General features: G+C 35.7%; 6 protein-coding genes and 2 pseudogenes across 7 annotated transcripts in view; 4 read left to right on the top strand and 4 right to left on the bottom strand.

Annotated features, from left to right (window-relative positions):
• Positions 1-12,642: 12,642 nt before the first annotated feature.
• Positions 12,643-14,977, top strand: LOC132178522 (7-deoxyloganetin glucosyltransferase-like). Its single transcript, XM_088515166.1, has 2 exons — positions 12,643-13,176; positions 13,847-14,977. Exons 1-2 carry the CDS (start codon positions 12,660-12,662, stop codon positions 14,782-14,784), a joined length of 1,455 nt encoding a protein of 484 aa, XP_088371292.1. The 5' UTR covers positions 12,643-12,659; the 3' UTR covers positions 14,785-14,977.
• A 1,381-nt stretch (positions 14,978-16,358) lies between these two features.
• Positions 16,359-19,903, bottom strand: LOC132178031 (uncharacterized; annotated as a pseudogene). Its single transcript, XR_015911896.1, has 6 exons — positions 19,743-19,903; positions 18,206-18,422; positions 18,011-18,106; positions 17,622-17,767; positions 16,950-17,168; positions 16,359-16,619 (listed from the first exon to the last, which is right to left on the bottom strand). The product of XR_015911896.1 is annotated as an uncharacterized LOC132178031 (transcript).
• Positions 19,904-24,761: 4,858 nt separating this feature from the next.
• LOC132179493 (7-deoxyloganetin glucosyltransferase-like) lies at positions 24,762-27,188 on the top strand. The gene is made up of 2 exons (XM_059592228.2): positions 24,762-25,278; positions 26,180-27,188. The coding sequence occupies exons 1-2, from the start codon at positions 24,762-24,764 to the stop codon at positions 27,115-27,117; spliced, it is 1,455 nt and encodes a 484-aa protein (XP_059448211.2). The 3' UTR covers positions 27,118-27,188.
• A 1,334-nt stretch (positions 27,189-28,522) lies between these two features.
• LOC132178556 (Aldolase-type TIM barrel family protein) lies at positions 28,523-32,235 on the bottom strand. Its single transcript, XM_059590999.2, has 6 exons — positions 31,825-32,235; positions 30,441-30,653; positions 30,246-30,341; positions 29,857-30,002; positions 29,184-29,403; positions 28,523-28,854 (listed from the first exon to the last, which is right to left on the bottom strand). The coding sequence occupies exons 1-6, from the start codon at positions 31,957-31,959 to the stop codon at positions 28,666-28,668; spliced, it is 999 nt and encodes a 332-aa protein (XP_059446982.2). The 5' UTR covers positions 31,960-32,235; the 3' UTR covers positions 28,523-28,665.
• Positions 32,236-38,119: 5,884 nt separating this feature from the next.
• LOC148586262 (uncharacterized) lies at positions 38,120-38,548 on the top strand. Its single transcript, XM_088515534.1, has one exon. It carries the CDS (start codon positions 38,120-38,122, stop codon positions 38,546-38,548), a length of 429 nt encoding a protein of 142 aa, XP_088371660.1.
• Positions 38,549-44,909: 6,361 nt separating this feature from the next.
• On the bottom strand, positions 44,910-45,597 carry LOC148586261 (uncharacterized; annotated as a pseudogene).
• A 21,368-nt stretch (positions 45,598-66,965) lies between these two features.
• EXL2 (EXORDIUM like 2) lies at positions 66,966-68,144 on the top strand. Its single transcript, XM_059592186.2, has one exon. It carries the CDS (start codon positions 67,025-67,027, stop codon positions 67,946-67,948), a length of 924 nt encoding a protein of 307 aa, XP_059448169.2. The 5' UTR covers positions 66,966-67,024; the 3' UTR covers positions 67,949-68,144.
• A 2,197-nt stretch (positions 68,145-70,341) lies between these two features.
• The window catches only part of LOC132177659 (phospho-2-dehydro-3-deoxyheptonate aldolase 2, chloroplastic), a 5,731-nt gene continuing 3,983 nt past the window's right edge, over positions 70,342-72,089 (bottom strand). Inside the window, exons 4-5 of the mRNA XM_059590076.2 lie at positions 72,045-72,089; positions 70,342-70,903 (exon numbers count right to left, since the gene is read on the bottom strand). The exon at positions 72,045-72,089 is cut by the window's right edge and continues 201 nt beyond it. Coding sequence (XP_059446059.2) covers positions 70,637-70,903; positions 72,045-72,089 — 312 coding nt within the window. The 3' untranslated portion in view covers positions 70,342-70,636. The remainder of the gene's footprint in view (positions 70,904-72,044) is intronic.

Genomic DNA, 72,089 nt, shown 5'->3' with positions numbered 1-72,089 from the left:
CATTTGAGTAATACCGTAAGGCAATTCGAGATGTCCTACAAAATATTTTAAGAAGAATATAAAAACTTGCTAAAAGGCTCAATGTATTCAATTATTTTAACAATGATATATGAGGCTTATATAAGTTGTTTACATAGTGATCAAAAGGGAAAGAATAATTATACAAATCAAACATCAATTACAGTAATCAGCCATGATATCATGGGATTGTGTATTTACAATTTACTTTATAAAAACTACATCAATCTTTCCTTGTGAGTGCACATCTTCATATCTAGGGGTGCAAAGGCGGGCGGTTAAAAACCGCCCGCTAACCGTTAACCGCACTAACCGCTAACCGCTAACCGTTCTAACCGCTTAACCGTATTAACCGCTAACCGCCTAACCGCTATAACCGCCTAGCGGTTAGCGGTTAGCGGTTATTGGGTTTACTAACCGTAACCGCTAACCGCTAACCGCCTTTTTATATAATATATTTTTATAATTATAATTATAAAAATATTTATACATATAACATAATCACTTGATCATTAAATCACAATTTTTTTAAAAAAATAATTAAATCACAATTTGAGTATTAATATATTATATTATCATTTATATGATTATATCACATGAGATTAATCATTAAATCATTTGATTATATAATAACAAATTGTACATATATAATATGACATAACTCATAAGTATACCAATTCGTACTAATACAACAATTAAATATCTAGAGACTTATTTTCAATGTATGTTATAAACTTATAAGTCTATATAAGTCTACATATGCATATGAATAATATAAATGTATAATATCAATACTTAATCATATGATTCGATGACAATTCAAATACTTTATTCAAGACTTCAAGTGAATCATATTATTAATGTACAATGATGATATGATTCGTATAATATCAAATTAAGTAATTGACATTGGATTAAACAATGACCAATGTGTTACTTATAAACACAATTTAAGTATTAATGTATTATCATTACAATTTTAGTAATTTATATATTATCACTGTAATTGATATGATTATATCACATGATGACTTGATCATTAAATCACATGATTATATAATAATAAATAATACATATATAATATGACATAACTCATAAGTCATAAGTTTACAAGTTAATCATATGATTCATGTACAATGATAATCACAATTGATTCAATTGAATTAAACAATATATTATTTATAACTACAAGTCTACAATTTAATTAAAGCATTATTAGATACTTTAGGAATTTAGAATTTAGGAGTTTGAACATTACCATTTACCATTAGATATTAAGTTCAATTCAAAGAAAAAAGATTATAAGTAAATATGATAAGAATTTAAATAATTAATCATGTGAATCATATGATATAATTTAAAGAGACTATATGATTATATAATATCAAATTAAGTAATTGACATTAGATTCAACAATGTGTCACTTATAATTACAATTGAAGTATTAATGTATTTTTTGAACATTTTTTAGAAAAAGAAATTTAACCATTTTTTGAACAATTTTGAATTTTTTGAACCATTAGTAACAATTTTTTTAAAATTGAATCATTGATAGTTAATAGTTTTATCCTTCAACCTTTTTTTTTTTAAAAAAAAAAATTATATAGAAGGCAAAACTACATCGTTTTGCACCTGTATATATTCATCTCTTTCTTCCAACCCTAAATCTCACGAAATCTCAAAATCACTCAAAGTTGCTGAGCAGCCTCTCTCAAGTCTCAACTCTCTCAAACTCACCCGCTGCTCATGATCGGCTCAACGAAAATACTGGGTAGTTTTTTTCTCAAATTAGACAGCCAAGGTCAGTGATTTTGGGTTCATTTTCTTGGAGTTTTTCCCGAGCTACTTTGATTTTTGATTTCCTACTATTTTACAATTATTTCCAATGATTTTGGGTCATTTATTGTGTATTTGTTGATTATTGGGGTATGATCGGAATGGGTTTTGGATTATATTGGGCCCAATAAGATATTAAAAATACAAGAAAAAAAAAATGAGGGTAAAAAAAAGCTCAAAAAGCCCTAAAGAAAGCCAAAAAAAAAAAGCCCAATTTTAAAAAAGCGGTTAGCGGGCGGTTATTTATTTCGCTAACCACTAACCGGCGGTTAACCGTTAACCGCTAACCGTTAGGCGGTTAGCGGTTGCGGTTAGTGAAATTTACTAACCGCTAGGGCGGTTACGGTTAGCGGTTATTGCCACTAACCGCTAACCGTAACCGCCTTTGCACCCCTATTCATATCTGTCAACGAAGGGAAAAACAATCTTGTTTCCTTTGCTACATCATTGACAGATGTTAATGCTGGATATGCTGGATCACATCAATCTTCAGCTGCTACAAGATCCTTGTCTTTATGGTAAGGATGGGTTGGCGGCATGCTCTATGAGGCTTGGGGGTTGACCTGGAAGCTTTGGTGGCTTAGGTGTGTCACGTAGCCTCTCAAATATGATAATATCTCTTATGCCTTTATTCATTCAACAACCGACTTATATTATATTATATAGCCTTACAACCTCAACAATTCAATTTTTATGGACATATGTTTTGATTTTTGTCTTTTTTTTTTAAAAAAAAAAAAAAAAAATTAATTTTGAACCTGTCACAACTATTATGTGGATTTGGCTCAAGTGCGGTAGTGGAAAACTACCGCACCTGCGGTAGCCCAAAAAGACCCAGTTTTGGGTCGTTTTGGGCAATAAAAAATTAATATTTTTAAAGAAAAAGAAAAATTAAAATATTAAAAAAAATAAAATATTAAAAAAACTAATAAAAATAAAAGAAAAAGAATAATTTGGAGCCACCCCTAGCCAGTTTGGGGGTGGATGAGCCACCCCCATGGCCAAGGGGGTGGTCCGGCCACCCCCGAAAGGCCAAAATGCCAAAATGCCAAAAAAATAAAATAAATAAAATAAACTTTAAAAAAAAGTTGGGTTTTGGGGGGTGGCCGGACCACCCCTAAGAGCCTGGGGTGGTTTCAGCCACCCCCTACGGCCAGTATAGGGGTGGCCGAAACCACCCCCATGGCCAAGGGGGTGGTCCGGCCACCCTCGAAAGGCCAAAATGCCAAAAAAAAAAAAAAAAAAAATTAAAAAAAAAGTTGGGTTTTGAGGGGTGGCCGGACCACCCTTAAGAGCCTGGGGTGGTTTCGACCACCCCCTACGGCCAGTATAGGGGTGGCCGAAACCACCCCCATGGCCAAGGGGGTGGTCCGGCTACCCCAAAAACCTTTTTTTTTTTTTTTTTTTTTGGCCCTTTGGGTGTGGCCGGGGCCCGGATCACCCCCTTACCCATGGGAGTGGTTTCGGCCACCCCCATACAGGCTGTAGGGGCTGAAACCAGCCCCAGGCCCTTGGGCGTGGTCCGACCACCCCCAAAATCCAAAATTTTTTTAAAGTTTTTTTTTTTTTTTTTTTTTGCATTTTGGCCTTTAGGGGGTGGCCGGACCACCGCCTTGGCCATGGGGGAGGTTTCGGCCATCCCATACCGGCCATGGGGGTGGCTCTAGCCACCCCTTGGTGAAACTGGGGTGGTCCGGCCATCCCAGTTTGGCCAAGGGGGTGGATCCAGCCACCCCTTTAATTATTCTTTTTCTTTTATTTTTATTAGTTTTTTTTTAATATTTAAAGTTTTTTAATATTTTTCTTTTTCTTTTGCTTTTTCTTTTTCTTTTTCTTTTTCGTAAAAATTATTAATTTTGTATTCCCAAAAAGACCCGAAATTGGGTCGTTTTGGGCTACCGCAGCTATATGGTAGTTTGCACTACCGCATAGAAGCCGAATCCATATTGAAAAGCAAGCATGCTGAATACGGTAGTTCAGTGTTAATTACGTGTACGTATAGCTCGCTATATATAGCATAAACTATGGAAGCAATAGTCTATTTAACATAGCTTTGGTAAAAAATGTCAGCTTAAAATTACCCAAAGAAAATGTTTCTCTTCGTCACCAAAATCCTTGTGTGTGATTGTTTATATTTTGGTGATTATTTGCGTATATCTGTTAATTCCGCATAAACTGTAATATTTATCTGTTAAGCGTTTTTCAGGTTTTACAAAGCAAAATGGACCAATCTAGCTACACATATAATGTCTCCTCCCCATTGACCATTTAGCCAGTTCATCACCGACATTGCTTTGTGACATAATATTCCACATATATATCCGTTTAATTAATTTGTTGGCTTGTACTACTCGGAGAAGGGGCCATTATGGAGGGGCTCTCAACTTTGGAGCAAGGAGTAGTCTAGGTTGTCCATATAGTCCCTTCTCAAAGCAGTAGAAGCCATCAAATTAATTAGACAGATGCATATGTTGCATATTATTTCACAAAGCAATGTCAGTGATGAACTGGCTAAATGGTCAATGGGGTGGAGGCACTATATATACAACTAGATTGATCCATTTTGTTTAGAAAAATCAACTAACCGTCTCCGCTAACCGCCTAGCTAGTACATGGACGGGCTCTAAACTTTGGGACAGGGAGTAGTCTATATAAGATAAGCCAATAATTTCATAGCGATCACGCTGTCCATATAGTCCCCTTTCCAAGTAGTACAACCCAACAAATTAATTAAAGGGATATATATATGTGGAATATTATTTCACAAAGCAATGTTGGTGATGAATTGGCTAAATGGTCAATGGGGAGGAGGCACTATATATATAGCTACATTGGTCCATTTTGTTTCGTAAAATCAACTAATCATCTCCGCTAACCGCCCAGCTAGCACATAGATGGGCTTTCCACTTTGGGGCAAGGAGTAGTCTATATAAGATAAGCCATCGATTTCTTAGCGATCAGGCTGTCCACATGATCCCTTCTCCGAGCACTACAAGCCAACAAATTAATTAAATGGATATATATGTGGAATATTATTTCACAAAGTAATGTCGGTGACGAACCGGCTAAATGGTCAATTGGGTGGAGGCACTATATATATAGCTAGATTGGTCAATTTTGTTTAGTAAAATCAACTAACCATCTACGCTAACCGCCTAGCAAGTACATGCAGGGCTCCCAACTTTGGGGTAGGGAGTATTCTATATAAGATAAACCATTGATGTCTTAGTGGTCAGGCTGTCCATATGGTCCCTTCTCCGAGTAGTACAAGCCCACAAATTAATTAAATGGATATATATGTGGAATATTATTTCACAAAAATAATGTCGGTGATGAACCGGCTAAATGGTAAATGGGGTTGAGGCACTCTATATATAGCTAGATTGGTCCATTTTGTTTACTAAAATCAACTAATAGTCTCCGCCAACCCCCTAGCTATCCGATGGAGGGGCTCTTAACTTTGGGGTAAGGAGTAGTCTATAAATATAAGCCATTGATTTCTTAGTGATCACGCTGTCCATATGGTCCCTTCTCCGAGCAATACAAGCCAACAAATTAATTAAATGGATATATATGTGAAATAATATTTCACGAAGCAATGTCGGTGATGAAACAGCCAAATGGTCAAAGGGGTGGAGGCACTATATATATAGCTAGATTGGTCCATTTTAATTAGTAAAATCAAATAACGGTCTCCACTAACCACCTAGCTAGCACATGCAAGGGTTGTCAACTTTGGGGCAAGGAGTAGTCTATGTAAGATAAGCCATTGATTTCTTAGCGATTAGGCTGTCCTATGATCCCTCCTCTGAGCAGTAAAAGCAAACAAATTAATTAGACAGATACAAATGTGGAATATTATTTCACAAAGCATTGTCGGTGATGAATTGGCTAAATGGTCATTGGGGAGGAGGCATAATATATATAGCTAGATTGGTCCATTTTTTTTAGTGAAATCAACTAACCGTCTCCGCTAACCAGCTAGCTAGCACTTGGAGGGGCTCTCAACTTTGGGGCAGGGACTAGTCTATATAAGATAAGATATTGATTTCTTAGCGATCATGCTGTCCATATGATCCCTTCTCTGAGCAGTACACTCCAACAATTTAATTAGACAGATATATATATGGAATATTATTTAACAAAGCAATGTCGGTGATGAACCGGCTAAATAGTCAATGGGTTGGAGGCACTATATATATAGCTAGATTGGTTCATTTTGTTTAGTAAAATCAACTAACCATCTCCGCTAATCACCTAGCAAGCACATGGAAGGCCTCTAGTGTTTGGGCAGGGAGTAGTCTATATAAGATAAGCCATAGATTTCTTAGCGATCAGACTGTCCATATGGTCCTTTCTCCGAGTAGTACAAGACAACTAATTAATTAAATGGATATATATGTTGAATATTATTTCACAAAGCGATGTCAGTTATGATTTGGCTAAATTGTCAAAGGGGAGGAGGAACTATATATAACGCTAGGTTGGACCATTTTGTTTAGTAAAATCAACTAACTATCTTCACTAACGTCCTAGCTAGCACATGGAGGGGCTCTCAAATTTGGTGCTTGGAGTAGTATATATAAGATCAGCCATTGATTGCTAAAAAATCATTGGCTTATCTTATATAGACTACTCCCTACCCCCAAAGTTGAGACCCCCTCCATGTGCTAGCAATGCAGTTAGCGTAGACGGTTAATTGATTTTACTAAACAAAATGGACCAATCTAGCTATATATATAGTGCCTCCTCCCCATTGACCATTTAGCCAGTTCATCACCGACATTGCGCTGTGAAATAATATTCCACAAATATATCGGTTTAATGAATTTGTTGGATTGTACTACTCGGAGAAGAGACCATATGGACAGCCTGATCGCTAAGAAATCATTGGCTTATCTTATATTGACTACTCCCTACCCCAAAGTTGAGAGCCCTTCCATGTGCTAGCTAAGTGGTTAGTTCATTTTACTAAACAAAATTGACCATTCAAGCTATATATATATATATATAGTGCCTCCACCCCCATTGAATTGAACGTTTAGCCGGTTCATCACCGACATTGCTTTGTGAAATAATATTCCACATATATATCCATTTAATTAATTTGTTGGCATGTACTGTTTCGAAAGGGGACCTTATGGACAGACTAATCGCTATGGAGTCATTTGATTATCTTATATAGACTACTCCCTGCCCCAAAGTTGAGATCCCCTCCATGCGCTAGCTAGGCGGTTAGCGAAGACGGTTAGTTGATTTTACTTAACAAAATGGACCAATCTAGCTCTATATATAGTGCCTCCTTCCCATTGACCATTTAGCCAGTTCATCACCGACATTGCTTTGTGAAATAATATTTCACATATGCATCTGTCTAATTAATTTGATGGCTTGTATTGCTTAGAGAGTGGATCATATGGATAGCCTGATTGCTAAGAAATCAATGGCTTATCATACATAGACTACTCCCTACCACAAAGTTGAGAGCCCCTCATTGGCCTAGGTAGGCGGTTAGCAAAGATGATTAGTTGATTTTACTAAATAAAATGGACCAATCTAGCTATATATATAGTGCCTCCACCCCATTGACTATTTAGCCGATTCATCACTGACATTGCTTTGCGAAATATTATTCCACATATATATCCATTTAATTAATTTGTTGGCTTGTACTGCTCGGAAAAGGGACCATTTGGACATCCTGATCGCTAAGAAATCATTGGGATATCTTATATAGACTACGCCCTGCCCCAAAGTTGAGAGCCCCACCTTGTGCTAGCTAGGCGGTTAGCGGAGATGATTAGTTGACTTTACGAAACAAAATGGACCAATCTAGCTATATACATAGTGCCTCCTCCTCATTGACCATTTAGCTAGTTCATCACCGACATTGATTTGTGAAATAATATTCCATATATATATCCGTTTAATTCATTTGTTGGCTTGTACTACTCAGAGAAGGGACCACACGGACAGCCTGATCGCTAAGAAATCATTGGCTTATCTTATATACTCTACTCCCTGCCCCAAAGTTGAGAGGCCCTCGATGTGCTAGCTATGCGGTTAGCGGAGACAGTTAGTTGATTTACTAAACAAAATGGACAATTCTAGCTATATAAATAGTGCCTCCTCCCCATTGACCATTTAGCCAATCATCACCGCCAATTAATTTGTTTGCTTGTACTGCTCAGAGAAGGGATCATATGGACAGCGTGATCGCTAAGAAATCAATGGCTTATCTTATAGACTACTCCCTGCACCAAAGTTAAGAGCCCCTACATGTGCTACCTAGGCGGTTAGCAAAGACGGTTAGTTAATTTTACTAATCAAAATGGACCAATCTTGCTATATATATAGTGCCTCCAGCCCTTTGACCATTTTGCCAGTTCAACACCAATATTGCTTTGTGAAATATTATTCCACATATACATCCGTTTAATTCGTTTGTTGGCTTGTACTGCTCGGAGAAGGGACCATATGGACAGCGTGATCGCTAAGAAATCAATGGCTTATCTTATATAGACTACTCCCTGCCCCAAAGTTGAGAGCCCCTCCATTGGATAGCTAGGCGGTAAACGGAGATTGTTAGTTTATTTTAGTAAAGAAAATGGACCAATCTTGCTATATATAGAGTGCCTCCACCCAGTTGACCATTTAGCCGGTTCGTCACCTACATTACTTTGAGAAATAATATTTCACACATATATCCATTTAATTAATTCGTTGGCTTGTACTGCTAAAAAAATGGGATCATGTGGACAACCTGATCGCTAAGAAATCAATGGCTTATCTTATATATACTACTCCCTGCACCAAAGGTGAGAGCCCCTCAATGTGCTAGCTAGGAGGTTAGCGAAGACGGTTAGTTGATTTTACTAAACAAAATGGACCAACCTAGCGATATATATAGTTCCTCCTCCCCATTGACAATTTAGCCAAATCATCACTGACATTGCTTTGTGAAATAATATTCAACATATATATCCATTTTATTAATTAGTTGTCTTGTACTGCTCGGAGAAAGGACCATATGGACAGCCTGATCGCTAAGAAATCAATGGCTTATGTTATATAGACTACTCCCTGCCCCAAACACTAGAGCCCCTCCATGTCCTTGATAGGCGATTAGCGGAGATGGTTAGTTGATTTTACTAAACAAAATGGACCAATATAGCTATATATATATATATATATATATATATATATATATATATATATATATATATATATAGTGCCTCCACTCCCATTGACTATTTAGCCGGTTCATCACCTACATTACTTTGTTAAATAATATTCCATATATATATATATATATATCTGTCTAATTAAATTGTTGGCATGTACTGCTCGGAGAAGGGATCATATGGACAGCATGATCGCTAGGAAATCAATATCTTATCATATATAGACTACTCTCTGCCCCAAAGTTGAGAGCCCCTCCATCGGATAGCTAGGCGGTTAACGGAGATTGTTAGTTTATTTTAGTAAAGAAAATGGACTAATCTTGCTACATATAGAGTGCCTCCACCCAGTTTACCATTTAGCCGGTTCGTCACCGACATTACTTTGAGAAATAATATTTCACACATATATCCATTTAATTAATTCGTTGGCTTGTACTTCTAAAAAAAGGGATCATGTGGACAGCCTAATCGCTAAGAAATCAATGGCTTATCTTATATATACTACTCCTTGCACCAAAGTTGAGAGCCCCTCCATGTGCTAGCTAGGAGGTTAGCAAAGACGGTTAGTTGATTTTACTAAACAAAATGGACCAACCTAGCGATATATATAGTTCCTCCTCCCCATTGACAATTTAGCCAAATCATCACTAACATCGCTTTGTGAAATAATATTCAACATATATATCCATTTTATTAATTAGTTGTCTTGTACTGCTCGGAGAAAGGACCATATGGACAGCCTGATCACTAAGAAATCAATGGCTTATCTTATATAGACTACTCCCTGCCCCAAACACTAGAGCCCCTCTATGTGCTTGCTAGGCGATTAGCGGAGATGGTTAGTTGATTTTACTAAACAAAATGCCAAAATGGACCAATATAGCTATATATATAGTGCCTCCACCCCTTTGACCATTTAGCCATTTCATCACCGACATGCTTTGTGAAATATTATTTCACATATATATCAATTTAATTAATTTGTTGGCTTGTATTGCTCGGAGAAGGGACCATATGGACAACATGATTGCTAAGAAATCAATGGCTTATCTTATATAGACTACTCATTGCCCCAAAGTTGAGAGCCCCTCCATCGGATAGCTAGGCGGTTAGCAGAGACTGTTAGTTAATTTTAGTAAACAAAATTGACCAATCTAGCTATATATATAGTGCCTCCACCCCATTTACCATTTAGCCGGTTCATCACCAACATTATTTTTGTGAAATAATATTCCACATATTTATCAGTTTAATTAATTTGTTGGCTTGTACTACTCGGAGAAGGGACCATCATGGAGGGGCTCTCAACTTTGGGGCAAGGAGCAGTCTAGGTTGTCCATATGGTCCATTCTCTGAGCAGTACAAGCCATCAAATTAATTAGACAAATGCATATGTTGAATATTATTTCACAAAGCAATGTCGGTGACAAAATGGCTAAATGGTCAATGGGGAGGAGGCACTATATATATAGAGCTAGATTGGTCCATTTTGCTTTGTAAAATCTGAAAAACACTTAACAGATAAATATCACAGTTTATGTGGAATTAACAGATATATGCAAATAATCACCAAAATATGAACAATCACATATAAGGATTTTGGTAACAAAGAGGAAACATTTTCTTTGGGTAATTTTAAGCTGACATTTGTACCAAAGCTATGTTAAATAGACTATTGCTTCCATAATTTATGCTATCTATAGCAAGCTATACGTACACCTAATTAACACTGAACTACCGTATTCAGCATACTTGCTTTGCAATATGGATCCGGCTTCTATGTGGTAGTACAAACTACAACATAGCCGCGGTAGCCTTTAGGGTCGTTTTGGGCAATAAAAAATTAATATTTTTAAAGAAAAAATAAAATAAAAAAATATTAAAAAACTTAAAAAAAAAAAAATATATATATATTAAAAAACTTAAAAATAAAAAATAAAATAAAAAAACCTAATAAAAATAAAAGAAAAAGAAAAAGAATAATTAAAGGGGTGGCTGGATCCACCCCCTTGGCTAAACCATCCCAGTGTTTCGCCAAGGGGTGGCTAGAGCCACCCCCATGGCCGGTATGGGATGGCCGAAACCACCCCATGGCCAAGGGGGTGATTCGGCCACCCTCAAAAGGCCAAAATGCCAAAATGCCAAAAAAAAAAAAACAAAAAAAAAAAAGGGTTTTGGGGGTGGCCGAAACCACCCCCTTGGCCATGGGGGTGGTTTCGGCCACCCCCATACTGGCCGTAGGGGGTGTCCAAAACCACCCCAGGCCCTTGACCATCCCTAAAACTCAAACTTTTTTTTTTAAGTTTTTTTTTTTTTTTTTTTTTGGGAATTTGGAATTTGGGCCTTTTGGGGGTGGCCATGGCCTTGGGGGTGGTTTGTCCATCTCCAAACCAGCCATGGGAGTCGCTGGAGCCACCCCTTTAATTATTCTTTTTCTTTTTATTTTATTTTTATTAATTTTTGTAATATTTTAATTTTTTTTTCTTTAAAAATATTAATTTTTTATTGTCCAAAACGACCCAAAACTAGGTTGTTTTGGGCTACCGCAGTTGCGGTAGTTTTCCACTACGGCACCTAAGTCAAATCCCTATTATGTGACTTTGTGCCACATAAATAAAAATTGGCTCTTAAATGGACCTTAGTTCTAAGATCCCTATTATATCTTTTTTTAAAATAGGAAAATCCTAACATATCTCTTTTTAAAAATAGAAAAATCCACATGCTTACACGTGGTCCAAACCGCACGTCAGTTGCACATTATTGAGGTTTTTGATCATTGACTATTTTGAGCCGGCTGTAATTATTATTTCTTTAATACAAGAAATTAAAAAAAAAAAAAAAAAAAATTTGTTTTATCTCATTGTTTTTTATTCTTATTCGTCGGCGAGGATAACGGGCAGTATCGCAGTTTGCCCGTTGCACATGTAGTAAAACCTTTTTTTTTTTTTTTTTTTTTTTTTTTGGTCTTTTTTATAACGGATAGAAACTTTCACCCTTGATTGACAGGTAGGTAAAGGTAAGGTACTTCCGTTTTGAAAATGAAGAAGGTAAGGTGAAGTCAGACGTATTCAACCATTAAATTAAGGAATACAAATTTTTTAAAAATTAATTTATAGGAAATTCTTATAAATTTGTGTTTAAAAGTCATACCTTTCATTTAAGTTATTAAAAAAAATGTAAAAAATATATGCTATTAAAAAAATATGTGCTTCTTACATATTAAGGATTCATTTTATTTATAAGAGACCGGTTTGTAATGAAAAAACTTGTCCTAAATTAATAAAGCCCTTTTTAAATTTTTAATTGAAACAATGTTCTTTTAAACTATCAAAAAAATATCAACGTCTCCAATAATGAAAATTAAGTAATACTTTGGGGGTTTAAGTAGATTTTTTTCAAAGAGTAATTTTGCTTAATCTACTTAATAATTGACTGGTTGGCAATCTCTCGTATTATTTAAGAAGCTAAAATAATTTTTTTAAGGAGAAAAAAAAAATGTAAAAGCTTATTTATGTTCGACAGTTTGGCTATAAAAGGCTCGCAAAAACCAAGCTTTCTCTAAAAAAGTCCCTGTTTGGCTGTTTGTGTGACCGTGGGAGACAGAGAGACAGATCTAGAGAGATGGATTCCACTTCGGAGAGGATTAAACCTCATGTTGTATGTGTTCCATACCCACTTCAGGGTCACATAAACCCAATGATCAAGCTAGCCAAACTCCTCCACCACAAAGGCTTTTACGTAACTTTTGTGAACACCCATTATAACCACATGCGCTTACTCAGGTCAAGAGGCCCCGACTCCCTCGACGGCCTGCCGGACTTCCGCTTCAAAACCATCCCCGACGGCCTCCCACCTTCGGACGCCGATGTCAGCCAAGACGTCCCTAGCCTTTGCGATTCCACCTCAAAGAATTGCCTCGCCCCACTTTGCAACCTTCTCTCCAAACTCAACGACACTTCCTCTTCCAACGCACCGCCGGTGACATGTATTGTCTCTGATGGGTGCATGTCGTTCACTCTTGAAGCTGCTGAAGAATTTGGAATTCCAAACGTACTTTTCTGGACGCCAAGCTCCTGCGGCGTCTTGTGCTATATGCATTATCGCCATCTTGTTGAACGACGTTTAACACCACTCAAAGGTCTATATTCTAAAACTTTTAACACTAATTTGCAAGTAAAAAATACATGTTTTTTTTTTTTTTTTTTTTAAATGACACGTCATTTTCATATACTTTTTAATGGTTTATTTTCACCATTAAATTAGACTCATTGACTTTTAATTTTTTTAATAAAAGTGGAGCTTTCAAAAATTAAAAAGTCTACGAAGAGGTGGTCCAACCGCTCCTAGATCTACCCTCTCACCTTTATCCGCCCGTGCATTATGGATTACTCATGTTCCACAAAATTCTGTGATTTATCAACTCTCTTGAGGTAAGCTGGTGGTGGCAAGTGGTTGTACTACCACCCACAAAATTTCACAAACGGGATGGTAGAGTAACCCTTTTCAGGCAAGAGAGTGATAGGATCACCCCACCATCTCATTGACATTTTGTATTTTTTTGCCTTCGTTTTTTTTTTTTTTTTTTTTCAATTTATTTCAAATGTTTAATGGGTGTAATTAAAATTTCATATATTTTCTATTAAGAAATTGATAAAAATAAATAAATAAATAAATTTTACCGAGCATAAAATTGAAAGATTTTCAAAATGTCATAACTTTCATTTAAATCAGGATAAAGAAATGATTGGAGTACCAAATTTTTTACTAAAAATGACTTACTAAATTAATGTGTAATTCATTCATTGCAGATGTAAGCTATCTAACAAACGGGTATTTAGAAACCGCAATTGATTGGGTTCCTGGGACGAAACACATCCGTCTGATGGATTTTCCAAGTTTCATTAGAACTACGGATGAGAACGACATCATGCTCAACTTCCTCATCCGTGAAACAAAAAGATCTTCAAGAGCTTCAGCCGTCATTTTGAACACGTTTGACCCATTTGAGCAAGACGTTTTGGATGCTCTCTCCACCTTGCAACTTCCTCGCATCTACACCGTCGGTCCACTTCTGTTGCTTGCTGATCAGATCAAAGATGAACGGCTGAAATCAATAGGCTCCAATCTATGGAAAGAAACCCCGGGATCGGTGGAGTGGCTAAATTCAAAAGAACCCAACTCCATAGTGTACGTGAATTTTGGCAGCATCACTGTAATGACACCCCAACAACTCATTGAGTTTGCATGGGGACTCGCCAATAGTGAGAAACCCTTCTTGTGGATTATAAGGCCTGATCTTGTTGTAGGCGATTCAGCCATTCTTCCTCCTGAGTTTCTTACAGAAACGAAAGATAGAGGCATGTTAGCAAGTTGGTGTCCTCAAGAAGAAATCCTCAAGCACCCCTCGATCGGAGGCTTTTTGACACATAGCGGGTGGAATTCAACGCTCGATACCGTCTGTGGTGGAGTGCCGGTGATCTCATGGCCTTTCTTTGCCGAGCAACAGACAAACTGCCGGTATTCTTGCACCGAATGGGGCATTGGGATGGAGATAGATAATGATGTTAAGAGAGATGAAGTTGAGAAGCTTGTGAGGGAGTTAATGGAGGGTGATAAAGGTAAAGAAATGAAGAGGAAGGTAATGGAGTGGAAGATAAAAGCCGAAGAGGCTGTCAAGCCTGGTGGTTCTTCTTACCAGAACTTGGACAAGTTGATTGCCGATGTTCTCCTTGCCGGAAATGTTTAAACGGAATTTCGATTAGGTGCTGTCAAAAAAACTACAACATTTGTCTTGTAAGTTCTTTTAGAACTGTTTTTACACCTAATCCAAATCGGTTTAAACCAAACGAAGAATTAGCAACAAGTAATATTGCTCTAAACATGATGTGACTATTAAAATTATTATTAAATTTAAGATAATTTTAAAAATCACATCAGAAGGAAATTGGCTCGATCGTATCTGCTCTTCCCTTGTTATAGGTCATTCTACATATTTCTAAAGTTTATCTCCATTCAATCATTCCATTTGTGTGATTTGATTAAACGAATTTTCTATTCTCTTATGTTATCATTGCTGTGTAGACAGCAATTTGGTAATTTGAATCTTTCGAGTCATGCTTTTGATAATGGTAGTCAAGAGTTGCTTTTATACAGAGAAATTGGCCAAGACTATTAATTAATTAAATTCTTTTTCTCTGAGCTAATTACTTTTTCTCTCGATAGACAATTTAATTCTCTTTATGCACTCAAGTGCATAGTAATATATGGGTTTATAATTTTGTCTAGAAATAAATCAAAATTGATAAGGAGTTGGCCGGTTACTTTAGAAATCCTATCCCTGAAAGATAATGTAACAGTGTCCTCTAATCTGGGAGAGGTGTTTCAAGCTAATAGTATTTAACTTAAATTGTCATTACAATCTTAATCATAAGGTGACATGCTATACTGATATTCAAGTTATTATTACAATATATAACTTCAATTATAATTATGTATCTTGGATCTTGGGTTTATTTCTTTTATTTTTTTATAGTAGATCTTGGATCTTATTGGATCTTCTAAACAGAGCACCACATGGTTTAGATTGTAATAATAATTTAAGTTAGATACGTCGGCAAACGAAACAGATCGAATAATATATAGTGAAGCTGACAATTTAGTGTGTGGGAGTTATGGAAACCACATGGGTAATAAAGGCTTGACTGCTTGAGTGTTTTTTTTTTTTTTTTTTTTTTTTTTTTTTTTTTTTTTGGAAGAACTCAAAAAGTAAAGAATATGTTACGAGGCCGTAAGAGGAAGTTTATTCTTTCTACAAAAATTGTAGGGACACTTCTTCAAAAAAAAAAAAAAAAAAAAAATTTGGCTCAAAACTTTTTTATAGAGAAATGCTACGCGTATTAATTTTTTTATTAAGAGATGGACACTAATTAGACGATGTAGAACTTATTTATTAATACCCGTACCATTTTTCTTTATTAATTGTTTTAATCATCTTCAATAAATAAGCCCTACATCATTTTATAATAGTATACATCTCTTGATAAAAAATTTAGTATTCCTAGCATTTCATTTTTTATAATATAGAGAGTAAAAGGATCTGATGAAAGTATATTCAATTTCCAATTGTAAGATGTTACCTTTTTAATCGATGACATTTTTTAAGCATGTTGATGTTTAGAAACAACATAAATTCTGTAATTTGAGAATCTACAACTTTTTTTAAAACCGTAAGAGATCTTAATCCCAACTAGACAACAACCACGCAAACATAACTCAAGCAAACACAAGAGACACTGTTGAGTCTTTTATTATCCGCAGTACCCAAATTTCCATTATCAACAACATTTTGGAGGCTATTTATTTGGTTCAAGGACTTGCTCAACCTTGGCTTAATTATACGCCACTAAATTTGCTGTGGATCAGATGTTGAGCCCCTTCAACCAGTCCTCGGACCACCTCACCGGCAGGTAAAATTTCCTCAATAAGCCCTACACCTTCGCCAGCATACAGCGCCATGCTTTTAATGTCACCTGTGGTCGTCAAATTTGGAACAGTACCCGCAAACTGCCAAATTTCTTTTTCCTGATAAAAAAAAAAAAAACCACCCTATATAAGCACAATTGATATATTCGCATATGTTACGATTCTAAGTGTTTTACATCATTTATGTACAATCTTAATATATCAGTTCGTCGAGTAATGGTTCAAATGGGTCGTGGCTTTGCCATCGAGTCACAAAGATGATGACCAATAGGTTAGGAAAAATGTCTCGGTACAGTGTAAATATGAGCATAGTATTAAGTCATCGAATAGTGAGAGATGAGTGGAACCGACAAAAGTGAAATGGTCTGTATTGAATCAATCCATGAAAAGGAGCCAAAAAAAAAAAGAAAAAAATTGTTAGATTCTCACCACGCCATGTATTGTTGAACGACCTATAACAGGCTGGTTGGCTTCATTCTCATGAAGAGGAAGGAATTTCCATTGATTGAAGAAAGGTGTTTGCAGGACACGTTGAGGTCCCCGGGCCACCTTGCCCGACCAAAAACGTTGGTATATTCAGTTTGGTCGGCTTCAATCAACTTCCTCTTGTATGTAGGGTGAGCATAGCTTTCACTAGTTGCAACAAACCTGCAAAACAATGCTAATTCAATCATCATAATCCTGCTAACTCTGAAGCAAACTCACAGAAGAACCGTCCAAGTATTGGACACCATGTGCCATTTTCTTTGTACAAACATTGAAGGTGACATTCCATCACGCCCACGCTGCAAATTAACATCATCATTCCCAGAAGATAAATGTTATATGCACTTTCAAGTGTATACTTTATAACATGCTCATAAAAATTATCCTTGAATTTTGGATGGATTGTCATTAAATTTTAAAATTAATGCTGATTTTCATTATTACGTCAGAAAGCTGCGCGTTTAAGATTGTGCAATTGAAAGTATATATAGCATTTCTCTTTTCAAAATAAGTTTTTGAAATAAACGATGATTTAATAATTCCCTCACAGCGCGCGGCGCGATAGCTCAAATGAGTTGTTTAAATTTGGTTAATGTAAATTGAAATATTCCAAACCTTGTGCCGAGGCAGACGCCTTGAGCACCGAGGGCGAGCGCAGCAACATAACCACGTTCGTCCACAATACCCCCGGCAGCGATAACGGGAATGTCTTGATCCCCAACAAGATTAACCACCCTTGGCAATAATGCTATCAAACCCTCCTAAAAATAATTGAACAACACAAGGGGTCAACTTTTACTTAATCATTCAATTTAGCCAGCATTATAATTTCATCAATGAATCACATCTTTGATCAACTATTTGGATTTAAGGAATTGTATATAATTAATATAATACCCTATAAATTGTACAAGATTTTCTTCCCAAACAACAAGCTCATGATAAATGTATAATTGCACAAGAATGTAACTATACTTCCAATAGCAGCAACAAGCATAATATACCTGACCAATTACATGCCCTCCTGCTTCAAGTCCTTGGACAATAATTGCATCTACACCAGCATCAACTGCCTTTTTTGCTTCTTCGAAACTTCCAACCTATAATAGAAATAGTTGTAGGATAAAAATATAGTTTATAACATTACTCGTTTGTTTTATTATTTTCTCCCAAGACAAAAATAGGTAGAAAACACTTACTTGGGGTACAACCTTGACCCCAGCACGACGAGCCTCAAGTAGAAGCTCCTGGGAACATTCACCCCATGATATTTGCAAGACAGCTACCTTCTCATCCAGAATAGCCTTTATGTTTTCCTTATGTGGAAATGTAAGAACAACACCAACACCAAATGGTTTGTCTGTTAAGGTTCGTGTTTTCCTTATCAACTCCCGTAAGTAGTCCGGTGACTCATGTTAAAGAAAAATTAATTTGGAAAGATGAACAATGTACACTCAAAATTTCAAGTTAGAAAAGTACTAGTGTATTTTATAAATCTAATAGTACTAAAAAGGGAAAGTTTAAGTTGTTTCTTGGTCCGACGCATGATGTTGTATTTATTTCTTTTTTGTTTAGACTGTCATAATTATCATTGAGTTTTTATTTTATTTTATTATTATTATATTTTTGTTTTTTTTATGAACTCTTAAGAAAATGTTTGCTTTCATCCTCTAGTCTTCCTTCTATTCTCCCCATTTTCAACCACTGGATATATGGGCTCATGTGTGAGACTCACATAAACCCCACAAATCTAATGGTGATTTTGAAAATTGAGAAGATAGGAGAAGAACCAAGGAAGAATGTATAGCAGGTCTCTAAATTCTACCATTTAACAAAACCAAGCTTGTGATAATACTTGAGTAGTGGAGCATCTGTTCATCATCAACACTATGGTGTTTAGTCCTCATCCAATGTTCACTGAGCTTTAAGAAGACTACCTTAATTACTATGGTGTTTATATCATGTGGGCCTAATATTGAAGAACTTTTCCCCCTCTCAACCTTATCTCTAATTATAGATCAGTAGATGGTGAGATAAGGATCACAACAAGTGGGTTAGTACTATAATATAAATTAAATGAATAAATTCATCCATTCCTATTAGCTTAAATTTTCAAAGTAAGCAGTAATTTAACATAGTATCAAAGCAGATGTCGTGAGTTTAAATCCTGTTTTCGCCATTCACCAATTCCAATTAAATTTTTCACGTATTAAGCCTCAAAATTTTAGAATAAGTACTAATTTAACGGGTAGAACTTAGAAGTCTATCTCCTCCAACAACTTCCTTCCATCCTCTCGTTCTTCAACTGTTCAAAAATACACCCACAAACTCAACAAAGTACATCAATCCGAACTTATTCGAAATTTGTGCTCTCATCTTATTCATGTATTATGCCCACAAATTTGTGAGAGTGATTCTTATTAGGAAAATTCATACAAAACATTTTCTGGATACTAAGTTCTACAATCTTAATTAATTTTGATGAATTTTAGAAACAATTTACAGCTAAAACTCTCTATAAATAGTAGAATATAAACAAGAAACAAATGGTGGGAAAATAACTGATAAGGAAAAAGATAAATACCTCCCATGATACCAACCTCCAAACGTGGGCCCTGCTAAAGGAGTTGGATTCACCCCTGCTATGAACCCTCCTGCTATGGTGTCGATCACTCCCACTACTCCCTGCATTCGTGGGATGGTCTGTCCTCAATTCTCCGACCTCTCTCTGCGCACCCTGTCTTGACATCTATCGTTCTTGTAGTCCGCAAGGATCTTCTCATCCTCCTCTGAGAAATCGCGACCTTCGTATCCGTGTAATTGGCCCTGAACTCCATACCTCCCCCTATCCGCTGGCCTTGGAGGGTGGCCCCTATGGGCATCATTCCTTCTGTCATGTCTCCGATTTTTGTACCTCTACAACTCCTACCTCTGACTCCCGTCTTGTTTCTCCGGGGCACTCTCCTCGATCCGAGGATTTTCATTTGTGCATTGAAACGCCTGCTGTCTTTGTCCTACCATGAATCTGGCTAACTTCCCGTTTTTTATGAGCTTCTCGATCTCCATCCGTAACGTGATACAATATTCAGTGTAGTGGCCATGGCCCTAATGGAATTCGCAGTACTTGTTCATGTTGCGCTTGTGGGGAGGGGTTCGCATTGGCGGGGGGTGTGTTACTTCTGGTAGGGCGTAGATCTCATGCCAAATCTCCCTTAGGTTGGTGTTCAAAGGGGTGAAGTTGAATTCCTTTAGAACGGGGTCCTTCTTCCTATCCTTTTTCTACTCTTTCTTGGGTTGGGACTCAGTTGGAGGGGCTTCTATTTTCACACTCCCTAACTGGCTTTCCCTTGCTGCCGTGAAGGCCCATATTGTTTCTTCCCTGTTGATGTACTCCGCTACTTTATCCACAAACTCTTGGAGGGTGGCAGGCGGTCGTTGTGCTATTTCAGTAGCTAGAGAGCTTGAAGGGTGGACTCCGTGCATGAGAGCCATTAACACCAAATCACCAAGTGCCTCTGCTCTTCCAGTTTCTCTCTATTGAAGCGATCTACATAATCTTTCAAGGACTCGGCATCTTTCTACTCGATGGTCATCAAGTGCGTTACTAGCATTCTCCATTTTCGCGTGGACATGAACTGGTCCAAGAACATTTTTGCCAAGCCCGTGAAGCAATCGATTGAGTTCGGAGGAAGAATGGTGAACCATCCACGAACGGTCCCCTTCAGGGAGAGAGGAAAAACATGGCAGGTGATCTCGTCAGGGGTCACGTGTAAAGCGACATGGGTGCGGAATGTTTCAAGGTTCTCTCTGTGATCAGTGCTACCGTCATATGGGGCGACATTAGGGACCTTAAACTTTTTGGGTAAAGGGTAATTGAGCACCTGTTGGGTGAATGTCAAGTTCGTGCTTTGGAGGACATCTTCCACCATTGTGTGCTTCCCTTTTACTTGGCAAGCCATCTCCTTGTACTCGCTTTTCAGTTGGTGGTACAGTGCCCTTAGATCGTCTCATAGTGGTTCCCCATGGGGCTATTCTTTATAAGCGTCGTACTCCTCATGCACCCCTCGCTTATCCTAGTTCCACTCCCGTCTACGTCGTCCTGGCACTCCTCTATCATGGGGTTCAACCTCCGGATGAGTAGATCTTCCGCCCTGCTCATACATGGATGTATACTCTATTCTGAAGTGTTCTTCAATTCATAGCCTTCGTCTTCGTAGGATCCTTTTCCATAGTAACTAGGCATGTAGTCTTTCCCGCAATACCTTCCAACGCTATCCTCGTGTTGGTTTACATATCTGTAACTATCCTCGCGGCGGACTCGTTCGTTCTCGCTGTGATAGTGACCGCCGCCACAATACCGGCAGTCCAATACATAGTAGACGTGGCTGTGTTTCCTCATAGTACTACTCATTCTGCAGGTAATAGTCTTATGGCATTGTCCCCATCCTGTAGGCATCATAAGGATACATCTCTTGTTTAGTATTCGGTTGAGGTGGGTCGCTCTGCGTTTCTACTCCTGGCTGTTCGGGCGGAAGGCCTTGGAGGAGAGCATGTCGTTCCAATTCTTCGTTCCAGAGGACGAGATTTCGAATATACTCCTGCTCCTGCTCTAGCTACGAGGCTAGGTAGATTAGCTGGGATTCTGGACGATCCTGCTTCGTTGTGGCGTCTAGACCTCGTTTGGGATATGGTTGGATTTTCAGGGGGTTTGAGGGCCTAACGAGTTTGAAGATGTTAGTCACCGTACGTGTTGGTGGGGGAGTTGAGGCTCCGTCGGTCGACAACTGTTCTCCTCGTATGCGGGCATCCATACCGTTAGTGGCAGACATTTTCTTTTTTTAAGGCGAAGAGACTAAGTTTCACACCGCGTCCCTTCCCACAGACGGTGCCAAACTGTTCACACAGTTTGCCGGCCACTAATTTGGATTGCCCCAGAGAGAATACAATTGGATTAGAACAAATCTTCTCTTCTCTTTTATTCCCTTTTCACTTTTCTTTTTTTTTTTCTCTCTCTTTCTCTCTTTCTCCCGTATATTTCTTCAACCCTTTCTCTCTATCGGGATTCAAACCCCTATTTTACCATAAGTGAACGCGTGTCCCCGATTGGGAGAGGGATGGTCTTGATAGACCCACCTGTCTTCCGTACCATGGGTATGGCTTCTCTATGTACAACGGGCCTGTAATGAGGTGAAGATTTGACAGAATTCGTTTGACATGATAGCTCATTTCTCTTGATTGGACATTTGCTCTCCCTTACATCGAGGTTTAGTGACCCCTTCTCTCGATCCTAATGAGAGCGCCGAGGTTTGCTGTAAGATTCAGGGCTCACGGAATGGACGACCTTCATTACGCGTACCCGAAACTCATAGGTCTACTACGAAAGAAGAGAGTGGGCGTGGGTGACTTCGGAGCTTCCAATTTTACATCTTTGGGCCACTAGGCTGATTTGTGGACGCAGATGAGGCCCAGGGCCATAGGCCTTTGGGCCTTTGGGATGACTCGAGACCACTACACACGTGGGATGCTTAGGTTCGGTAACTTCTGCGTTTGGTCGATCCCTGGTCCAACGTTTTAGTGAGATTGTATCGCATTAAAATGGAAACAATAAAGATTAACAACTACTACTTAAAGTTTTATGGAAAAGAAGGTATGAAGAATTCAAGACTAATCGAAGGTAAGAGTTATTTGTAACGGTCTCATGAATAATATATTTTTAGTATAATGTTTCGGCCATAAATGATAGCAGCAAAAATTGAGAATTGAAAAAAAAAAAAAAAAAAAAAAGATATATATATATATATAGAGAGAGAGAGAGAGAGAGAGAGAAAACATAACGATTAGGGAATATAAAGACCCTAGTTGGCCCCAAAGAAAAAACAAAGAATAACACTGAAAAACTAAAATTTTATTGATACTTCAAAAATAAAATGAAAAATAACACATACTAGATACCTTTATATAAGCTTTTGATGGAAACCATGGGTTCTGCTCCCTTTGTTGCGTAAGGAGGAGCCCTCCCCGTGATCACCACCTCCGCCTATTTCAAGGTGCAACGTTTTCAAAACAAGTATTCATTGCTGCAAACATCTCTTCCATGTGCTCAATTTGATCTCATCTCCTTCTACAACTCTTGTTGGGCCGTACTTAGGAACCCCTCCTCCTTCTCCAACAATTCCAACTTGTGGTGAGACATGGTGGAATTTGACTTTGATACCAAGTTGTTACGAACTTAATAAGTTTGAGAACGGGTTTTCAGGTGTTGGACAGTAACAAAGCATGATTTGTCTTCATAAGCTTGCGTATGGTGAATGCATTTGAGTAATACGGTAAGTTAATTCGAGATGTCCTGTAAAATATTTCAAGGAGAATAGAAAAACTTGCTAAAAGGCTCAATGTATTCAATTATTTTAACAATGATATATGAGGCTTATATAAGCTGTTTACATAGTGATCAAAAGGGAAAGAATAATTATACAAATCAAACATCAATGACAGTAATCAGCCATGATATCATGGGATTGTGTATTTACAATATACTTTATAAAAACTACATCAATCTTTCCTTGTGAGTGCACATCTTCATATCTGTCAGCTAAGGGAAAAACAATCTTGTTTCCTTTGCTACATCATTGACAGATGTTAATGCTGGATATGTTGGATCACATGAATCCTCATCTGCTACATGATCCTTGTCTTTATGGTGAGGATGGGTTGGCTGCATGCTCTATGACGCTTGGGGTTTGACCTGGAAGCTTAGGTGGCTTAGGTGTGTCATGTAGCCTCTCAAATACGACATTATGCCTTTATTCATTCAACAACCGACTTATATTATATTATATAGCCTTACAACCTCAACAATTCAATTTTTGTGGACATACGTTTTGATTTTTGTTTTTTTTTTTTATATAAATAAAAAAAAAATTCAATTTTAAACCTAACACAACTATTATGTAACTTTGTGCTACATAAGTAAAAGTTGGCTCTTAAATGGACCTTAGTTGATTCCTATTATATCTTTTTTTAAAATAGAAAAATCCTATCATATCTCTTTTTAAAAATAGAAAAATCCACATGCTTACGTGGTCCAAACCACCCGTCAGTTATACGTTATTGAGGTTTTTGATCATTGACTATTTTGAGCCGGCTGTAATTATTATTTCTTTAATACAAAAAAAATTTAAAAAAAAAAAAAAAAATTGTTTTATCTCATTGTCTTTTTTATTCTTATTAGTCGGTGAGGATCATGGCCAGTATGATATCGTAGTTTGCCCGTTGCTGCACATGTAGTAAAGCCTTTTTGTTTTTGTTTTTTTTGTCTATTGTCTTTTTTTATAACGGATCGAAACTCTCACCCTTGACAGGTAGGTAAAGGTAAGGTACTTCCGTTTTGACAATGAAGAAGGTAAGGAGAAGTCAGACGTATTCAACCATTAAATTGGTTAATTGAAACAATGTTCCTTTAAACTATCAAAAAAAAAAATTATCACTGTCTCCAATAATGAAAATTAAGTAACACTTTGGGGGTTTAAGTAGACTTTTTTCAAAGAGTAATTTTGCTTAATCGACTTAATTGACTGGTTGGCAATCTCAAGTATTATTTAAGAAGCTAAAATTATTTTTTTAAGGAGAAAAAATAAATGTAAAAGCTTGTCTATGTTCGACAGTTTGGCTATAAAAGGATTGCAAAAACCAAGCTTTCTCTAAAAAAGTCCCTGTTTGTGTGACCGTGGGAGACAGAGAGACAGATCTAGAGAGATGGATTCCACTTCGGAGAGGATTAAACCTCATGCTGTATGTGTTCCATACCCAGTTCAGGGTCACATTAACCCAATGATCAAGCTAGCCAAACTCCTCCACCACAAAGGCTTTTACGTAACTTTTGTGAACACCCATTATAATCACATGCGCTTACTCAGGTCTAGAGGCCCCGACTCCCTCGACGGCCTGCCGGACTTCCGCTTCGAAACCATCCCCGACGGCCTCCCGCCTTCGGATGCCAATGTCAGCCAAGACGTCCCTAGCCTTTGCGATTCCACCTCAAAGAATTGCCTTGCCCCACTTTGCAACCTTCTCTCCAAACTCAACGACACTTCCTCTTCCAATGCGCCGCCGGTGACGTGTATCGTCTCTGATGGCTGCATGTCGTTCACTCTTGAAGCTGCTGAAGAATTTGGAATTCCAAACGTACTTTTCTGGACGCCAAGCTCCTGCGGCGTCTTGTGCCTTATGCATTATCGCCATCTTGTTGAACGACGTTTAACACCACTAAAAGGTACTATATTCTAAAACTTTTAACACTAATTTGCAAGTGAAAAATACATGGTTTTTTTTTTTTTTTTTCTTTAATGACACGTCATTTTCATATACTTTTTAATGGTTTATTTTCACCATTAATTTAGACTCATTGAGTTTTAATTTTTTTAATAAAAGTTGTTAGTTTTCAAAAATTAAAAAGTCTACTAACAGGTGGTCCAACCGCTCTTAGATTTACCCTCTCACCTTTATCCGCCCAAATTTCCTTAGGGAGGTGCTTTATGGATTACTCATCTCCCACAAAATTTTGTGATTTATCAACTCTCTTGAGGTAAGTACGTGAGAAATACATGTTTCTTTTTTAATGGTTTATTTTTACCCTTAAATTAGAGTCATTGACTTTCAATTTTTTTTAATAAAAGTTGTTAGTTTCAAAAATTAAAAAGTCTACAAAGAGGTGGTCCAATCGCTGCTAGATCTGCTCTCTCACCTTTATCCGCCCCAAATCTCTTTAGGCCTCGTGCTTTATGGATTACTCATCTCCCACAAAATTTCGTGATTTATCAATTCTCTTGAGGTAAGCTGGTGATGGCGAGTGGTTGTACCACCACCCACAAAATTTCCCAAACGGGATGGTCGGGTACGTGATAGGATCACCACCATCTTATTGACTTTTTGGACTTTTTTTTTTATTTTATTTTATTTTTATTTCAAATGTTTCATTGGTGTAATTAAATTTCATATTTTTCTACTAAGAAATTGATAAAAATAAATAAATAAATAAATTTAACCGAGCATAAAATTGATAGATTTTCAAAACGCTTTAACTTTTACTTACATCTGAATAAATAAATTATCAGGGTACCAATTTTTTTACTAAGAAAAACTTATTAAACTGATGTGTAATTCATTCATTGCAGATGCAAGCTATCTAACAAACGGGTATTTAGAAACTGCAATCGATTGGGTTCCTGGGATGAAACACATCCGTCTGAAGGATTTTCCAAGTTTCATTAGAACAACGGATGAGAACGACATCATGCTCAACTTCTTCATACGTGAAACAAAGAGATCTTCAAGAGCTTCAGCCATCATTTTGAACACGTTTGACCCATTTGAGCAAGACGTTTTGGATGCTCTCTCCACCTTGCAACTTCCTCGCATCTACACCGTCGGTCCACTTCTGTTGCTTGCTGATCAGATCAAAGATGAACGACTAAAATCAATAGGCTCCAATCTATGGAAAGAAACCCCGGGATCGGTGGAGTGGCTAAATTCAAAAGAACCCAACTCCATAGTGTACGTGAATTTTGGCAGCATCACTGTAATGACACCCCAACAACTCATTGAGTTTGCATGGGGACTCGCCAATAGTGAGAAACCCTTCTTGTGGATTATAAGGCCTGATCTTGTTGTAGGCGATTCAGCCGTTCTTCCTCTTGAGTTTCTTACAAAAACGAAAGATAGAGGCATGTTAGCAAGTTGGTGTCCTCAAGAAGAAATCCTCAAGCACCCCTCAATCGGAGGCTTTTTGACACATAGCGGGTGGAATTCAACGCTCGATACCGTGTGTGGTGGAGTCCCGGTGATCTCATGGCCTTTCTTTGCCGAGCAACAGACAAACTGCCGGTATTCTTGCACCGAATGGGGCATTGGGATGGAGATAGATAATGATGTTAAGAGAGACGATGTTGAGAAGCTTGTGAGGGAGTTAATGGAGGGTGATAAATGTAAAGAAATGAAGAGGAAGGTAATGGAGTGGAAGATAAAAGCCGAAGAGGCTGTCAAGCCTGGTGGTTCTTCTTACCAGAACTTGGACAAGTTGATTGCCGATGTTCTCCTTGCCGGAAATGTTTAAACGGAATTTGGATTAGGTGCCGTCAAAAGACTACAACATTTGTCTTGTAAGTTCTTTTAGAACTATTTTTTTTTTTTTTTTACACCTAATCCAAATCGGTTTAAACCAAACGAAGAATTAGCAACGAGTAATATTGCTCCAAACGTGATGTGACTATTAAAATTATTATTAAATTTGAAATAATTTTAAAAATCACATCATAAGAAAATTGGCTCGATCTTATCTGCTCTTCCCTTGTTATAGGTCATTCTACATATTTGTAAAAGTTTATCTCCATTCAATCATTCCATTTGTGTGATTTGATTAAACGAATTTTCTATTCTCTTATGTTATCATTGCTGTTTAGACAGCAATTTGGTAATTTGAATCTTTCGAGTCGTACTTTTGATAAAAGTGGTCAAGAGTTGCTTTTATACAGAGAAATTGGCCAAGACTATTAATTAATTAAATACTTTTTCTCTGAGCTAATTACTTTTTAATTCTCTTTATGCACTCAAGTGTATAGTAATATATGGATTTATGTTTTTGTCTAGAAATAAGTCAAAATTGATAAGGAGTTGGCCAGTTACTTTAGAAATCCTATCCCTGAAAGATAATGTAACAGTGTCCTCTAATCTGGGAGAGGTGTTTCAAGCTAATAGTATTTAACTTAAATTGTCATTACAATCTTAATCATAAGGTGACATGCTATACTGATATTCAAGTTATTATTACAATATATAACTTCAATTATAATAATGTATCTTGGATCTTGGGTTTATTTCTTTATTTATTTATTTTTTTTATAGTAGATCTTGGATCTTATTGGATCTTCTAAACAGAGCACCACATGGTTTAGATTGTAATAATAATTTAAGTTAGATACGTCGGCAAACGATACAGAATAATATATAGCGAAGCTGACAATTTATTGTGTGGGAGTTATGGAAACCACATGGGTAATAAAGGCTTGAGTGTTTTTTTTTTTTCGTTTGGAAGAACTCAAAAAGTGAAGAATATGTTACGAGGCCATAAGAAAAAATTGTCCTCCAAAAAAGTTTATTCTTTTACAAAAATTGTAGGGACACTTCTTAAAAAAATCAAAAGACGATTTTTGGTTCAAAACTTTTTTATAGAGAAATGCTAAGCGTGTTAAATTTTTTATTAAGAGATGGACACTAATTAGACGATGTAGAACTTATTCAATAATACCCGTACCAATGATAAAAAAATTAGTATTCCTTTTTTATAACATAGAGAGTAAAAGAATCAGATGAAAATATATTCAATTCCCAATTGTAACTTGTTACCTTTTTAATCGATGACATTTTCTAAGCGTGTTGATGTTTAGAAACAATATAAATTCCGTAATTTGAAAATCTATAATTTTTTAAAAAAAAACTTTAGGAGATGTTAATCCCAACTAGACAACAACCACGCAAACATAACTCAAGCAAACACAAGAGACACTGTTGAGTCTTTTATTATCCACAGTACCCAAATTTCCATTATCAACAACATTTTGGAGGCTATTTATTTGGTTCAAGGACTTGCTCAACCTTGGCTTAATTATACGCCACTAAATTTGCTGTGGATCAGATGTTGAGCCCCTTCAACCAGTCCTCGGACCACTTCACCGGCGGGTAAAATTTCCTCAATAAGCCCTACACCTTCGCCAGCATACAGCGCCATGCTTTCAATGTCACCTGTGGTCGTCAAATTTGGAACAGTACCCGCAAACTGCCTAATTTCTTTTCCCTGAATAAAAAAAAAAAAAAAAAACACCCTATATAAGCACAACTGATAAACTGGTATATGTTACGATTCTAAGTGTTTTACATCATTTATGTACAATCTTAATATATCAATTCGTCGAGTAAAGGTTCAAACGCGTCATGGCTTTGCCGTTGAGTCACAAAGACGATGACCAATAGGTTAGAAAAAATGTCTCGGTACAGTGTAAATATGAACATAGTATTAAGTCATCGAATAGTGAGAGATGAGTGGAACCGACAAAAGTGAAATGGTCTGTATTGAATCAATCCATGAAAAGGAGCCAAAAAAAAAAAAAATTGTTAGATTCTCACCACGCCATGTATTGTTGAAAGACCTATAACAGGCTGGTTGGCTTCATTCTCATGAAGAGGAAGGGATTTCCATTGATTGAAGAAAGGTGTTTGCAGGACACGGTGAGGTGCCCCGGGCCACCTTGCCCGACCAAAAACGTTGGTATATTCAGTTTGGTCGGCTTCAATCAACTTCCTCTTGTATGTAGGGTGAGCATAGCTTTCACTAGTTGCAACAAACCTGCAAAACAATGCTAATTCAATCATCATAATCCTGCTAACTTTGAAGCAAACTCACAGAAGAACAGTCCAAGTATTGGACACCATGTGCCACTTTCTTTGTACAAACATTGAAGGTGACATTCCATCATGCCCACGCTGCAAATTAACATCATCATTCCCAGAAGATAAATGTTATATGCACTTTCAAATGTGTACTTTATAACATGCTCATAAAACTTATCCTTCAATTTTGGATGGATTGTCATTAAATTTTAAATTTAATGCTGATTTTCATTGTTACGTCAGAAAGCTGCGCGTTTAAGATTGTGCAATTGAAAGTATATATAGCATTTCTCTTTTCAAAATAAGTTTTTGAAATAAACGATGATTTAACAATTCCCTCACAGCGCGTGGCGCGATAGCTCAAATGTGTTGTTTAAATTTGGTTAATGTAAATTAAAATATTCCAAACCTTGTGCCGAGGCAGACGCCTTGAGCACCGAGGGCGAGCGCAGCAACATAACCACGTGCGTCCACAATACCCCCGGCAGCGATAACGGGAATGTCTTGATCCCCAACAAGATTAACCACCCTTGGCAATAATGCTATCAAACCCTCCTAAAAATAATTGAACAACACAAGGGGTCAACTTTTACTTAATCATTCAATTTAGCCAGCATTATAATTTCATCAATGAATCACATCTTTGATCAACTATTTGGATTTAAGGAATTGTATATAATTAATATAATACCCTATAAATTGTACAAGATTTTCTTCCCAAACAACAAGCTCATGATAAATGTATAATTGCACAAGAATGTAACTATACTTCCAATAGCAGCAACAAGCATAATATACCTGACCAATTACATGCCCTCCTGCTTCAAGTCCTTGGACAATAATTGCATCTACACCCGCATCAACTGCCCTTTTTGCTTCTTCGAAACTTCCAACCTATAATAGAAATAGTTGTGAGATAAAAATATAGTTTATAGCATTACTCGTTTGTTTTATTATTTTCTCCCGAGACAAAAATAGGTAGAAAACACTTACTTGGGGTACAACCTTGACCCCAGCACGACGAGCCTCAAGTAGAAGCTCCTGGGAACATTCACCCCATGATATTTGCAAGACAGCTACCTTCTCATCCAGAATAGCCTTTATGTTTTCCTTATGTGGAAATGTAAGAACAACACCAACACCAAATGGTTTGTCTGTTAAGGTTCGTGTTTTCCTTATCAACTCCCGTAAGTAGTCCGGTGACTCCTGTTAAAGAAAAATTAATTTGGAAAGATGAACAATGTACACTCAAAATTTCAAGTTAGAAAAGTACTAGTGTATTTTATAAATCTAATAGTACTAAAAAGGGAAAGTTTAAGTTGTTTCTTGGTCCGATGCATGATGTTGTATTTATTTCTTTTTTGTTTAGACTGTCATAATTATCATAGAGTTTTTATTTTATTTTATTATTATTATATTTTTGTTTTTTTTTATGAACTCTTAAGAAAATGTTTGCTTTCATCCTCTAGTCTTCCTTTTATTCTCCCCATTTTCAACCACTGGATATATGGGCTCATGTGTGGGACTCACATAAACCCCACAAATCTAATGGTGATTTTGAAAATTGAGAAGATAGGAGAAGAACCAAGGGAGAATGTATAGCAGGTCTCTAAATTCTACCATTTAACAAAACCAAGCTTGTGATAATACTTGAGTAGTGGAGCATCTGGTCATCATCAACACTATGGTGTTTAGTCCTCATCCAATGTTCACTGAGCTTTAAGAAGACTACCTTAATTACTATGGTGTTTATATCATGTGGGCCTAATATTGAAGAACTTTTCCCCCTCTCAACCTTATCTCTAATTATAGATCAGTAGATGGTGAGATAAGGATCACAACAAGTGGGTTAGTATTATAATATAAATTAAATGAATAAATTCATCAATTCCTATTAGCTTAAATTTTCAAAGTAAGCAATAATTTAACATGGTATCAAAGAGATGTCGTGAGTTTAAATCCTGTTTTTGCCGTTCACCAATTCCAATTAAATATTTCACGTATTAAGCCTCAAAATTTTGGAATAAGTACTAAATTAACGGGTAGAACTTAGAAGTCTATCTCCTCCAACAACTTCCTTCCATCCTCTCGTTCTTCAACTGTTCAAAAATACACCCACAAACTCAACAAAGTACATCAATCCGAACTTATTCTAAATTTGTGCTCTCATCTTATTCATGTATATGCCCACAAATTTGTGAGAGTGATTCTTATTAGGAAAATTCATACAAAACATTTTCTGGATACTAAGTTCTACAGTCTTAATTAATTTTGACGATTTTTGGAAACAATTTGCAGCTAGAACTCTCTATAAATAGTAGAATATAAACAAGAAACAAATGGTGGGAAAATAACTGATAAGGAAAAAGATAAATACCCAATCAGGGGCTCGGAGGAGACCAAGTCCACCGGCGTTAGCAACGGCGGCGACAAGCTCCGGGCCGGAAATATCGGGCCCCAGTGGTGCTTGCACTATGCCGTACTCAAAACCCAAGATCCCTCTCCAACCCATCTCTCTCCGTCGGAGGCAAGCCCGCAGGGTTTTTGTATTGTAAAGGGATTAGCTCTTTGTTTACCACCACAGTGGCTTTGGGCAAAGCTGATGAGCATTTATATATTCTCCGGTGGCAGCACGCACTGAGTCAAAAAGCCGGGGGGACGTGGCCGAACTCGGTTCGGTTTGTTTGGTTGTTAAATAAAAAATATATTTAAAAATCAAAGAAATATTTGAATTCCCTTTGTTTTTTCAGCAATTTAGTATAATATAATAGAAAGAAAAGTACATTTTGGTGACTTCCGCCCAATTCCGTTCTCAACAATGGTGGGAGTACGGGAAGGAATGTTGTTTGTGGCACTATGTTACATTTTGACATTATGTAAGGGAATACTACATTATTTTTCACTCTTACATGAGTCTAGTGGTATGAAAGTGAGTATATCAAATATCTTTTTGCTTTTGCTTCTCAAATATTTTATTTTAGTTTATTATTTTAAGATGGTATCAGAGTCATTTTTTTATGGCCTTTAGCAACTCCTACGCTGCCTTGTAAGAGTATCGAATCAAAGTGAAGGTTGGTGTTTTCTCAACTCTCCCATCACTCCAAACCTCTCCCTGATATTTTTCTTGTTTGTGCTAGCCAATCAAAATTTCTTGATAAAGGGTCACACACCTCCTCCGATAGTTGACAATCCTTCCCAAGCCTTCATGATGTAAGCCAGAGTACATGGGAGTTGAGAGGGTTGTAATAGTATCTTAATAGTATTTTTGGGACTTTTGCTGACATGACACAGGTCACCTAACGATTTTGAGAGTTAGTTAGTTTTTGCCTACGACTGGTGCTATGCGACTTTTTGTTTTTCGCCCGTGAGGGCGCGTGTTTTTTTCGACAACTGTGATTTCGGTAATGGTGATTCCGGAGTTTCTTGATCTGTGCAATTCATCCTTGATGGAATGTTCAATTGGTGAGTTATGGCCAAACGAGCAAATAGGGGTCGTGGAGGGAAGAAGATTTCAAAATTGCTTGTGAAGGAGGCTTCGGCTGATTTGGAGGATGCCTCGCGATCTTTGGATTGTGAGGTAGATTTGAGTGAGGAGGAGGAGAATTGTGAGAATTTGACTTTGTTTTGTGAGGATGTGGATGTTTCGAAGCTAGATGCACAAAGATTGTGTGTTGGAAGCAACTTTGTTTCAGGTGAGGAGGCTATGGAGGTTGTTTCTACCCTTCCTGAGGTGGAGGTTGTGAGTAATCCTGGTGCTTCTATTGCTGAGTCTCCTATTAAGGTTGCTCAAAAGAGTGTAGCTCAGGATTGGAGGTAATTGTTTCGAAATGAGAAATCTATAGTCGCACTGTAGTATTTTGCTTCTTCTCGAGAGGATGGAAGAGTTGTAGTGAAGCCTCCAAAGGAACCAATTGAGGAAGGTATTTCGAAATTGTCTCCTTCTCTGGTAGGTCAGTTTCTTCATAGACCACTTCCTTATTATATTGTTAAATGTACTTTGGAGAGTATTTGGGCTCAATATAGGAAAGTTGAGGTATTCTTGTTGGAGAATGGTTTATACTTGTTTAGATTTGCTGATGAGAAGACGCGAGATAAAGTTATGGAGGCAAAAGTCTGGCCTATGCCAAAAACTTGTTGTGCAAATTTTAATATACTCGCAAGTGCACGAATCATTTGCAATATAATGTTTTACAAGTGCGAGGTCAAACCCACAGGGAATTGTGTTTTTGAAGAACAAATTATAACTAAACTAATTAAATCCTAACCTAGTTCCAAAAAAAGTTTGAATTTTAAGTTTTAAAAATTAAAGGATAAACATAAACTAAATAAAATAAAACAAACGATAAAGACTAAGGTTTGGGAATCAACACTCACCGAATCATAAAAACATACTCCATATTCATCAATATTAATCTGAAGTTCTCACAGATAAAATCATATGTATGCTTTACTATGGTTTTAAAAGTTAATCAAAACCATCCCATGTATCTATTAATTGCACAAATCACCAAAGGAATCCAATATCAATTAAATCATCAGATGTATCCATAAATCACAAAAGATATCAAATTTTAATTGAAACACCTAATGTATCAGTAGAACAAATCACAAGGGATATCCAATTTTTAAACAAATAAAATCAAGGGTTAAATTCACTTTACCCCCTTAAAGTTTTAAGGGTTTTTCAATTCGAACCCCAATGCTTAAAAATCGGCAATGTACCCCTCTAATGTTTTAAAAAATTTCAATTTAGACCCTCCGTTACTAATTTCCGTCTAATTGGACAGAAATCATTCCACGTGCTTCTCACGTGGGATTTTGATGCCCTCTATTCTAATTTTGCCCTCATTAAAACTTACGAAATTACGTAATTACCCTCAATTTCATAGGTTTTAATGAGGGTAATTACATAATTTCATTGGTTTTAATGAGGGCAAAATTGGAGTAACGAACATCAAAATCTCACGTGGGACGCACGTGGGATGATTTCCATCCAATTAGATTAAAATTAGTAACGGAGGGTCTGAATTGAAAATTTTTAAAACATTAGAGAGGTACATTGCCAATTTTTAAACATTGGGGTTCGAATTGAAAAACTCTTAAAACTTCAAGGGGGTAAAGTGAATTTTCCCCTAAAATCAAGCAATCAATTGTATTGAATTATCTCAAATCATCAGTGTATCCTTAAATTACAAAAGATATCCAAGAATCATTCAATCCAATTGAAAAGAAGTAAAATAATTGAAATATAAAACCCAATAAATTGGATAAATGAAGACTTACATAAAAGTTATGTTGTTCTTCATCGGTGAGGCTTCATCCCCAACCTTAGTTGGGAATTTAGCTCTACATAAAAATAAAACATAAACTAAACTAAAGAGAAAAATTGTGAAATTTTGTTCTCTGGGATTGTCTATCTTTCTTGAATGCAAAGAGATCTATTGATAGGCTTAGGAAAGTCCTAGAAGCCCTACTAAACCTAGATAATTCGGAGGTCTTTCTCCCAGTCCAAATAGAAGTCTGAAATCGAAATAAGATTTGTCCAAATTTATGTTCTTTTATTGTGGAATGATTGTGGCATAGTAAATGTCCGAATTAGGAAAATCCTATTTCATAATGAATTGTATTGTTTTAAGTTAGCTTTCCAATGCCACTGATTTCATCCCAATCCGATACTTGAGCAGAAAGTTATGGTCAAAATACTTAGATGCGTGCATAATTTGAAATTTAATCCAATCTGATTTTTACTCCAATTAGATAAATTCCGATTTAATCATTTTATTGATTTGGTTAAACTTAATCACATCATCTAGGTCTTCTTAAAGTGTGGTTTTCCAAACTTTGTAATTTTTCCTTTAAAAGCGCAGTTTTCCTTTAGCAACCTATAAAACACTTAAAACAAAAAACTAACACAAAACATTACCTAACGACCCAAGTAAAGGATTAACTAATGTAAATTAAGGGGTCCAAATATGAAATATTTGGCACTCATCAGCTAACAAACCTCTGATTTTGCATAAATGGACTCTTGGTATGCAGCTTCTTAAGCTTTTTCTATCTTCTGTTCCTATTTGGATTAAGTTGCATAACCTGCCAATTGAGTTTTTGAATGCTACATGTTTGAGTTATGTGGCTAGTGGTGTTGGTAAGCCTCTTTGTGCTTATTCGATTACTGAGGAGCACCTTAGGCTTGGTTTTGCTAGGGTTCTGGTTGAAGTGAATGTGGATTCTGTTTTTCCTAAGGAGATAGAAATTGTTGGTGTTGATGGGGGTAGGGTTTTAGTAGGCATTGAGTATCCATAGCTACCTGTTAAATGCAAGAAGTGTAAGTCATTTGGTCATCTCTCTCATGCTTTTTCCAAGGTTGAAAATAGGTTTCGCTTCCCAAAAATCTAAGCTAGTTCAGAATTTGCATGCTGGTCCTGTTGTGGAGAAGGTTGCTGAGTTGAAGAATGTAGCACCTAGTGTTGTGGTTGAGACTAACTGGAATGTGGTTAGAGCAGCTAAAAAGAACTCATGTTTCTAAGGCTACTGTCAAGGATAGCCAGAGGCATTGGACTAATTCTTTCCATCTACTAGCTAGAGCTGATGGTAGATATGAGTCAGGTAAGGCAAGAGGCTCATGTACTTTTTCTTCTCTTCAAAAAGTTATTGAGACTGCATTGGATGAGGAGATTGCAAAAGTAAAAGGGAAAGGTAAAATGGGGGAAGAGGAGGAGGTCTTGATGAGAGGTTTTTCACCCACCATATGAACTTTTTGATTTGGAATGTGAGGGGTTTGAATCACCCTTCAAAGTAGAAGGAGGTCATGAGTATGATCCAAATAAGACTAGCCTTATTTGTTTGATTGAAACTAGAGTGAAGGAAAACAAAGCCGATAAGGTTAGGGCTTGTATTGTTCTAGATTGGCACTATGTTTTTAACTATGATCAGCATTTTTTGGGAAGGATTTGGATTTTTTGGAAGAATTCCAACTATGAAGTGTCTGTTCTAGACAAGAGTGAGCAAAGTATTAATTGTTTCACTAAGTCTCTTAATAGTAATTTATGTTGTTTTCATTCTCTTGTCTATGGGGCTAACAAGGGGGTGGATAGAAAGCTACTTTAGACAAATTTGTGTTCTATGAAGGGGAAAGTAGGAACTAATCCTTGGATGATTTGTGGGGATTTTAATGTGGTAATGTCCTTGGCTGAGAAATGGGGATCTGACAAGCTTAACTCCTATGAAACTGGGTTTGGTCAGTGTTTGAATGATCTTGAGGTTCTGGATCTTAATTTTAGTGATTGTTTTTACACTTGGACTAACAAAATTGAGGTGCATCGGTTTGTGGCTAGAAAGCTAGATAGGGTTTTGGCAAATGAGTACTAGATGAGTTGTTTTGAGAGTACTATTGTGGAATTCCATTCTGGGGGTATTTCTAATCACTCCCCTGCTATCATCTTAGTAGGCATTCTACAGAGTTTTGGTCCTATACCCTTTAAGTTCTATAACTATTGGTTGGAACATAAAGGGTTTTTGGATTGGGTCTAGGAAGGATGGAACACTCAGGTTGAGGGGGGTCCCAATGTATCAATTGTATGTGAAACTTAGAGATGTGAAAGCTATGTTAATGGAGAAGAATTTGGCATGTTTTGGGAATTTGAAGCAAAGAGTTATTTAGGCTCGTGAAAACCTGAATTTAGCTCAAAATGATGTTTTTGCTACTTTTGGCAGTGCTAATAGACTTCTTAAGGAGAGGGAATGTCTTCCTACTTATGTTTCTATTACAAAGGCTGAGGAATCTTTCTTGAAGCAGAAGGCTAGGACTCAATGGTTGCAATTAGGTGATCGGAATAATAGTTTTTTCCTTAGATCTCTAAAAGTTCAAAATGCAAAGAAAACTATCACCTATCTGTGGGATGAGCATGGTAATCAAGTGGACGATGTTGATCAGATTAAGGAGGTCACTGAGCATTTCTATAAGAATTTGTTAAGTACAAATCAGCTGAAGTTCACTAATGCAAAAGCAGCTCGAATTAGGTAGCTCATTCATGTTGCTATCTCTTCTGAACATGCTGCTATTTTGGAGAAGGAGGTTTCTGTAGATGAAATCAGAGATACTTTGTTTCATATGAAAGCAAACAAGGCCCTTAGTCCTGATGGATTCTCTGCAAATTTTTGTAAGTCTACTTAGGCTATTGTTGGTTTCTAGTTTATTGCTGAAGGAAGTGAATGCTACTATTCTCACTTTGTTTCCTAAGAAGGTAAATCCTTCTGCTATGGGGGATTTTAGGCCTATTGCATGTTGTAATGTTATATACAAATGTATTACCAAGATCCTTTCAAATAGGATGTTGCCATGAACCAGTTTGCTTTCATACCTTCTAGGAGTATTTCTGAAAATGCCTTCCTCGCTCAGGAACTTGTGAGGAATTATCATAAGGACAAAGGAAACTCTTGATGCACTTTGAAGATTGATCTTATGAAGGCTTATGACTTTGTGAATTGGGAGTTCATGATTCATTGTTTACATTTTTTTGGCTTCCCTAATAGATTTCTGAGTTGGATCAAGGAGTGTGTAACCTTTCCTAAATTTTCTTTTTGCATCAATGACACTTTGGTTGGCTATTTTGAAGGAAAGAAGGGGCTAAGGCAGGGTGATCCTATTTCTCCTTTATCTTTTTGTCCTAACCATGGAGGTCTCTTCTAGGATTATGGCTGATCATACAGGTGGTAATTCTAGTTTCAGGTTCCATCCCAAATGTGTGAGCGTAAGGCTTACTCGTTTATGTTTTGCAAATTATCTCCTATTTTTTTCTGAAGCTAGCTTGAGCTCTATAAATGTTTTCAAGGCTGCTCTTCTTGAGTTTGAGGATATGTCTGGTTTGAAAGAAAATCCTTCTAAAAGTTTTTTCTATTGTTCTAGAATTTCAGCTAGAGTGAAGCATGTTCTATTGGATGAGTTAATGATAAAGGAAGGTCATCTCCTTGTGAGATATCTTGGGGCTCCTCTCATTTCATCTAGACTTTCTTCAACTGATTGTGGGGCTTTGCTGGATAGAATTACTGGTCGTATAGACTCTTGGCTCAACAAGAATCTTTCTTATGCAAGTAGGCTCTAGTTGCTATCCTCTGTTTTGCACAATTTACAAGTGTATTGGATAGGAATTGTCATTCTTCCTAAGAAGATTATTAAAGCTATTGAACAAAAAATTCAATAGGTTTCTGTGGAATGGGAAAGATGAAGGGGCAGCAAAGGCTAAGGTTTCTTGGTCTGATCTTTGTTTTCCTAAGAAGGAGGGAGGTTTGGGGTTGAAGAGGCTAGAAGTTTGGAATCAAACTTCTATGCTTAGACATGTTTGGAGCATTTTTGCTAGGTCTAGATCCTTGAGGTTTGAGGCTGGGAATGGAGAAACCATCCATCTGCGGTTGGACTTGTGGCATTCTTCAGGGATTTTGATTTAGCAATATGGTTTTAAGGTTGTCTATGATGCTCAAAGTAATATTGAAGCCAAATGTTAAGTGCTAAAATATTCATATTTTTAGCCCTTAACTTACATATTTTAATCCTTTAGTTTTGGTTAATTTATGTCATTTTAGTTCTTTTATGTGTTTTTCTTGATTTTGTAGGTCATTGAAAGAAAAGAAGCAATTTTGGAAGTCTAGAGCATAAAAGAGCTATTTTGGGAAATTTGGAGGCTCTGGTAGTGCGATCGATCGCAGGGGATCTGCGATTGAGTGCACTACAGGCGAGGACTACAATGCGCAAGGTACCAGTGATTGAGTGCCAGCACAAAGAGGATCGATCACAGACCTGCGATCGATCGAACACGGGCTGCGATCGAGCGCACCCGTGCGTGATGGCCAAGTCAGCCGCCTGCCTTAATAAGGAAAGAGCAATTTTTAAGGTTTTGTAACTTAGTGCGAACTAGGGCTCAAAACCTATGATTTTTAGGGTTTCTAGAGTATTCCTAAGGCCTATAAGTAGACCCTTAAGCCTCTAGAATAAGACACACTTTCCAAGGAGAAGAATTGGAGCTCTTCAAGTTCAAGTTTCAGGTTTATTCTTTTCCTTTCTTTTATTTTATTTTATGAAGATGTTTAACATCAAACTTATGTGTAACTAATTTATTTAGTAGGGCTAGATTGAAGCCCTAGTTATGTTTATTTAATATTTCAATATTGGCGCCCTTGTAATGATCATGTTGTGGTATTTAACTTGATTAATTCCAACTTTCATGAATTCCTCATATGTGTGTGCCTAATCAACATATGCATCTAGTATGGACTAGTTAGTTAAACCAATTTAAATGACAAAGTCCTGGGTTTAATAAAAGTAACAAAAGAAATCCACATCGGGTTCTTGGGTTAATCAACATGGGGAACCGGGAGTATACACCCATGCCCTAGGCCTCATGTGTTTGTCGATTTCCAAAGAAATTATGCTTTCTCAAAGAACAATTTAGTATACAGCCATGCTAAATTCTTTAAGAAATAAAAGAGTTAGAATACACACTCATACCTAACTCGTTGCTTAGGGAAATCTATAGCTTAAGGAGTATGCACCCATGCCCTTAGGTTGACAAACATTAGATATATATAACATGATCAAAGCATTGGCATATTGACATATTATCTAAATATAACTAGTGGTGGATATCAAAGCCTTACCTTTTTATTATCGCCAAATCAAAAATCAATCTTTGTTTTGTTTTACTTTTGGAATTTAATTTTAAACAAAATTTAGCAATCCTCGTGGGAATCACCCCGTACTTGCACACTATATTACTATGTTGACCTCGTGCACTTGCGGGTAAAACATACAATTATTTGCATATTAATTTAGGTAGATATTTGTAACAACAAGTTTTTAGCGCTGTTGCCGGGGATTGCGGCAAATTTTGTTTAGAATTATTTTCCTTTAGTTGTATTATTATAATTTAGTTTTTTTTTTTTTCCTGTTTTTTGTAGTTACTGTTCTCCTCTGGAGGTCTAGAGGTGCGCTCGAGCGCCCAACCAGGGCGATCGAGCGCACCAGTGCGATCGATCACACATCTAGAGAGCAGCACACTTACTGCACTAATTATAGATCTAATTTTTTTTTTTCCTTTTATTTCATGCAGGGTCATTCAAGTCTGCATATTAGTAAGTTTTCTTTTTAAATTTTGTTTTTATTTTCTCTTTTAATTTTAACTTCTTTTGTTATTTTATTTTTAATTTCACACATGTGAGGAGGCATTCCGACGCCCCATGGACCATGTTCATTATGCCATGATCCTTATCACCATGTTAGAAAATGTCCTTCAATAAGACAAATTTCTAACAAAATTAATAGGCATAAGAACACTTCGTTCTCTAGACCGGGGAACGGCCGCTATTTTGATTCTTGTAACCCAACATGGAGCCAACAGTCCAATCTCTCATGGCAAGCTCAAGCTCCCGGAATTCATGCTCAACAATCTCATGGACTACAACATCACTCATATCAGCAATTCTATGATCATGCATATTCCTCTCAATCAGCTCCAGCAATGTCAGGCTGAACCATCTTCTCTTGAAATATTCATCACTTATCACATATTGGTTCTAGGGTTTCAGATCAAACGTTTGGTCAATAACCAATGGTTTTAGATTTGGTCATCGAACGTTCGATGTGATCCTGGTCGAACATTTGCTCTAGGGTTATCATCAAATGTTCAGTTGGGACTAACTTCAGTCCTTTTTTGATCCTACGTGTCCACTGTGGACACGAAGGATCAAAACTTTCCGTTTTGGCACCAGCCAAAACAGTGCGTTTTGATGGACTTGGGGGTTTTATTTTAAAACCCCCAAGTTCTCTTCCCCAAATTGAATGGAAACCAGCTAGATATTCGACAAAACTGCAAAAAAGGTGGACGACCTCACTCCCATCAATGGCATCAACGGCAACATCTTCGATCCAAAACCCAGCCACTCTCCCAACATCCAACGCGAGATTGCCACACCTACACAGTGGTTCTCCAAGCGATGGCTAGGATTTTAAAAATCTGTTTTTGGGTTTTGAGGAAGACAAAGGTAAAGCCTTTTCTTAAACTTTTATTTTGTGGGTTTTGTTGATTCGAAATTATGGAAGTCTTCATTGATTTTCAGTCCTCTCAAGTAAGTTGATTTTATTTTGTTCTCCTCTCTTCGATTTTGAACCTAGGGTTTGAACTAATTGGGGTTTTTTTTTTGCATCTTTTGGGAGGTTGTGTAAAATTCATGGATGATTGTTCTTAATTCGTGTGATTTCCTAGCTCATTTTTGCCTTTTCAGATGCTTAGATTGAGATTTAGGCTAGAAAATTGCATGGCTTTGTGTTTATATATATATATATATATATATATATATATATATATATATATATATATATATATATATATATATTTGGGGTTTTTCTTGTTGCCAGTTTTAATGAACTGATTTTTTTTGCTTTTCTCCCTTATTTTGGCGATAATACAATTAATCTCATTCTCTTTATTCACAAAAAACCTTTTTTGTATCTCATGGGTTATGCTAGTTCCTATTATTTGATTTGCTAGGGGGGGAAAAAGGAAATATGTACATTTTCTATAAACCGAAACAACAAGAAACATAAGATAGGGAAGCTTGTTTATATTTTTCTTTTCTCAGCTTGATTATTCTCTCTCATGTTAGGTATATATTGTTATGTTCAGATAAGATGAACATTAAGAATACAATTTTCAGGAAAGGATCCAGTGAAGACAAATTCTACACTGGGAAGCTGAAAAAGGTTTGTAATTTTTATTTTGTGAAACCCATAAGGGAAATGTGATTACAGCTAATCATTTAGGGTTTCACTGTAGAATGAACAGTCAATGTCGCCAGCGTCTGTAATATTGTCGGCCAAAGAGGATATGGAACCTGTGTAATGTAGGTGCGGCCTTACAACCCCAATTATAACATCCACGACTATAAAAATATCCTGAGAGGCAATTCTATGAGTGTGCTATGTATGACCATAAAAAGGTATTTTAATTTGGCTCCTTTGGTGGTGAGAAATGGTTGTTATTTTGTACTTGTTCCTAATTGTCAAATTTTTTTGTGTAATGACAAAAAGTTGGACAATGTCATTTTTCCAGTGGTATGACGAAGAAACCTGTGCTCATGGAAGGGAGGTCCTACCTGGGTTGTATAAACAAGTTAATTCTCTAAAGGGTGAAGTATCATCACTTAGAGCTAGACTGAGGATCCAAACATATATGTTGGTTTTTTCGTTGGTGATTTATGTATTGCTGATTTGTCTAAGGTTGATGGGGCATTGAGGCATGGAAGGGTTGTGTTTGAGGCATTGATGCGTACCTTTCAATTGTATGTTTTGTATCACCTTACCTGAATTAAGGGATTAGGCAGGCACTTATTAAAACCCCAATAACTTTTTGAATTTGTATAATTATATGTATGTTAATGTTTGCACCGATTTGAATGTGAGCACGCTACATTTGGTGGTGAATTTGTTACATAACTTGTATGGAAAACTTAATGCAAAATATTTATAATAGAGGTATGAATGAATTCATCAACATAACATAATGTGCCAAAAGCGCCACCATTGTCGTACATTGTGGCACATTACATTCATCCACTACAAGCAAAATATAAAAGTCTTTAACAAACGTATGTAAATGGGGAATGTGTTAAGTGTTTAACACAATGAACTCTAAGGTAATTAACACAACATCATTATGCCTATTGCGTAGCCCTACATCCCCAACTCCTTCGTACACATGTATGCACAGGCTGTGATGACCCTGCTTCTACTTCTGCCTGTGGTTCACATTTGGATCCATAGAATGCGTTAACAAAAATAAAAATAAAAAGAATTTCCACAAACATTACTTAGTTAATATTTCACAACATATTTCACATGTATAAGAAATGTGTTTTCTAAAAATATTCGTTTTACCAGTGACTGAGTAGCCCTACGTGTACGAACAGGTTGTGATGACCCTGCTTCTGCTTCTATTTCTGCCTGTGGTTCATATTGGGATCCATAAACTGCGTTAACAAAAAACCCAAAGCATATCTCATAAACCCAAAATGATATTGAATCATGTGAAGGAAAATAGTACTAATGAAAACCCGAAGCATTATTACATTTTGTGGTTAATAGTGGTAATGAAAACCCAAAGCATTGCCTCTACTTTCCATTCCCCACAGTTTCTGGAAAATGGGGTTGCAATTTGGGCAATTGGCCATGCATATATAAGATATATGAAAAAGTTGCACTATACGCATATGCTACTAGCAGCAAATATGCTTTGAAATGAAGCATTGTAATGCATCTCCTTTCTGCTTTGTCTATAAGCACCCTAGTAAAGGAGTAGACCCTGAACCTCTAAAATATGGCTTCTGCGCAAACTGCTATACCAACTTTAGAGTTGCCTAAAAAACTGATCAAGGAAAAACCAGAGATACCACAAATAAAGAATTGTCAATCTATGTAATTCTATCCTATGCATTAGTTGTACAAAATTATTTCTATACTTTGACTTGCACTGTTGCACAATGTCTAACTTTCTACAATATCCACTATTAAATAGAATCCATAGAATGCTCAACATGTTGTATATGCCCTATAACATGCTTTAAAATGAATCGACAAATATGCTTTAAAATGAAGCATTTCCTTCCATTCTATCAACAACAAAAGAACAAGTACACATATTTCACAGGTATATGAAATGTGTTTTCAAAAAAGTATTTGTTTTACTTGTGACTGAGTAGCCCTACGTGTACGAATAGTTGGTTGTGATGACCCTGCATCTCCTTCTACGTGGGGTTGAGATTATGATCCCTAGACTGCATTAACCAAATAATAAGACAAAAAATAATAATTCTTGTACCAAAAAAAAAAATACTAAGTTAACAAATTTTGGTATATGAACTATATGTTGTAAAAGGTCTTCGTTTTACCTATGATTGAGTAGCATTATTTTTTGCTTGCATTTCTTTAGTTTCCACCTCTTCCAGTCTGGGTTCAAAGGTAGGTGACAACCATTGTAATTATGGCCTAAACCCCCGCAATTTCCACCTTTGACAACATATCTACTATGGGTTAGCTTGTAGGTGTTAGTTGGCTCATCTGATGCTCTTCTCCAATCTTTGGTCTACTAAAAGCCCTTCTAATAATAGGTGCCAGAATTTCATCGCATGCATCGTCAGCTGGCCATGTATTTGGACCTTGCATGCCATATACTCGAGCTGCATATCCTTGCATGTACTTATCCATCATGTAATATCCATCTAAATATTCATCCGGCTTTTGCTTATGCATGTAAATTGCAGCACAAGCATGTGAGCAAGAGATCCCATTCAGTTGCCATTTCTCATATGTACATGTGTGGTGATCTAACCTAACTAAATGTTGTGCATCGTACAAGTGGTCGACCTCAAACTCTAATTCATTCTGTCACTGACTAATACAATTTTTTGCTTCATTTTCTACCTCTCCAACTTTTTCTGAATCTTTGCGCATATGGTGTATTGCGCTGATCGGATTTCATTCCTTTTTTGTTGGAAACGTGACATTATCTGCCAACGAATATCTTCAACCATAGTGAGGATGGGCTTACTCCTAGCATCTTTAATCTAAGCATTAAAGCTCTCAGCCAAGTTGTTCAATAACATATCACTTTTGTTGTGGCAACTGAAAGCGTGTCTGGACCATGATGCACTAGGTACACCACTAAGGTAAGCATGTGCACCTTTATCCATCGACATGATCTGTTGCATGTGGTACTGGAATGCATAAATATTGGATGCCCGTGCAGCCCCCCATAACTCATCTTTAAAAGCTTTCCCCGTATAGCCTTTCGTCTTGAAATTTGCAAGTAGGTGCCGAACACAAAAACGATGCTCAGCTTGTGGCAACACAACTTCAACTGCAGTTCCCAAGCCCCTTCACACATACATATAACATTGAATAATATGTAAGAACATAAACAAATAAAAGAACACAATAAGAACATAAACAGTTTATTACACCAAATACCATATGCCTGTCAGACATAATAGTCCAACCAAGCCCGCCTTCGGATCCAACATATATTTCTTCCACCAAAATGTTAATAAACCATTCCCACGACTATTTGGTCTCAGCCTCGGCCACTGCAAATGCAATGGGGAACATGTCGTCGTTGTCATCCTTGCCTATAGCACACAACAAATGCCCCACATATTCCCCCTTTAGATGACAAGCATCTAAACAAATGATGGGCCTACAACTATACTTGAACCCCATCTTACATGCATCAAGGCAAATATACATTCATTGCAATAATGCTCTATCTCTATGAATGAAGCACTACTACCAGGATTGGTGCTGAGTAACGTTGACGTGTATCTCCTTGTGAGGCGATATTGCTTAGAATGGCTATCAAAAAGTTGATGTAATGTCTCCTTCTTTGCTCTATAGCAACGAGCAATGGGAACATCTACGTTGCGATCTCTCTTCACCCTCTGTTGTAATGCATATGGGGTCCATGTGGGATCATCTTTGAAGTCCTTTTTATACGTACGAACAAGATACTCGACATCACATCTGGTGTTTTCGTAACGATTACCACATACATGCGTCGGGTAGAAAGTTTTAATTTGTATACAAGTCTTCGTAGCATCAATGGAGGCATGAATCCTTCATCTGTAAACTGCTCCCCAACTACAAACTCCACTGGAATATTTAAGTCATGTTTCTCATTAAACTACTTATACCACTTCTTTTTATTTCCAACATCATTAGAATCACTACCTTGCAAACTTGCAAGACCATCACTTTCATCATCAGATTCATGATCCCCAATTTCGGCTCCTTTCTCACTAATGTTATAGTCAACCTTGTCCCACCAGTTGGCCATTCCATCCTTTCTCTTTATTGCCATCATCATAATAGAATAGGTCTTCATCCTTGCCATTAGTTTCATTGAAGTCATTCAACAGACCCTTGATAACTTCATCATCATCCTCAGCCACTTTGGTCTTCCGTGGCCTACCACGTCTTGTGTTTTTTTACCTGTTTTGGGCATGGTGTCCACACTAACATTAATATTGTCCTCTTCTTCATCTTGCAAAACAGGTTGAGCATCCGGTGTTTTTCTTCTTATTATTCTTACTGAAAAAATAATAATAATAAATAAAAAAGGATCAACAACTACCACAATTCACAAATGAGCAACAACAACAACCATAATCATCGCCCCATCAAGATTGGTAGGGCATCACATATTTTCTAATACCTATGTGTGTGCGCGCGTGTGTGTGTGCGTGTGTGCGCGCGCCCCATGTGACTACTACTACTAAAACCAAAAAAAAATAATAATAATATTGTTTTTTGCCTATATATAATGCTATTCAATGTTCAAGTGTATGCAAAGATATACTTGTCTCATTTCAAAAAAAAAAAAAAAAAGCGTTAATAACAATACAAACAGAATAAACTAAACACCAATAAACTTAAAAGCATATAATCAAGTGTACCTCCTCTTGTGGAGGTTCTTCGCTTGCCTGCTTGCTTGCTTGTAGTTGTTTCGTCGGTGGATGTCCTTTGCATGCTCACTTGGAGATGCACTTGCGGTAGAGGTCCTTTACTTGGCTAGAGTAATTTAAAAGAATAAACTAAACATCAATAAAATTAAAAGAATAGAATCCTGTGTACCTACTTTGGTGGAGGTCCTTTGCTTGCTTGCTTGCTCGCTTGGAGATGCACAGTCAATGGAGGTCCTTTTCTTGGTTGGTGTAACCATACGAGCAACGAGCATTTTCACATTCTCCATCTTGTCCTTCTCCATCTCCATCTCCATCTTCACGAAAAGCCCTAGTTATTTCATCCACCCCACCACCCCCTTCTCCATCTTATCCTTCAAGTGCTTGAAGAAAGCAATGCTCCTCTACCATTACAGCATGGTCTACCATATATTCAACATATAAATGAACTTCTTCTGATTTGTAACTCTCTACAATATTTAAAAAAATCGACGAAGTCTGCATTACTATTCAAAGGTATCACGTGTTCATGATTGTCACTGACATTATACTAGCATCTAACGTCGTTCAAGTATCCTAAATGGCGAACCAGCTCCTTAACTTCTCACAAACTCAAATAGTCAACATCATACTCATTTATTTGATGGACATCACTACCAACGTATGTAAATGGGGTATGGTGCATTATCCCACCATGGTGGATGCTTATATTGACCAGCATATCTGTAAACATATGAAAGAGTACTTATAACAACAACAAAAAATTATCAAACATAAATAATAAATAAATAAAAATCCTAGCATAAAATAAAAAATAACATAATGAGTACCATTTGGATCATATTAACCATAAAATAAATCAAATGATACGGAGAAACTTTTACAATACAAAATGTACCATCAAGGTCACTACAAAAAAATTCAAGCATGTACCATAAAAGCTCCCCACAAAATAAATAAATAAATAAAAATAAAAATGAAGTTGCTAACTAAATACCACCGATTTGTATACATATAAGATCCAATTATAAGTACTAATTTTATGACTCTTCATGAGTTTCTGTGGTGATTAGAGGGTATAATAAACCTTAAACACCAAAAAATAAGACAATTTATCGTCAATATGTTAGGTTGCCTTTGCACTGTGAAGATGTTAAAACTACATGAAAGTTTGCATGTATATATTGACCTGCATTGAAACGTGATAAATAGTGGACAATCACTCAACCCATGTGCCACAAATACCAAACTACCACCCATTCTTGTTGTAATTACTTACAACCCTCTCTATGACTTACAACCAATTGTCAAAGGACAAAACACGACACACCTTCTCACAAACATAGGCTATTATGGACAAAGCCACTAAACCCCAAAAGTTCACAATTAAGAATGGAATAAAGTACCAACAAAAGCAATATGGACCACAAGCATGTAAGGCACCCACTGCCAACGATGCAATAAAGTATATATAAGATTCAAAAACAACATTGCAATAATATATATAAATTCAGCACAGATTCAACAAAAAGCTTGGGGGATTGGGGTTTCAACAAAAAGCTTCATAAAATTACAAGAAAAGGCTTCCATTATAATTTCGAATCAACAAAACCAACAAAAAAATTCCAAAAAATTACCTTCGGATTACACGGAACCCTAGCCGGAACACTAGCCAGAGAACTTTCCTTTGGACGCCGGACGGACTAAGTTTCTTTGGACGCCGGACTGAGTGTTGGCCGATTAGGACACCGTCGACATCGTCTGCTGTCGCTTTTGGCCGTGGGTCTTGCTTTGAGAAGGACGGAGAAGAATTTTCGGGAAAGCAGCTCTTGCGATGGTTAACGATTTTGGGGTTTCAAAATAAAACCCCCAAGTCCATCAAAACTCATTGTTTTGGTAGGTGCCAAATCGGTGAATTTTGATCCTACGTGTCCAATGTGGACGCGTAGGACCAAAAAATGACTAAAATTAGTCCCAATCAAAACTGTGTTTTGATTAGGCCTAATGGTCGTTACCCAAATTTGAGAAAAATTAATGGTGAGAATTTATTTGGCATTTCAATTAACCCATGGAATAAAAAGTCTGTAAAAAATAAATAAATAAAAATAAAATAAAATAAAAAATAAAAAAAAAAAAAAAAGGGATTTTATAGTTTTGGCTGGTTGACTCGGGACTTATAATATATTTACCCTTAAATCAATTGCAAGTAGTGGTTGTTTTTATAAAAATGTTTACCAAAACATTTGTTTTTCCTTAATGGCTGTGATTCCTAATAATTGCTCCTCAGCAATGACTCTTTATAGTCATTGCTAATAAGTGATTTTTAGCAACGATATTTGTGTCATCGCTAAATGTTGTCGCTAATATGTCGTTGCTAATAACCTTGTTGATCGAAATGTTTTTCCCCATGCAGCATATAGCAGGAAGGTATTAGCTACGAGAATATATCATTAGCGATGACAATAATAACTTATTAACAATGACAAATATGTCATCTCTAATATTATATATAAAATAAAATAAAACAGGCATTACTCAATATCTACGCCCCCAATAAATATGGCAAGGTATTAAGCGCAATTCACTAGGTTATACCCACTCATCAACAACGACTCTAGTGAATCGTTGCTGACAACTGCCTAACAGCAACGACTACTGAAGCCAATATTGTTGCTCTGCTGAATATTTAAAAATAAATAAAAATAAAAGTATATATATTCAGAACATGCGTGCTAGCTACTTCTTGGTGATAGTACAAAGTTCAACTGACTGGATAAATAAATAGGTCATTGAGATGAATTAATATGTAAATTTTGAATTTTTTTTTTTTTATTACATATATATCATGCTTTGCACTAATCAATTTTTTATATGGGCTTGATCATGTGCAATGAATAGTACTCCGCGGATATGTCATGAAATACAATTCACCTAACTAGCAAAATTCGTGTAGTCTGTAAATGAAAATTTTGTGACACTATCACATTATTTGAACAATTACAAACATTAAAGTGAATATAAAATGGGAATCATTATTCAAACAAGCCATTGAAATTATATGTAAGATTTCTTTGTGGTTAAGAATAGAAGGCATGCGATTTTTGTTACCTCTGAGTAAGTTTTAGTATTTGAAGTAGTGGAGGAAACCAATATTCAAGCAGGATGGAGATAATGATGAAGAACTTGAGGACAGAGAACTTCACACAGATTATGTTATACAGTTTTAACCACTGTTCTCTTTAATATGGATCTAGTTTCCGTGCTATTGTAAAAACAATAGCACATTTTTTGTCAAAAAATTAACAAGCAAGATTTCATATCACTTTATTTAAGGAAAAAGACATCCTAGCAAATATTTAAACGAAATGAAAAATGACACTATTTGTTCAAGCTCTCTTGTTGAGAAGACAATTGAAAAGTCTGAGAGAGCGCCTCTTGATTTTATCTTTCTTTTATTTTTTGCATTGCAATGTAATTTGAATTCGCATGGGCTCCCGTTGTCATATTTTTTCAACCCTATCAATTTCAGTAACATGCTCAATTAGAAAACCTGGGTGACAAACTGCAATGGAATCATTTTCTAGCATGCTTGGTCATGCATTGTGTGGTAGCCCCAATTTTTTCTGCTGCATAGCCTAGCTCAAACTTGATGTAAGGAGACTGTTGGAATGATGGAGATCCTGGGACAGTTATGCTAATCTACTTGTAGATGTAATGCCGATACAAAACCAAAAAAAAAAATGCAGAGCTTCAAGGAAACTCCATGTCTCCACTCAACAAGCTAAACCTTTAAATCATGGTGCTTGGCTGGGGAAGTGGTTAAGCCTTTCGTTAATGTCAAGTAGGAATTAAGTAGTGTATAACCTTGAGTGTACTCGGTTAGGTTTCTTTCTCCTAAGGCTCTTGATTTCCATAAGCCATAAGGCTCACCTGCGCATAGGTCATTCATGCTCATGTTCTAGGTCATTCATGACCATGTTCCTTGTGTGGTCTCTTTTATGCTTTGTTTATGGAGACTAAAATAGAGGAGGATAAAATCCTCTTATTTTCTATTTTGGCTTTTACTCCAACCATGGTAGAGAAGTTCAAATTGGATTCTTAACTATTCGATAAAATCTCTCTTACGTTCTATTCAAATTGGATAAAATCTCTCAATACGCTTTCTTTAAATAAAGTGATGTGCAATCTAAACCATTAGTTTTTATCACAGATGTGATGTTGTTTTTACAACAGGTTCCATGCTGGATCCCTTTAATATTTTGTCTCAGTCTTACATCTTACTGGACATGAATCGTGTGGAGTGTTGGAATATATTTGATTATTGTATATTATGAGATTTGTTTGTAATCATATTTGATGTAATCGAATTTGATATTATGAGATTTGATTGTAGTCTTCTACCTTTTAGGTTATGAATGTATTCAAATAAAATATTTTCTCCATATTTGTATTATTCTCATCTACCCTAATTATCTTATAAATAGGAGACTGTTATATCTATTGAAAGCATCAAAAGCATCACCAAAAAAATAGAAGCATAATGTAACCCTTTAAGCTTTATCCCGTGAGCATAAGTCAGAGACCAAACCACATAATTCTTTGTGTAAATTCTCTTTCATGGAGGAGAAGTTGACATTGAATGTCGCATTTCGGTGCAGCTATTCAAGAATTTCTTTAGACCAACCACTACAAACCATTTGTCGAAGAAGATGAAGAGGAGGGCAACAAGGAGGGTAAAGCTAAGGGAAGGGGCCATTGTCCCCAAAGATGAGGCGAACGAAGCATGGCCTATGCATTGAAAATGTTGTTGGATATGATTTACATCCATCTTTTTAAATTTTTTTTTTAAAAAAAAAAAAATGCTTAATTCTTTTCTTTTAAAATTCTTTTTTTAAAAAATGGTTTTTTTCTTCAGAAAAATGGTCATTATTTGAAGAAAAATACCGTTTCTTTTTTAAAAAAAAAAAAAAAAAGACCAGAATTTTTTTTTTTTTTTTTTAAATGACCACATAAGAGAAAAATTTGGCCAAAGTTATGTCTCTAAGTTGTATCTCTATCATTTCTCTTAGAATAATACCTAAAATTAATAATTCAATTTAAAAGATTACTAGCTCATAATTGAATTTAACAAGTAATTAAGAGCATGTTAAGATTGTGTCTGAAAAATAGAATTTTTAAGTCAAAATGTGTTTTTTTGGCAAAAATTCTATTCTTAAGCTTTTGCCAAAAGTACGTTTTTGTCATTTTTAGAGTTAAAAAGTCAAATGAAGAAATTTTTTATCAAACGTGCTAGCTTTTAGTTTGGCACAACTTTTTAAGTATTAAAAATACTTCTTACTTTTCTTAAGGCAATCCCAAACAGGCTTTAAATGAGAACAATACTGTAATAATAGTTAAAATGTAAATTAAAAACAATACTGCCAAAAAAGAGATCTAGGGAATGCTTACTCAAAGTTAGCCTCCCCTTTTATCTACTTTTCTTTTCTTTTTTTTTCAATATCTCTCTCAGTCTCACTTCTTTTCTTTTTCTTTTATTTTCTTCTTCTCTTCCCCCCTCCCTCACGTTGGAGATGTTAATGAAAGAGGGAGCGTGGCCAAGACCACAGTTTTCCTAATTGGGCCGAGTCAGATTAGAGTGGCTTGAGGTACACTCAACAACTTTTTAAAAGCCTTCTAGAAGGCTCTCAAAGTTTCTCGTCTATTTCACTGTTGGGCTTTAATGAGTCAATTGCTTTCACTTTTTAAGCAAAATTCTTAGAGACCCGACCTGATCCAAAGTGAGTACTTGGATCATGTTTGTGGGTTAATGGTTAATAACCCTAATAATTGTTAACTGGTTTTAAAAAGAATAATTAAAAAAAAAAAAATCACAACAACGCCATTTCTATGATAATACAATAATACTCTACTATAACATACGACATCGCTTATAATTTTTTATATATATATTTAAAGACAAAAACGATTTCGTTTCATGTATTTTTTATATATTTTTATATAGCGACCGTCTTCAAAAGCTGTTAACGGTTAAGAACCACATGCCTTTTCACCTTAGATCTAAGGATTGATGGTCACGGCCACATTAACCCCGATAAAATAAAAGCGGAATGAAATTTGAGTAGGTAACATTTCTCTATTATTATATATTAAAATAAATAAATAAATTAGGAATTCCTTATTTTGTTAAATGCCAAAACTCAAGTTGAACATCAAAGATACCATAATTGCTTTGAAGGCATCCTCTCTCGACAACCTTTTTGTCTCTTTCTCTGGCCTTTTAAGTAATTTAGGCCAACTGGTCAATAACTCCAATGCCCATCTCCATGCATCAAATAATAATGCATATCTTTGACTTGGAATTTAATACAAATATTTCTTCCACGTTATCCCTCTTTCAATTCCGACCCAATGATTTTTCATAAATTATTCAGTGGGTCACTTCTGTGGTCCTCAAAATACTCTGAAATACTATGTCGTTTCACGGCAGGATAACGCCACACTGCTCTATTAATACCAAATAATAAATAGGTTGGACTACGACACATGCATACATAATTGAAGTCATTTTATTATTTGGATTAAAAAATTATCAAGTGATTAATATTCTAATTTTATTATAAAGCTTCGAAACACGTTCATATATATATATAATTAATTTCTCTTTTAAGAAAGATCGAGGTTGGTGCTAGCTATTTGCGAACCTCCTTGCCCACAACACAGTTCATTGGACCGCTATTACTAATTTGATAGACAACGTTTTCACCGATTTTAAATTTGTAATGTGAAATAATAATTAATTATTTGCTTTTCACATTTTTCTATTTTACAGGTGTAGATCTTTCTGTAATAATATATATATTTATGTTCAGAATCACACTTACTGAAAATAGTTGCACGTGTATGGAGCAGTAAATAATTTAGTAAATAAATATGTTTATTCATCAATAAAGAAAGTAAATTATCTAATATTGAACATCTTTATCCACCATTAAATAGTAGTTGCTTAAAAAAAAAAAAAAAATGGTAGTTATTAGAAGGACTGATTTTCCTTCAAATTGGGTTAGAGGAACTTCCTTCAATCCAGTCTATAAAAATGACATGTATCTATTTTTTTAGTAACATGTGAGATACACATGAGTTTTTAATATTATTTATTCTAACTTTGTCCCTAACATTAAAAAACATGTGCATTTCACATGTTCAAATGACACGTGTTATTTTTATAGATTGGGTTGAATGAAGTTTCTCCAACCCAATTTAGAGAAAAACTCTGTCCTTAGAAAAATATTATTAGCAAGTAGTTATCCTAACAAGTTTTCATATATTACTTCCACATATATAAAACAATTTTTTAGTTTTTGTTTTGGAAAATACTTTTTTTGACAGAAAAAAAAAAAAAAAAAAAAAAAAAAAACGCACAAAATAGATGTTCATTTTTGTTATTTGTTCTCTTGAAAACATGTTTGGTAATTAGCCTAAAAACTAGTACTTTTAAAAATTAAAAATTGAAACCAGTGTTCGATATTTGTGATTTTGAAAAAAATAAAAATAAAAATAAAAGCTAGTACTAGATTTTTGTGGCTTTGAATATATATATATATATATATATATATATATATATATATATATATATATATGAACCAGTATTAGCTAGAGATGTGTCTAGTGGGTTAGATTTGCATAATGCCTCCATACAGTGACGGTCGGATTTGTCTAGCAGCTCCATATCTACCGTCAAATTCGTATAACTCTGTAGTGGTTGCTAGATTTATTTGAGTACGATTCTATAATGATAATTGAATTTTTAATTTTTATCTGAGTACAAGACTTTTCAATTTTTAATTTTTTAAAAATACTTTTCTAAACTTAAAAAAAAAAAAAAAAAAATGGGACTAGAATATATTTTCTCAAAATAATTTACTCTGTCTCTTTAAGTGCATTCAAATACGTCTCATATGGCTTGAATATAATTTTCCTTTATGATCCAACATTGACTTTGATTTTATTAGAATATCTTGGATTCTTGGGACATTGGGCCCATTTTGTGTCATTCACCCCCATTCACATACAAGTTCACTTTTCACCCATGAATTCTTCTGTGAGGGATAAAATACTGGCAAGTTGGTGGGACCGTGGGGTACATATCATAATAATTGGCTCAACTTGGCCTCACCTTTACCTTCTTATAGGATGGGAAACATTCTTTTTCAAGAGGTATGGGTTCTATTATCATTCATGCTAATCTCAGTATCTTTACCATGATCTATCTCTTCAATATGACATTGATTTCTCAATTTTAAGCTATTTAACAATTCACACTTATGAGAATGTCTAGAGTGCAAAATTTGAGTTTCCATTTGTTGCCCCTAATTTCCATTGACCGTCTAATTCCATAAAAGAGATTAAATTTGCAAACCAACCAGCTGAAAAAAGAAAAGAAAAGAAAAGAAAATAGAAGAATTGTAACTATTCTATTTGGAAGTAACCATATATAGTAGCACTTACCAATTGAGAGCCATACAAAAGAGGCCTAAATGGGGAAAATTACAAGCACTCTCTCAAATCTGACTATGTCATAGCCTGATCCAGCCCCATAAAGCATCAGTGAGACCCAATGTAGTTAATACTAATAGGATTGAGGATTCTCATTTCGAGAGTTAAACTCTCACTCTAGTACATGTATAACCACTTTGAAAATTTTCTTCAGGCTACTGAATCATCACCACTGATGGTAAATCAGAGAGAAAATTGAACCGTGAGCAAGTTGAAGATTTTCTCGGATAATGGGAGCCAAATTACTACTAACCCAAATTATAGAAAGAAAGAAAAATCTTTATTAGTAAAATGTTATTTCTTTAGTCTAAAATAGATGAGAGGTTGTAAATAGCATACATTTTAATAAAATAAATTATAATTTTCTAAAAATATTCTTAGATGGACAAAGATACTTTTTAATTTTATGATTGATTTCCCATAAGCTATGTAACTATCACTTGCCCAATAGATTCATCACCACTCCTCTCCCTCGGATATATAGCTCTTATCTAAAGCTAGTCTCAACACCAATTTTATTAATTAGTGAAATTATTAGTATTTAAATTTGAATAGTTAAAGTGTTATTTTGTATTTGAATAACGGGTTTGACCCAAAATTAGTAAATTACGGTTAGGGTTAGCGTTTGCCATTGTTTTTTTTTTTTTTTTTTTTCATAGTCATTGAATACTATTACATTCCTATGTAGACATAAACGATGTATAAACAAATTTTATTCTTTCCTTTTTTTCTCTTCTCTTCTTTCTCCATCCCTTTTCATTTTTGCCTTCCTCCTTTCTTTTTCTTTAAAAATCCTTTGTCCAACATCAACAATGTTGCTAGCTAAATGTATGTGAAGCAGTAAATGTACGCGAAAGTGAATATTTAAAATACTGAACCGGATGTAAGTATTTTGAAAAAGTAGATAATATAAAAAGTTATTTTTTAGCTAAAATTTATCAAAACTTTTGTTAAACCAGACATGAGTACTCTCGGTAAGCAGAAAAGTAATGCTATGTAACAACTTTTCATCTAGATTTCATCCGGACGGAAATGATTTTCCTTTACAAAAAGCAGAGTAGTACTATGATTAGAGCAGTCCCGATCTACTTTTTTGTATGAAAAGTTGGTATATAGCATTACTCGAAAGAGATAGAGTTTAAAAATAAAAGAAATAGTGAAAATCTGGTTAGAGTAAGCAGATGGGAGTACAAGAGGGAGTATTTATTTAGCATTAATATTTCTCTATTTTTGCAGGTCTTTTTCTTCTTCCTTTATCTTTTTTTCCCATGATCAAACTTGTACAAATAACCTTTTTATTTTTTTCAAAAGAAAAAGAAAATTGAGATTGTTGTTTTCTTCCTTAAACATATTAAATAATATCGATCTTTATGTGCTGGTGACAACAAATCTTTAGCGCCAAAGTTGCACGGAGGGAATAGATTTGGTTATCTTTCCCAATCACTTTGATGGAGGGAAATTTGGATTGTTTGGAGTAGTCGACATCTTCGTCTTCCTAACTTTCTCCAAACGCTTTGTCGGCACACGGAAAACAAGGCCAACTTGGTCGACTCCGACGTCCCCATTGGTGCATGTATGTATATATATATATATACATGCCTCAGGCTAACTCCAGCCTGTAGTTAACCATGCACAGTCGTCGTCGTCATCATCATCATAAGTTGCCTCTTTAGTGCAGCAGATAGGTGGGGAGTGACGTTGACCTCCAATGAAACTTAAGCCCACACATCTATGGGTTTTCAATTTTGATTCTAATTAGGGTTTGGTTCCTGTCATGTTCTTGTATGATTAGTTGTGGCTGCGAATGGCAATTCGTATTCGCGTATTAATTCAGTCATTTTCATTATTTAATGAATAAAAGAAAATTTGAGTTATAGGGTCAAGTCTATATACTAGTGTGTACACACCTCCTCCCTCTTGCGGGAACATGTAAAAAAAAACAAAAAAATGTGTATACACCTCTAATTATGTACGACCCACAACAATATATATGTTCTTCAAGGGAATCATATTATTAAGAGAAAAGTACAAATACTGTTTCTCAAACTACCATCACATTACTAATGTTTTCTCCAAATTATCAATTATGTAATTGTATAAACTACCAAAAAGGTCAATGTCCTTAATAATGACAAAGATACCCTTAATAAAATAAAATTTAAAAAAAAAAAAAATTAAAAAAAAAAAAAAAAAACAAACAAACAAACAAACTAGGGGTTATTAAACCACCCCCAACGGACAACACCTAGGGATGGTATCTCAGCCACCCCCAAGGATTTTTTAAGAGTAGCGACTTCAGGGGTAGCCTAATTATCTTTTCAATTTAAAAAATGGTTTAAGTCACCCCAAATAACAATTGGAGATGGCTCGGCCATCTCCTCCTTATAAGTTTAAGGAGTGGCCGATCCAACCCCAAACGATTTTTGAGCCACTCCCCATGCTATGCCACTCCGCTGTATCTCTCTCATTTCTTTTTTTCATTAGTTTTGGTTATTAGGTTTTAGTTTTACAAATTTATAGAAATATTTTTGTTTTATTAAAAAAATTAGAATTATTTTTGTCTTTCAACTGGCCTAAGGGGACATTAATATTTTTTGATAATTTTAAAAAGAGTATATCTACCTAGCTTACCCCTGTTATTCAGTTCCACCCACACGCAACCACCAAAACCTATTGTTCTATCTCAGAAGCTAAGAAATGTAGGGTATGGGGGTTTCGTGTTCATTGGACTCATCAATTTAAGGTTTTCAAGGTACACCCTCCCCTACCACCTTATCATTGAGGCACCAGTACTGTTCCAAAGTCAGATGATCCAATTAATAATCTTATGTCATAGAGCGGTGATTTAGAGCACGCAGCGTGTTAAGCAGGTAAAATTTTTTTTTTTTTAATATTTTAATGCAAAAACAAAAAAAAAATTTGCCGGCGTGCTATTTATCGATCTTCACCCTTTGTCATATAATTTTGATCTACTCTTATATTTTTTGCACATTAAATTTGGTTCTCCCATACATTTTAATAATTTTATACATATCTTTTTAGCAAATCAAGGGTTTTTGATCTGAAAATTGATTGAGACAATAACGTTCAAAGAGTTAAATAAACAACATATCAGATTTAGACGAAAAAAATAATTATATTGTCATCTATAATTACTTCAAAACTAAAATTAAAATTCCTTAAATTTTTGCGATAAAAATCGAAACTAAGCCAAACTTAAGACACAACCAAAAAAACAAAGTACTTGCAATATATATATATATATTGTTTGAATGTGTTATGATATGGAATAAAGGTAATAATTGTTTTTGTCTTTAAATAATGTTTTGTGTTTATGTTGTTTATTAATATTTTCATTTTAAGATGAGAAAAATATTAAGAAACAGAAGGTAATTACGCCAAGTTAACTAGCCTACTAGGATTATGAAGATGGCAAGGCGAGGCTGAGCTTAGAGTGTAGACTTCAAACGCAGGTACATGTGTTTGCTAATGGCTTAAAAAAATGTTTTCATACTATCCATCTCAAATTCAACTCCTAATATTTTTAATTTATACATTACATCAATCAATTTTTATTACTATTCAAATAAAAGAATCACCACAAAACAATTTTTTTTTGTAACGTCCACTTAACCCCCTCAAACTACCACCCCGATGACAATCTACCCCGAAACTATTAATTGCGACAATTTAACCCCCAAACTACCAAAACAATGACAATATACCATAAATTTAAAGGGGATATCTTCCATTCGGTCATGGCGTAAATGGCCAAATTTACGCCCACCAACTAGAAGATGACAACTAAGCATGTTTTAACTTACAAAATGCACTTACCCACACCAGAATATACCACCCCCTTCTCTTAAAATGAAACCATTGTTACAAAATTTCTCCCAAAAACCCACCGGCTCTCTTACCCCACCGGCTACCCCTGCCCACCGGCTACCCCCTGCCCACTGGCTGCCCACCGCCCAGCACGCCATTCCCCAGACCAGCAGGCCGTTCCCCTGCACCCACGCCCAAGTCGATCTAACGTCCAGCCGGCTGCCCACCACCCAACAGCCCACTGTTGGAAGTCGAAATAGCCTGAAATCGCTTGACGTTGGATCGAGCTGGGCGTGGGTGCAGGAGGTGGCGGCGTCTCTGTTGGGGAGGGGGCAGCGTCTCTGTTGGGGAGGGGGCAGCGTGAAACCAAGCTTCTCGGTGAAGTTTGGTGTTTGGGTCTTTTTGTTTGTTTTTTTTTTTGAGCAGAAGCTACGTGGGTTATTATCCTGTAAAACCAAGCTTATTTTGTATGTTGAAGTAATATGAGGTGGCAGCATTTGAGTGGAAGGCAGAAAACTCATGTTTTCTGCCTTGACCGTATAGCAGCAGCACTCAAATTTAAATTTAACAAAAAAAAACAAAATTACCCTTACTAAAATAAAAACAAAAATTCTAAATTTTTATTTGTTTCAAATTTTCAGGGTATTTTTGTCTTATTGAAAATTATATAAGGGTAATTTCGTCATTTTGCTAGCATTATGGGGTATATTGTCATTGTTTTGGTAGTTTGGATGGTAAATTGTCGTAATTGATAGTTTGGTGAGTAGATTGTCATTGTGGTGGTAGTTTGAGAGGGTTAAGTGAACTTTATTCTTACTTTTTTCCTACGTCAATCAAATATTGTTATAGTTTCAGGCTACTAAACAGTAATTACCCAATGCCAAATAGCCCCAAAGGGCTTGTTTGCTAACCCTCTTTCTTTCTTCTAAACAAGTTAAAATGCTAACTATTCCAATTAGATGAACCATTTTTACATTTACTTTACCATCAAAATATGTTTTTAACTCAAGCACAAAAGAACACACTCGTAATAATTCCAAATAAACTTTCGATGCCTTGCAAGAAACAGCTGTAAAATGGGGTAACTTTGGGCAAGTGTATGATTTAAATAGTCGGTGTGGTGGAGTTGGTGATAGGCTTTTGGTTGCCACTTGTGGGGATGGTCCCAACTTGTATTTATAACATGAGTCAAACGTGCATTGCATTTGTCGTGGAAATCATACGTCTCATAATCACCTCAATTGTTACTTTTGAAAAGAAAAGAAAAGGAAAAAACCCAACAAAAAATGACCAACCAAATTGGAAGATAGCTAGATTCCCATCCTTTGCATTATAATTTTCAAAGGATTATGTTGTCGTTTCCCAACATCCTTTTTGCAACTTTTCTTCTTTATTTTGTCACAATTCGAGTTATAAGTCTTGCTTGGACCCATGATTTTGCTTTTCTCAAACGCCATTTCCTTTTAGCGGTCAATTTGGGATTGAATTTGTTCGAATGGTTAGCAATTTAAGTATGTAATCTAAATAATTTTATCTACCTGAACAGGAGATTAGACAGTCTAAAATTATTTAAACTGATAAATCTTATATGGGTATGTTGGGCCCGAGTAATTTGATCAAATAATTGCTTTGAATCCTAATTTGTCAATTTGATTTCATAGAATTATTTGTTGAGGGAGTCCATGTCGTGTGAGGTTGAAGGTGGGGCTAGAGTAGAGACCCAGCTGGGCTTGACATACTTGACCAAGGACTTGAGAAGCATTATTCACAAAAATACAATTTTTTAAATAAATGAGGATTTTTTTTTTTTTTTTAGACTTCTTAAAATAGATAAAACTAAGATTAATAATATTTGAAAATGTTATTATATTTATTATTATACTTTGATAATAATCATATTAAATATGGAGTACAATGCTCCAAATCCACAAATTAAGAATAACAATTCCACCTTTTCTCTCTAGACAATAACTCTTCTCCCCTAATTTGTCAATGTTATCGTAAAATAAATCAAAATAAAAAATGTATTTGAATATGTCAAATCCAAAACTTTACATCTAACCTATATTTTCTCATATTGTTTGAAAAATAATGCTCTTTCTAAAAGGTATTTCATTTCCCCCACTATTGCCTTTTTCTCAAATTAAAGTCGGATTTTGCCGACATGATCTTCTCGACTGATATATATATATATATATATATATATTTGAACAAAATCTGATTTTATTCAAATAACTCGAGGGAAAAAAAAATCTAGAGCCAAAGTTCTAAACAACAAGAATAGATTGCTCTAAAATTACAATATTATGAACACTATTGAGAATCTCTTACATCCAAATTCTAGACACACCCGCATTTCTTGCTACGCTTGTCGGTCCATGAGCTGCCTCATTCGCTCATCATTTTACATATTCCACTTGCCATCTCCTAAAACTCAGCAAAATAGCATCGATATCTTCAATTATTTGGCCAAAACTGCACCACTGTAATCCAGATGCTGTTATAGCTTGGACCACTTGCTTTGAGTCCCATTCCAAAAGAATGTTCTGTATCCCCAAATCGCGAGTAAATTCCAAAGCACAAAGGGCTCCCATTGCTTGGCATGAAGCAGCACAGACCTGCCCCATATAGTCTCTTACGATCGTCTCAACCAAAAAGCTTTGTTTTTTTGCTCTTTGATTTTTTTAACTCCGTCAACCAAATAAAACTTGTGTATTTTTATTTTAACTTTAAGAATCAAATTAATGACCAATATTCCCAACCGCCCCACTCATACCTTCCTTAAATGTCCCACTATTCCACAATCCTAACTTTTCACTATCTTTCTTTTTTCTTTTTCTTTTTTTAATTAAAAAAAAAAATTGTGTCATAACTCATAAATACTAGTAATGTTAAAAGTTTTCATTGTGTCCGTCTATAAAAATAGAATAATAATCCTCTTCAATTTATTTGAACGAGAGAACACTTAGTTAATTGTATTTGAGTATTTTTGTTCCCTAAAAAATAAACTGGAGATGATTAATTCAAATGAACTAGAGATGATCAAGTTTTCCTAAAATAATGTGTTTTTTAAAATCATTATTAAGCTTGTAATAGATAATTATTGAATTTTGATCAAATTAAGAATCATGTCATTTTTAAATCAAAATAATACAGACTTTTAGAATTACTCCATAAATATTTATAAAATAAAATGTTCCTAAATATACCTTTTTAGACTATTCTAAGATTACTTATTTATCTAAGTTATACTTTATTTTATGAGAAATTATAAGAGTGAATAAGTTTTTCATATTTTGCTCATATTCTCTTATAAATTCAATAGATCAACCATTAGATTTGTAAAATCTATCATTGACTTATGTGAGGTCCATAAATCTAATAATTAATTTGTAAAAAAAATATAAGTTAAATATAAGAAAAATATTAACCCATAACATTTCTCTTATTTTATTTTGCTAAAAATAAATAATGTATAATAAATTTACTTATTTGGGACACAAAAGGTTATTTTATTTTATTTTTTCTGAGCAAATACAAACAAAAGGAAATGGACAAAAATTAACGACATATGGTAAATAATGAGCAGTCGGAGGGTTATGACGAAAAAGGGCGTGTTTGGAAACATTGCTCCTGTACACATGTGTCCTTGGTGGGCCAGCCGCCCAGTCCCCACAGATATCGACACGTTGCAAATGTGAGAGTTATCCAAAAGGCACGGACTTGAAACTTTTTGAATCACGCTCAAAGGTATGTTTCCTGATTCGTCTGCTTCCTGGCTCGTACGGCGATTGCCAGATTTGACCCGAGCCCCTGTCGCCGTGCGTGCCGACGCTCCACCTTCCTTCCACCACGTGAATGACGGCTTCCAATTTTTTTTTTTTTTTAAGCAAATAAGGGAAACGGGGAATTACAAGGTGGGTGGCCAACCCAAACAACGGCCCCAACCAAACCTAAAAGCAAAGCAGAAACAAGAATTGAAAACCAAACAAGGTAACAAGAGGGAATGGGACAGAGAATGACCCGGCCCTATAAAAGTACCAATGCAGCCACAAAGGGCTGCTAATAAAGGCAAAACAAAGAAATCCGAAGAAATCTTTGTAAGCGGAACAGAAACTGCGATGCAAAAGGCCAGAAAAGGGACGCCGACAGACGGCCACGCCCTAACAGAAAAAACTAAAAACAGACAGAAAAATACATAAAGTAGGAAAAAACAAAGACAAAACAGCAACATCAGAGACTGAAGCAGCCGACAACCGAGAGGAGGGGCGGAGGAAGACGCTGCAAGGCGGCGCGTGGAGTTCACGCTCCCGCGAGTGAGACCCACTCTCGGGCGCGTGGGGACCACGCACCGATTGACGGCTTCCAATTAATCATAATCAAACCGTCCAGGATTTTCTAATAATTATAATTTTCAATTAACAAACTTTGTAATGTTGAATTTCCAAATTTTAATTCCTTTAATTTAACCTATTTGTTCGGAATTTTTTTTTTTAATGAAGTAAAAATTTATATTTTTATATAAACTTTATAGGAGTGTAAAGGATATTTTATGTTTATTGTTTAATTTAACTCTAAAACTTAATAGTAAGAGTGAAATTAAAAATGGCTAAAACATGAGTTACTGACACCACAAGTTTTCATAATTTGAAGTTATAATTGTAATATACTTGATGGTTTGAAAGTAAGTGTCAACACTTGAGAGGGATGTGCATTTGAACTAGTGACTTTCACTTTATGAGGCATAGTTACCAGCCGATTGAGTTACTTCTTAAAGTGTTATCATAGTATTTACTACTTTAATATTACTTCCCAAATTCACGTATGGTTGTCAAGTGTCGAGTGCAAAGTAAGATTATGTTTGAAAAAAGAAGAATATCATTTAGTATACTCTTATATAATAGGAGACGAACATAAGAAAAACACTAAGAGAACACTTAATATTCTTCTAATTTAATTATATTACATTGATAAAGAATCTACTTTATAAAAGGAAAATATTAGATTTTCTCCTGACGTTCTAATCCAATTTTTAAAAAATAATATTCACTTAAAATTTAAAAAATATATATATATATATATATATAAATATCATAAGAACCCGTAGCATTTTCTTTTATAAAATTGCTCTTAAAAAAAAAGAAATTGGTAGACAGAATTAGGCACGAAAGTCATGAAGCATAAAAGTAAGAAATAAAATACGTTAAACACGTGCATACCCTTTATCTTTAGCCTTGAAACGGAAATAAATAAATAAACAAATAAATGGATGAAATTTTTTTAAAATTAGTTTGAAAAAGTTTTTTTTTTAATTTATTAAAAATAGTGTAAAGTGTTTATAAATATTTAAAAAATATATTAAATTTTTAATGTTATTAATAATATTTTATTAATTTAGGCTAAATTTAATATGAATTTTAAATATTTATAAATAATTAATAATATTTTAAATGAGTTAAAAAATATTTTTTTAAATTAATTTGAAAGAAATTTGCGTCTATAAATAAATAGATAAATAAAGAAGTCACGTGCAAAAAATTCACACAGTCGGCACCGTCCCGCGTTCCCCACTAGCCTGTGAATTACATTACCCCCCGACAGAAAAAAGGGGATTAAAATTCCCCAATTTCTAGACTCTTCCCGCACAAAAAAACAAAAAAAGAAAAAAAAAAAAAAAAAGAAAAGAAAAGAAAAAAAAAGAAAAGAAAAGAAAAAAAAGCCCACAGGGCCACAATCACTAACCTCGACTGGTGCGCTACATTGTTCTTCTTCTATTTACGAGAATGCCATCCTATAAAAAACAAATGCTAAAATGACGTAAGTGTCACAAAAGCCTGGGAGGGGTGCCCCACCGTAGCTCACAGGTTGAGTTTCGGGAACATAGCTTGAGGGCTTGAAGGGCTAGGGAATCAGTTTTAAGTGAATTTTAAAATCCCACTGGTTTCCATCATGCGTGACTATATTAATATAATAATCCTTAAACCACTGAAACACTTCTCTCCAACTTCACACCTTTTTAGGCTTTAGCCTCCCCTAGGCCTTTGGCTTATGTCATTTGTTCACCAAACCTCCTCCTTCCTTCCTAAACATCCCCATCTCTCCAATTATGCTCCTTCCACTATAATCACCTATACCCTACTACCACTAAATACCTTATCTAATTCCAACCTACTCCTCCCTTCTATGCTTAAATTTTGGTAATTTGGCAATGAAATGGAAAAAAAAGAATTGAAATGATATCGTAATAAATTTGATTAATATCACATAAAAAAAGTAAGTATATTTTATATAAAAAAGTAAAAAAAATTTGTATTATAATAATTTTTTTATTTGAATAATAATAAAAAGTGATTAATGTGATATAAAAAATAAGAATATTAAAATTAATTTTAAGAAGAATTTTTTAAGTTTTTTGGTCCAGTACGGTCCGGCCCTTTGCCAAACACAAGCAGGGCTGGTTCAAAATTTATTTACGCATAAATTTTATGTAATTTTTTTCATAATATTCTACACAAATTATTAGAAATCCAAATTCATCAAGCTTTAGAGCACTTTTGTAGCCTTGCCAAAACTAATTTTTGGTTATTTTGGTGAAAGCGGCTAAAATTTTTACTTTTATTCTTACTATTTTAACTAAAAATAAATGATAAGTGAATAATACTTATTATAATCATTCAGAATAAGAAATAATATAAATTTTATCTTTTATTCTTTATTTTTTGAAAAAATTCAAAAAAAATAAAGAAGTATTTGAGAAATAATATTTAAATGAAATAGTAAAAGTTGACCCTAAGTAAAATAGTGAGGGTGTTTTAAAAAAGTAAGTAGTTAAAATAAAAAAAATTGTACTTTTGATTGTTTTGATAAGTAAAATTTAGTGAGACTGATAAAAATGCTTCAATAAGAGATTAAGAGAGTATGTTTGAGATTATATTAAAGAAATAGACCTTTTAAGTCAAAAAAAAATATTTTTTAAAAATTAAATTAATGTCAAAAATACATTTTAATCATTTTTAATTTTTTTAAACATTTAAAAATACTTTCGATTACTTTGACTTTTCAAACAGACTTTTGAAGAGCGTTAAACGTACGTTTAAATTATTCAAACACTAAGCATGTAGAAAATTTTCAAAAATATTGAAAAAAAAAAAAAAAAAATCTTGCTTGTCCTAAACCAAGCTACATAGCATAGCAGGCAGAGGAAGTGACGGTCAGGATCATTCATTGAAGAGAAGTGGACCCACCTAATTTGAAAATGTTAAAAGAGGGATGAGTGATGAGTGGCATTTTGGGGATTGGGAAATATCAGTTTGGGTCAGAGCATTGAATATCATCTACGTCCTCATGGGGGTGAGTCACAATCAATATCCGCTGCCTCAAACCCTCAAAACCAGTCTAGACTCTACCACACGCTTCCGGTCAGCATCATTTCCTGCTGCGATACCTTTACCTCCCCCTGTAGACCACCACGTCACCCTCAAGAACCTTACAGCCTGGCGACGCTGCTCACATTTGAACAACCAACCGCGTTCCTCCACGTGGCTGTCTCTTGACGTTGACACCCTCGCTTCTCACAGCTGTCTCCCTTACTCACACCGCGACAACGGAACATCCCCATATATAAATACCCACTCCCATTGCTCTATCCTCTTCAAGCACAACAACGCCGAGCTTTTACCTTAGCATTCGCCCTAACTATGTCGTCTATTTACCGTTTTGCCATCCCCTTTGCCCTTCTCTTCTCACTTTGCTGTACCATCGAGCCCGCAGTGGGCAGTGCCAGGAAGCTTACGGCTCTGGTGCAGGAACAGCCGCTCGTGCTGAAATATCACAACGGTGTTCTCCTGAAGGGCAACATCACCGTTAATCTGATCTGGTACGGCCAGTTCACCCCGATCCAACGGTCCATAATCGTGGACTTCATCCAGTCGCTCAACTCACCGGGGGCATCACTTCCCTCCGCGTCCTCGTGGTGGAAAACCACTGAGAAGTACAAAGGGGGCTCGTCCACCCTCGTCGTAGGGAAGCAAATACTCCACGAGGCCTATACTCTCGGGAAGTCGCTCAAAACCGCGCACTTGGTCGCTCTGTCCAACAAGGTCAACCAGTTGGGTGCGATCAATGTTGTTTTGACGGCCAAGGATGTCGTCGTCGATGGGTTTTGCATGAATCGGTGTGGGTCACACGGGTCGACTCGGGTGCGTAACGGGAATGCCCGGGCCGCGTATGTGTGGGTCGGAAACTCTGAGACTCAGTGCCCGGGTTACTGCGCGTGGCCCTTTCACCAGCCCATTTATGGCCCACAGACCCCGCCCTTGGTCTCGCCCAACGGAGACGTCGGAGTTGACGGCATGATCATAAACTTGGCCACAGTTTTGGCTGGCACCGTTACCAACCCGTTTAACAACGGTTACTTCCAGGGCCCGGCTACGGCGCCATTGGAGGCTGTCTCAGCTTGCACGGGGGTTTTCGGGTCGGGTGCGTATCCGGGTGACCCTGGTCGGGTCCTGGTGGATAAGAGCACCGGGGCGAGCTTCAACGCCCACGGGGTGAATGGGCGCAAGTACCTCTTGCCAGCGATGTGGGACCCGCAGACATCTGCTTGCAAAACTCTCGTGTGAACGACGACGAGGCATCATATGTGTCGGAAATATGTGTACGCATGTAAATACTGATGTGGCGGGTTCTGTGGGATGATAGGGTTGATATTTTCTTTGACACTCTTTAAGTTTGTCGTTTTGCGTACGTGTAAATTTTCTTTTAAGAAAGCGCAAAAACTGTGGAAATGCGAAATAATAATAAATATTTTTATAAAATCTTAATGGAGTTGAAGCACACAGACGGTGAAGGTGGGGGAATATAAGAAAGTTTAAAGCTTTTATTTTTTATTTTTATTTTTAAATAAAATTTAATAATAATTATTTTAAATTTAATGATGATTTTAAAATTTATATTATATTTAAAATAATTTAAAGAGAATTCTAATTCTTTTTATAACATTGTTGTTTCGAGTCTTTGGGCGGGTAAAGGAGAGGGTCTGGTTCAATGGATCATGGATTATAAGATTTGTATCTTGTTTGTAAGTCATATTTTTATGGAATTATATAATTAAAAATGTCAAAATTCTCGATTTTGTTTTTTAACTCATTAATTTTGAATTAAATTCTAATTTACAAGTAACTATTATTGGGTAGAAGTATGTAAGATTTATTTGTCTGCCAAAAATGATATATGATATTTAATTAATTAGTAATGGAGTTAGGGGATGAGAATGAAGGGGTGGTCAATTAATTAGTGACGCTGGGGGCCGTATGGTAGGGTCGGGGAAATGATGAGGTGAGGTCATGACTCATGGGCAATATGGGCATACGGACCAAAAATTAAATCTCATTAATTATTTGCGGCTGTGGCATTATTGTTTGTGTATGTTGGTGGGGGAGACGCCAGTGGGGACCATACTCCAAAGTGAAGAAGGCCTAATCATGCAATGTAGATAAGCATTGGTATATATTAAACTATTATTATTATTATTATTTTTTTAATAAAGGGTCTTGATTCTCTCCGAAAAATTAGGGTTTGATAATTTTTTATATAACTAAAAAATTTGATACAAATTTAATATAAAATTAATGTTTGATTCGTTTCATACTTTGACACGATATGAATTCGATACACGATATTTAGAGCTGTCAATTTTTGACATGACCTGCGAATTCAAGACGGATTCTATACAAAAATTAGTTGATGGGTCTAATTCGTTTATTTAAATTAGTTAGACTATGATTAACTTTATATAGTCTTATACTTATGTTCCGCACGACTTGAATTTGACATACGAACAAAAGTTGCATCTAAGAAAGGCTTTTCGCTTCTCAACCAACAAAAGTATTCCCTTGATAAATTCCATGATTTATATGGAACTCTTACCGTTAAACTTTGCAAAATTTATCTACTTGAAGATTATAAGATAGCATTTATCTTTGCATACCCCAATTAGAGCACGAGAGCAAGAAGCCTACAACTAGTTATAAATGATTGTGAGATTTGAACTGTCCAAATTTCTGTCTTTTTGGGCTAAAAGTTTGTACGCTCATCTATTTTAATATTTTTAGTACAGTATTTATTGCTCAGCTCAAAATGGACATGTTCCAAGGACCATTATTTCCTGAGAAATGCAGTTGTTGTTTGGTTGGGAGGGGGATGGGAGAGGTAGCCAGGGTGAGAAGAGCATTCATGAACGGCTGACTTTTGAAAATATCAAATCTTATACGTTGTGTAAAATAAGTCAATGTCACGTTTTTAAATGACGTGACAATATATTTAAAATTTGATATCATATATAGTATTAAACAAGTAATAAAATATAATTTTGACTGTTCACCTTTAAGAATTGGTAAGTAAGGTTTGAACTTGAAAAGGATACAAAGCAAAAAACAAGAACTAAGATTATGAATGATAAGCGAAGGATAATAGAAGAGAATTCAGGTGTGAGAGATATGAAGAGTTCTTGAAATAGGAACAAAGATATGTTAAGCGGATAAACCCACATAAATCAAAAATAATTTTAGCGGCGGCTCAAGATTAATAAAATCTTAAATTTGAGGTGTATCAATATAGTGATAGACTATATACACTTCAGTATAAACAAATTGAGTTCCACATTAAAGAAATGTTACAAGTGCAAGTGATTAATATAATATAAATGAGTCTAAATTCATTGACTTGAGCTTTCAAGTTGAATGATGTCCCTAACAATAATTTTATCAACTAAACAAAATAGTAAGATCATGGCTTCAATAAGTTTCTTCAATTCGAGTAATTGGACAATGAAAAGAAAGAAATTTAAGAAGGCAACTTGAGAAAATCTAGGAAAAACCAGGAGAAAGCTGGTTCAAAAATTACAGAAATTCTCTTTGCCAACATTCTGCCAAGGTAAGGTTATTCCAAGCATTTTATATCTGGGATCAGAAATCTGTGTTTATAGATAACTGTATTGGATATCAAGTAGCAAACAAGATACAACCTGCCCATATATTTTCATCATAAAATCCAAAGGTATGTTTTGAGAGCGACACAAGCCTTACATTCAATCATTGAAGCACTAGTACTAGTATATGCAGATATGTATAGTACCATCACTGTTCCTCAGATTTATTTGATTTATTCAATCAGATTTGCCAACTTCCATTGCACTTGAAGGTCTTCACTTCCTCTTTTATATCACTATATATATATATATACATACACACACACATAGATCATAGATAGACACACCTCAAAACCATTACCAAGAAACAGGCAAAAACCTCCTAGAATCTAACTGAGGCCAGGGGATGCCTTGAGCCAATCCTTCTCTTTCGTAGCCGGTCTGCAATAATAAAGGAAAGCTCTAGAGATTGAGAAGCATTCAGCCTTGGATCACAATGGGTGTGGTACCGTGAGCTCAGATCATTATATGTTATAGTTCGCGAACCTCCTACACATTCTGTCACATTCTGCCCAGTCATCTCTAGATGAACACCGCCAGGGTAGCTTCCTTCTTGATCATGAACATCAAAGAATGCTCTCACCTCAGCCTACCAGAAAAAAAAAAGAAACTAAGAAGATTACCAAAAATAGAAAATGGAAAAAGGTGTAGCCTTTATATTGCAAAATGAGTAACATCAGAGGTAGAGAAAACTAAACCACTAATTACAAGTGGTGTCTCAAATAAATATGTTATCGAAAATGTCTACATAAATTACAATGTAAAAGTGATATTTCAGTCTTACCTACAAACATTCTTTCTTCTTGTTTTCTTTTCTGGTTTCATTATAATGTCTACTAAATAAACTGTTGAGAAATTGACTAATTATTTTATGTCAGTAGAAAATGTCATCAATATGGACACTTTACGAACGAGTGGGGTACAGATAAAAGAATTCGAGTCATCTAGGGAGCCAAAGAACCACATAAAAGGTAATCAACAGCCTCTATTGAGAAACTATTATGCATAGGTTCAGTTTACAATCTGGAAAGTTTCTTCTTTGAACATTTTTGTAGTATGATACAAGTCAACATCTCACCTCTGCCAAAGTGAAAAGAAGAGGGAAGGGGGGCAGGGGTGGTGGTAATCCTATTTCACAAGCAGTAATACCAAATAACAGACATAGGGAAGTAATCCTATTTTAAAAGAGTTCTTCCAAAGTAAAAGCAATAAAGTAATGTTTTATGCCAACCAAATATACCATCAATAAGGACAACATTAATTAAGGCGGTTAAAGATCATGGCTACAGGTTGAATGACCCACACGAAACTTGTATAGTTGCTTGATTTAGCAGTTCCACCAGATACTTCAAAACAACAAAAGTAAACTAGGAAACTACATTTACCTACCTCTAGCTACCAACTTTTTTGTAATGTCCCCTCAATGTTTTAATTTTTGCAATGTCTCCACCCCCCCCCCCACCAAAAAAAAAAAAAAAAGTGTACCATTGGGGTTGCAGTGTCCCCTTTTGCGACCCAAAATGACAAAAATACCCTTCATAAAATTAAAATATATATTTTTAATCTCATGGGGGGTATTTTTGTCATTTTCAGTTGCAGAATGGGACATTGCAAAAAGGATGGTAATTAGTTTGTGGGGGGTGGGGTGGTGGTTAAATATAGTTAACCCTTAAAACTAAGCAACCAAACACAGTGGATGTAATAGATTTAAATTAAGCCAGAGATCATACCCTAATTGCATCAAAGGAACGGGTTTTAAGTCCACAAGGAGCTTT

The sequence above is a fragment of the Corylus avellana genome, chromosome 4 (genome assembly GCF_965113065.1).
Source record: "Corylus avellana chromosome 4, dhCorAvel1.hap1.2, whole genome shotgun sequence".
NCBI classification, from domain to species: Eukaryota; Viridiplantae; Streptophyta; class Magnoliopsida; order Fagales; family Betulaceae; genus Corylus; species Corylus avellana.
The sequence above is the reverse complement of the archived record's forward strand: the minus strand, read 5'-3'. Positions and strand labels throughout refer to the sequence as shown.

Bases quoted from the DNA above. Each gene is read 5' to 3' on its own strand.
- EXL2 (XM_059592186.2), top strand. From the start codon at position 67,025: ATGTCGTCTATTTACCGTTTTGCCATCCCCTTTGCCCTTCTCTTCTCA.
- LOC132178522 (XM_088515166.1), top strand. From the start codon at position 12,660: ATGGATTCCACTTCGGAGAGGATTAAACCTCATGTTGTATGTGTTCCA. The intron at 13,177-13,846 runs GTCTATATTCTA...CATTCATTGCAG, and splicing joins ACGTTTAACACCACTCAAAG to ATGTAAGCTATCTAACAAAC.
- LOC132178556 (XM_059590999.2), bottom strand. From the start codon at position 31,959: ATGGGTTGGAGAGGGATCTTGGGTTTTGAGTACGGCATAGTGCAAGCA. The intron at 30,003-30,245 runs GTATATTATGCT...AATTATTTTTAG, and splicing joins GAGGGCATGTAATTGGTCAG to GAGGGTTTGATAGCATTATT. The intron at 29,404-29,856 runs GTTTGGAATATT...ATTGTTTTGCAG, and splicing joins GGCGTCTGCCTCGGCACAAG to GTTTGTTGCAACTAGTGAAA.
- LOC132179493 (XM_059592228.2), top strand. From the start codon at position 24,762: ATGGATTCCACTTCGGAGAGGATTAAACCTCATGCTGTATGTGTTCCA. The intron at 25,279-26,179 runs GTACTATATTCT...CATTCATTGCAG, and splicing joins ACGTTTAACACCACTAAAAG to ATGCAAGCTATCTAACAAAC.
- LOC148586262 (XM_088515534.1), top strand. From the start codon at position 38,120: ATGGAGGTCTCTTCTAGGATTATGGCTGATCATACAGGTGGTAATTCT.